The 72,089-nt window shown below is 36.4% G+C and overlaps 1 protein-coding gene across 1 annotated transcript; it reads left to right on the top strand.

Annotated features, from left to right (window-relative positions):
• Nucleotides 1-62,869: 62,869 nt before the first annotated feature.
• LOC149847090 (fatty acyl-CoA reductase 3-like) lies at nt 62,870-68,888 on the top strand. The gene is made up of 10 exons (XM_089993200.1): nt 62,870-62,954; nt 63,085-63,188; nt 63,927-64,129; nt 64,712-64,812; nt 66,083-66,275; nt 66,682-66,843; nt 67,380-67,461; nt 67,890-68,159; nt 68,356-68,483; nt 68,643-68,888. Exons 1-10 carry the CDS (start codon nt 62,870-62,872, stop codon nt 68,794-68,796), a joined length of 1,482 nt encoding a protein of 493 aa, XP_089849326.1. The 3' UTR covers nt 68,797-68,888.
• Nucleotides 68,889-72,089: the final 3,201 nt, after the last annotated feature.

Here is a 72,089-nt window from a genome sequence, read left to right as displayed (position 1 = left end):
GTATTAGAACCCTTATCCAATTCAAAAGGGAGTTGTATTAAGCACGTTGAAGAATTCAAAGACTTTTTTTTTTGTGTAATCTGCAAAAGGACATTCATTAGCTACTTTTGGAGGTATGTGTTTATATTTTCACCTTTTTTTTTTTTTGCAAAACTCTTGAGATATTTGTCATGTTGAACTGTTATGCTAATCTTAAGTGCATTAAATCCTGAATGTATGATTTTGTTAATGGTGATCCAAGGAATTTGGAAGCCATCAGCTTCTCTAGTTGTATTTCCAGATCGCCTTGCTGTTGTTACATATTTCCTCTCTCCCATTCATGATTAGATGATTAATTCTTTTGGTTTTCCCAAATTTGCAAGCACTATTGTTTGCGCCTCTTCCAAAATTTAGGAAAGGATCGTTTCCTTGACTCCCCCCTGAAATGGTAAGAAATCTTTTGTGTACATATTTCATATTAGCATCAGAACCTTAATCTGGTTATCAATTAATTGAAGTCATGCAGTCATAGAGACTGTTGCATCATTTTTTTATGTTATCACTGTCTTTTGGGGTCTGATATTCTTGTTGATGGTTCTGTGTTCCTATTAGCTTCCAGCTGGGTTGAAGGGACAAATACTTGTTGTTTATGCTCGTATGAGCCTGCAAGAATGGGGTTAATGGTTGTTGTCACGGCCAATTCAGGTGAGACTGCTGGTTGTACTTCAAGGGAGTTTCTACATTTCACTGCTAAGGCAATGATCAAGATATTTAGCAGTCAGCCATCACCTTCTAAAAAAAAAATGGATTACATCCACATTTTTTTTCTTATGTATTTACTTGAATTTCATAGAAAACGTGCATAATTGGAGTTCTGGTGCTCTTGATGTGATGCAAAAATGGCTGAGCTATTTATGTGTTCAGATGGTTCCAAAAAAAAAAAAAAAAAAGCTGCAAAAGCTTACACAGGAGGAGCATTCAGATGGGAAATTAGCCTTTGCTCTCTGAAGTGCAAAGTCAAGCTCTGGTTTCAACGTGATGACATTTGAGACTTCCTACTGCATGCTAAAACATTGGAGATCACAAATGTAACTTCTGTCAGGGTCACCCTGCCCTGAATATGATTACTTCAGTTCTTGTTTTGAGCATCCAAGAAGTGAAAAATCCTCTGAATCTGTAAGTTAAGAGACACCCACTGGTAGGATGAACCCCATGAAATGACTTCCATATGAAAAGGCAGCATTGCCCAGCCTTGTAGAGGGTTGTCCGGCTGAAGGATGAATCGATGTATCTCTGACAAGAATGTCATTTTGATGATATCCTGGGCACTGATTGCTAAATATCAATTATATACATAGCTCTGTTATTGGATATGGCTGGTAACCTAATTGTGGAAAGCAGGAGGGTCAGTTCTGGTCTTGATGCTTTATGGTAGTATGACTTGTGCTGCAAAGTGTCTGTAAAGTTTGATAAATTCGCCTCTTTCATATATATATATATATTTTCAGTCAGCCTGTACCTATACTAATTCCTTGTGTCCTACATCTTTCACCCTTGTAAATCATGTATTATGCTGCTACAAAAACTTTGTTCATCTCATTGCACACCCGGCTACATATGCACCTTTCATTATACTAACTGCTGTAAAGCAATTCGTTACTTAACTCATACTATTTCATGTTATGCATGGTTGATAAACTTGTGTATACACTCCACAATGCTTTAGATTTATTCATGTGTGCACAACACCCATTTATCATCATCATATATACTCATTTCATAAGATATTATATAGGTCACACATGTATGTATATACATATATCTATATATATATATATACATATACACACATCTATATATATATATGTATGTATACGTGCCTATAAATATAAATGCGTCATTTCCTATCTTTCCCTCATGCCATCTTAAGCTTTCATTGTAATATCTTTTGTGATATGTTTGTCTCTAGCTTAAGCTAACTCTTGTTTTGCAGGATTTCTCCTTTAGATTAGAAAGCCTTGACATTTTTTTTTTTTAATTCAAATAATGTAATAGTTAGATCTTGAATGAAAATTTACATTTTCTGCTCTTAGGTAGAATGAGCATTATAAAATACCATGAATTACTTGTTTTCATGCTTTTTGTCTTTATTTCTCAAGAATCTCACATTGGTGAAATACGTATGGCACGTGCACCATTTCGTAAGAGGTAAATCAATCCTAAGTTGATGATCCACATCAATGGTCATAGTCAGGGTGTGGACAAAACTTAGGATTTTTATCTTTTACGAAATAACACGGGATCCACACTGAATCCATTTTCAAAATTCATCATATTTCCTTAAATATTTTCTCCTTTTATTAGAATTTAACTTAAAATTGACTCAAAATATATATCAATGGCCATAGTCGGGGTATATTGAGAGTTAATTTCATTTTAAATTCTATAAAAGCACCAAAATGTATTTTATTCTTCACTTGAATATAAATATAGATTATTATATAATACATTCAATGACCATAGTCAAGGATGTATTATATCTTCAATCTGATTTTAATTCATTTAAAGAATGAAATAGCTTTTTAAAGTCCAATTTCAAACTTATTCAAATTCATTCATCATATAGGGTAGAATTGCATCATATTTTTCAAAATTCTTTCAAAAACCCAAGTGATTTTGAACATCTTTTTCTATTTCAAATTCCAAACCTATCTCAATTTTAAAGTCCAATTTGACTTTGAAATTTCAAAATCATTTCATATTCAAAACTTTAAATTTCCAAACTCAATTTCAAAGTTCAATTTAACTTTGAAGTTTCTAAATTCATCTTCTGATTCTAAATCCAGTTTCTCTTCAAAGTTTTAAATCAAAGTTGAGATTGACTTTGAATCTCAAAAACCCAAACCTTCTCAAAGTTCAAATCTGGATCTTCAAAAACCCAGATCATCTTTAAAAGTCCTATTTTGGACTTCTCAAAACCCAAATCCAAAATCAAATCCTAGTCTCAACTTGGATCCATATTTCCAAGTATAGAACTCCATTCCACTTTGGATCTCCAATCACGGATCCAAATTCCATTTAAGATTCAAATCCTTATTCTACTCTGGATCTCCCATCACAGACCCAAAATTCCATTTAGGGTCCAAACCCTTATTTCACTTTGGATCTCCAATCACAGATCCAAATTTCATTTAGGATCCAGATCCTCATTCTACCATTGGATCTCAGATTCAGATTCAAATTCCAATTCTTAGGATCCAGAACCCAACCCTACTTTGGGTCTCAGATTCAGATCCAAAATCCAATTCTTAGGATCTAGAATCCAATCCTATATTGGATCTCAGACTTCAGATCCAAATCCATTCTAGGATCCAGAACCCATCCCATTTTAGATCTCCCATCACAAATCCAAAATCCATCCAAATCCTTATTACACTTTTGGATCTCCAATCATAGGTCCAAAATTCTTTTAGGATCCAGATCCTCATTCTACCATTGGATCTCAGATTCAGATCCAAATTTCAATTCTTAGGATCCAGAAACCAATTCTACACTGGATCTCAGACTTCAGATCCAATTCCATCTTAGGATCCAGAGTTCAAATCCACCTTTTCAGATCCAAATACTATCTTGGATTCCAAATCTTGAATCCAATTCCATTCAAAATTTCAAATCCAATATTCCATTCCACTTCTTAAAACCAATTCCATTTCATTCCAGATTTCAAATCAAAGTTCCCATTTTAGATCCTAAATCCAAAATTCAACTTTGAACTCTATTCCGAATCCAGATCTCAGATTCAGATCTCATCTTGAAATTCCAACTTTTAAATCAATTCCATTTTTCAATTTTTCCCAATTCTATCTTTCCTACTGATTCAAATTCCATTTTCATTTCTATTTCTGACTCAAAGTCCATTTATGACTTAGAAAATTTCTTTCTTCTTCTTTTATCTCAAAAACTTCAAAAACCATCTCTTTTCAGATCTAGATTTATCTTCCCAAGCTTTTGATTATTCTAAAAACTTAGAACTTTAATCTTAAGTTCTAAGTTAGGAATCATTTCTTCACTTTATCAATTTCACTTGGAAATTCTTTAAAATATTTTTCAAAAAGAGCATACATCTTTGCATATTGCACAAGCATGATTCATTGTGCATTTAGACTTAGGATAAAAACTTAGGTAAATTCTGTGCAAAGCAAAAGGCATAAAATTCGACCCTTGGTTCGATTACCCCTGGTAAAGGCGCCAGGAACGGTCGAACCTCGTACCGACGAGCGGATCCCGTCTCCCGATTTTCCCGCAAATATTTCAAAAACGGAGGCGAGTTATTTCAAATATTTTCAAAATCAAGGTCAAGTGAGACCCGCAAAAGAATTTCTCTTCTCTGCTCTTCTCTCTTTTCTCCTCTCTCTTTCTTTCCGTTCTTTTATCTTTTCTCCCTTCAAAAAGGAGGAAAATAAAAGGTTGGAAAAGAAAAGAGAAGGAAGAGAGAGAATATTACGAGAGGAAAATTTTTGCGATGATCACACATATCTTTTAAAATGCAGCAAAGAACATATGACTCATTTTTAATTAGAAGACAGGGTTTGATAAAAAGTTTAAATAGTGTGTACTTGAAAGCATAGACGAGGTCACTGTGAACACCTTAAATTTTCCAAAAAACCCAAAAAATTCCTTCTTTGCCCCTGACCTCCGTCTTCTGAACAATTGGGTCAATCTTCAACCAAAATTCCTTCCATTTCTCGGATTAGCTGAAATCCAAACTCAATTTTTTATGCTCGACCCAATTTTTGATTCAAATCGGACCCGCATCCATCCTGAAATCCTAATTTTCAAATTTAAATCAATCTTACAATTTCAAAAACAAAAATTTTATAAAATTGCTTCATATAACTCATTTGGGTCCCGATTGCTAAAACCCGCACATTTTCAGATTATCTTCAAAAAAATTCAGAAAAGAGCAGCTTTATTGACTTATTGAAATCCCTTTTTGCTAAAAACCTCATTTGAAAAACCATTTTATAATAATTTACTTTTGAGGGAACCCCTTTTTGTAAATTGGGGAAATTTATAAATGAAACCCTCATTTTTCTTCCAAACCCTCTCTCTTCCTCTCTCGGCCTTCCTTCACGAAGCTTCTTCTGCTTCATCTCCTTCGGTCGCCTCTTCTGAAGCCTCCATCGCCCTTCGATCATCCTCACCCTGCATCCACCATCGATGACTAACGGCCTCCTCTTCTGGAGACTTTTTTTTCCTCTTTAAAAAGACACGCTGTGAACACCCCAAATTTTTCAAAATCTTATAAATATTCTCCTTTTGCCCCTGACTCCATTTTCTGAGCAATTGAGTCACTTTTAAACCTAAATTCTAGTTCATTTCTCAAGTTTTACTGAAATTAAATTCATTTTATATGTCTGACTTGATTTCGGATCCGGATCCATTGTTTAGATCCAAATCTGAGTCTTGTTGTCCAACTTTTAAATTAAAATTACAGAAAGTACCAAAAATAGTCTTTAAATAGCTCAGACAATCCATCTGACATCCGTTTGGATCCATCGTATTGTATTTCTCGATTCGAGTGTCAAAACTCGAACATTTTCTCAAAACCTGGATCCAAACCCATTTTTCTGAAGAAATTTTCCCAAAATATCCTTGAAAACCCTCTTTTGTAAATATTTCTCAAAAATACAAAAAAATAGTTTTAAATCTTTGATTTTAGGGTTTTATTCTAAAAATGCCAAAAAATGTAGAAAATGTCAAGAAAAAAAACAAAAAAATAAGGAAATAGAAAAAAAAACACAAAAAAAACCTTTTAAAAACGCCTTTTTGAAAATCAAGTTTTATGAAAACACCTTTTTAGCAAAAATGTGTTAACCCCCCCCCCCCCTCTTTGTAAAAAAATCTTGAAAAATAAGGACCCGTATGGAAAAAAAAATTTTAACAAACCTTCATTAAAAGAAGTCGCATAAGAGGGTTTAGGGCGTCGCTTTTCACCCCTCTTATTCTCCTTCTCCACCTTTCTCGAAGCTTCCATTGTTCTCCTCCTTCAGCCGCCCATCACCAACCAAACCCCCATCAACCCTTGATCCCCAACGGCTCGACCCCTCTGGATTCTGCTTCTTCTTCTTTAAGAAGGGATCGCATGGGCCTCTTCAATCCACCGCGTTTCACCCCTCCATTTGCGTTCTTCTCCTTTCTTCCTTTCTGACTTTAGATCGATTGAATAGAAGCCTGCACTGAGCCAAGCTAGCCTGGTTTTTCCTCTGATTGGCTGAAGGAATCAACTCCAACCCACCATCAGCTCGTCGCTTCTCACCATCACATCCCCTTCTCAATTTTTTTTATCCTGTTAGTGAAGAAGGCCATATCTGGAAGTAACAAATAGAGAAATCGCCTCTTCTTGATCTCAATGCTTTAAGAATCCAAGGTGCTCCCTTCTTTTTACATATTTATATCTTTTCTTCTTCTTCTTTTTTTATGAATTTATGAATTGTTTTCAAGCAAAAGCCTCTTTGTAAGCATCGATCTGCGGATAACAAGATCGGTCTACATCCGGCAACAACAACGGAATATTCATTCCGACATTTCTTTTTACGGAGTTTTCTTGGGTTTTCTGATCAAATATTTGTTTATATTCGATCTTCTTATGCTCCTTTCTCTTATCTGATTCTCCATTCACGCTTGTTGATTTCTCATTCATAATGAATCCTTGTTTTATTCTGACTATTTATTAAATTTTAGATTTCTGTTTTTCTCATTCTGACGGTCTGTTAATTTACATTCTCAATTTACATCGAATTCTTTGCTTTATAATCAGTGGTGTCATGTAAATCCGCTTTGAAATTCAGCCAGGGCATTCTCTTCCACTTCATATCTTAAATTTCATTTTAATCATTTCCCTGTTTAGCTTATGCATCATATGTATTAGTATCATATCCGCCGAACCTCATGTGCATCCGATGAAGCTGAAGCCCACGAGAAAGAAGTCCGATCTACCCTGAAATAGCTACCACGAGAAGGTAGTTCTATCAAGGAGCTTTTGTCCGAACTACCATGGAGATCAGGGATATTTTGATCTGCCGTGAAGGCAAATCCGATCTTCCATAAGGGCAAATTTTTTTTGCTGTAAATCCTCTACTCAATTGGCACTAAAAAGTTGTCTGATCTGAATTGCTTTGACGTAATTAGCATTTAAATGATCATGAAACTCAACATTTTCATGTGACTTAACTGTTTCTACTATATTCGATCATCAGCTAAGAATTTTTGTCGGGATGATTCTGCGTGATTGATCATTTCGATCATTATATGTTGTATCTTGATATTCTCAGATTGCATGATTGTGACATTTAGTGTCCTCTGCTCCTTGATCCAGTATATTTCCCTTCATTACAGCCTATTAGATTTCACGATGCAAATGATGTTTTCTGTACATCTTGCACCAATTTTCGTTTTCAGTTTATTGTTAGTATAGGAATCCTTTGTAGCTGCTGACCTCATTTTATGTGTAGCAGTGATGCGTGGCTTCATGCTTGATCTCCCCTTTTAGATTCGACCATATCATGGCAATTATTCAAAATGGAAAAAAAATTGTTGCAATGGAACATACTTTTGTATATAATGCAACATTTCTTGTGGTAATTATATTCATATCAGCTCTTCACTTGGTCAACAAATGTGATAGTTTGAATTTGAGCCGGGAGGAAATTATGAAATCCTTTCTAATAAAAATTTAACAAGGTTTTGTGGAATCTTTTAATTTTTTTATGAATTGTTTATGAGAAAGAGTTTAGCTCAACAATGCTTAATGGTGGATTCTTAATTACTTGACTGTTGGGAAATCCTCTGTTTCCAATCAATGGAGGGCTTAGCAAAACTTGAAGCACTATGCGAAAGGTTGTATAATTCGCAGGATTCAGCTGAAAAGGGCTCATGCCGAGAGCACATTAGAGTGCCTGTCAAAGAATACTGGTTACATCTCACAATGCCAATACATTCTGGAAAACGCAGTTTCTTCTTATGCGCTTGATTTGGCAAGTTCAAGCTTGTTGCAGCAAGTGACAGAGCACAGTCTTTCTTTGCAGCTGCAACTTGACCTCAGTAATGTTTTATTCACGTATATCTTTTAGTTGTGCTTAAAGCTATTATACCTTTTAGGTGATTTATAATACATGTTGCATGTTGTTTATGATCAGTTGTAGATTCTCATCTTAATTTTGTCTTTCTTGCTTGTCAGTACAATGTGGATGCCTTGATTACAACATATGCCATGATGGTTCCTAACGTTGATAAATAGCATGTTGGCACTCAAAGTTGGACTATCCTGTGCAAGACAAGTTTTTCCTTATGTTGATCCTGTAACATTGTCTTGGGGTTCAGCTCTAACGGGAACCCATCATGAATTTTTAGCCTATCTTGTTAACCTTAATGGCAATATTTGTGTATTTTCTTTGGTGTATATAATATGTTAGGGTTTTGTCTGTTCTATTTTTTTTTAATTGCGCTGTTTTGATTTTACTTCAAGGAAACTATGTGACCAGCTACCTGGCTATACAGAGGATCTGAGTTGCAGCTTATTGTTTCAGCATCTCTGATTGAGCATGAATTTATTATGACTTTTGGCTTGTCATATTCACTTCAATGGCAATCATTTATTCATTTCTTTGGGTATATATAATATCATGTTATGTTTTGTCAATTTCATCTCCTCTCATAATTGTTCTGTCTTGATTTATTTCAAGGAAACTACTTGATCAGCTACCTGGTCACCAGAGGACTTGAGTTGCAGCCTTTTGTCACTGCCTCTCTTACTCAACTGTTTTGCCGTGTTACAAAACTTGGATGGCATGATGATGATAGATTTAGGGAGGTGGTTAAAGAATCAATGAGTTTCTTGAGTCAGCCAAGGCTTCAAGAATGAATGAATGAATACTCACTTTCTGAACAGACGTGAAGGATGACCGGTTCAAGGGTCTTCTAAGGATGCACCGGATAACTGATGTCACTATTAGGGCAACCAGCAGTTTCCATTGGTTGAAACACCTATAATGAATATGATTGCGGGTGGAGCTGCTGCTAAACCATTCATTACTCATTACAATGAGTTGGACATGAAATTATTTATGTGCATAGCCCCAAATCTTTGTCTTAAACAGTTAATTGTTGGAAGGGCTTGAGCGTGTGTATGAAATTGGAAAGCAATTCAAAAAAAATGAAGGAATAGATTTAACACACAATCCAGAATTTATTACTTATGAGTTCTACATGGCTTATGCAGACTACCAAGATCTGATGGATTTAACTCAGCAAATGCTATCTGGAATAGTCAAGAAGCTGACAAAATGATTGGAAGCTTCAGCCAAATACAAGGATCTTCAGAAGTAACTTCAAAGTAATGAGAGATGTTCACCCTGCTCTTCAACTTCAGCTACTGAGGTTGAACTCAAACAGGAAAGACAAACTACAGCATCGACACTGGTTGAGTATTAAGAGTCCACCCTTTTCTTAGAAAACAACTCAAAGCTGTGATCTCCTGCAGAGAGTAGAGATACTCTAATCAATGACAAATGTCACACAAAATGGAGCCTGTTTAGAGAATGAAATTAAAATCCTTGAGCCTCATGATATACATGATTATTTTTTAATCCCAGTCTGAAGAGACAGGGCTGGTAACTTCCATCATACCCAAGACAAATTATGAATCCAGCATGGGTGTATACAAGGCCCCATTGATTGCATCAGAGGCAAAAGGCCACATCATGTGGTAGATAGATTCGACTTTGGACATTCAGCTGGCTCCAGGATCATGCCTACCAACAACAGTCATTTAAAGAGGTAAGTATTTTCCTCAATTGATTCATTTTTGGTAGAACCATAGGAGAAGCTCCAGCTCTGTTAGTTTTTTATATTTTCATAAATCCTATCACATGTATATATATGTATATATATATATATATATATATATATATATATATATATATATATATATAGTTGCAAACACATGTAAATGGCTTGCTCCTGCCAACAAGCTCATGCAGTGTCCTGTTACCTACATTTTCCCTGCAAAAACCACTTCACACTCCATCATACAACAACACCCTACCACCACACTTACTTCCTGCAGTGCACATTTCATCTCAACATCCATCTTGAAATTCGATTGGCTGAATGTTTGTAGCCACTACAGGTTGCAAAGCCTGTCATACATGTATCTGCCCATCCATACATATTGTGTGGACTATAGATGCTAACCATGCATCCACCACATTTTTCTGTGATAAGATTGAATATCAATGCTGATGAATATGCTAGGAAACATTGTTTGCATCCTTGAAAATCTTTGTTACAATCTTTGTTATAATCTTTAGGAGGATTTTTTTAACATTCCCAGGAAAAGTTGATGACCATAGTCAGTATTATGGTGTCTTCTACATACAATTGGAGTATGGTACACCTGAGGCAGCCCCTAAATGATGATTGTTGCATAACAACGTGCCCATTTGTCATTCTTGGAACACAAACTATCCTCTGTTGAAATTCTGCATAAGCTTAAGGATATATGTGGGCAGTAAAAGTAGATTATACATGCATAGAACTGTATAGGCAGTTTTGGATGGACATACACGATCTACAGGCACGCGACAAGGGCAAGAAAGTCTTCACCAGCGAAGACTTCTATGATGGCTTGGATGGGGACGACAATCTGGATAATCTCCCCAAGAAATTTATCAAGTTTGATGGTTCGGGTGACCCAAAGGCACATCTCGCCCTATTCTTCGCAGAGTGTTCCAGGTTCAAGAGGAATAATCGTGCCTTATTTCTCTGCTTCCCTCGCAGCTTGGAGGGTATCGCGGCAAAGTAGTATTCAGAGCATATCAACCCGATAGAGCTGAAAGAGTTCGATAAAGTGGTCAATTTATTTATTGAGCGCTTTCTATTCAATGCTGAAGCACTCCCGACTCTCAGTCATCTTTGCGGCCTCAAGCAGAAAGAAAACGAGAAGGCCCGAGATTTTATCCACCGATGGAGGTCAGCTTGCAATAAGATGAGAGACCCGATATCAGAAGGGCATGCATTGTCACTAATCTTGAATAATTTTTCACAACCCTTGAAAGGTCTCATTTTCACGGCACCATCAAAAACCTTCATCGAACTGACAGAACGAGCCGAGTGGCTCGCGCTAAGCATGAAAAATGGAGTTTATGAAGGCTTCATCTTTACACAAGGTAACAATCAGAGTGAGCAGAAGAAGAAGGCTCACTTCACTCTTTCTGGCAATGATAGCAAAAGCAACAAGAAAAATCATGATCACTATTCAGAGGGATCCAAGGGCCAAAAAGGAAAGTTCTCCAACAATGATAGGCCTCTTCAATCTAGTCCTCAGCATAAAGAGAAAGATCAAGAAAAGACAAAGCGCAAGGATTGGAGTACGAATCGAAAGTTCACCCCTCTGGACCAAACACTAGAGAGTGTTCTGGAATACATGCTTGCAAAAGATATGATCTGTTTACCTAAAGCAGTTGATCCCCCAACAATCATGGGCAGATTCAAAGAAAGATTTTGCAAATTTCATCGAGCAGTAGGGCATGACACTGAGAATTGTTTCATCCTGAAAAATATCATTCAAGATTGCATCGACAAGAATATCCTTATTGAAGATCAGGAAGATACCAGTCGACCATCCTGAGCAAGTTTTCTAAAAATTGACAATGTCAAGACTATGTCACTTTCATCATTTTATCATTTTAAAAGGGACAAGGCAGTCCCAGTTCTTCTCTTAATTTGTCACTTTCCTTCAATGCATCAATAAAGTTGTCTATTTTTCCCGCAAGCTCGGTGCCACCTTTTATTCTTCTTCTCTGTAAAATGTTCTTTCATGAAGAATGATCTCTTCAGAGTCTCTCCTAAATTAATCAAAAGTCAGTTGTCTTGTCACCCTCAGAGAATGTTCTTCGAACATTAATCATTTATCCTTTTGTTCAAAATCTTCTTCCCCCATTACACTAGGGCATTATTTTGAAAATTGGCTTCAAAACTCTCTGTATGCAGGCAGGATCAAATAAATCTCTCATTTTGCATGCATGCGCATCCATTTACATCATTTTGCATTCATTTGCATTTGCATGCATTCATTCGCATTCATCTGCTATCGTCTGCATCAATTTGCATTGAACCACGCATTTAGGATAAGGGATAAATCCTGAGACCTCGGCAAGTCGTCTAAGTCATTGTCAATTGATGACCCTTCAAAACCCAGTGCTTGTACTGGTAATCTTTTAAAATCCAGTGCTCGTACTGGTAACATTTTAAGACCCAGTGCTCGTACTGGTAACCTTTTAAAACCCAGTGCTCGTACTGGTAATCCTTTAAAACCCAGTGCTCGTACTGGTAATCTTTTAAAACCCAGTGCTCGTACTGGTAATCTTTTAAAACCCAGTACTCGTACTGGTAATCTTTTAAAAAAAAAAAAACCTAGTGCTCGTACTGGTAACCTTTTAAAACCTAGTGTTCGTACTGGTAATCTTCCAAAATCCAGTGCTTGTACTGGTACTTTTCCAAAATCTGATACTCGTACTAGTTGAACTAGTCCCAAATGTCATCTTTATACTTATCAACTTTTCTTTTCTTTAAATGTCCAGAATTGGTCTAGAAGAGTCGAGTTCCGATTCGAATCTTCTTCCAATTCTAATTCAGAATTGGTCTAGAAAATCCAAGTCCCGACTTGAATTTTCTTACAAATCCAATTTGTATTATTTTCTTTCCTCTAGATTCTAGAATTGGTCTAGAAGAGTCGAGTTCCGATTCGAATCTTCTTCCAAATCCAATTCAGAATTGGTCTAGAAAATCCAAGTCTCGACTTGAATTTTCTTACAAATCCAATTCATATAATTTTCTTTCCTCTAGATTCTAGAATTGGTCTAGAAGAGTCGAGTTCCGATTCGAATCTTCTTTCAAATCCAATTCAGAATTGGTCTACAAAAACCAAGTCCCGACTTGAATTTTCTTACAAATCCAATTCGTATAATTTTCTTTCCTCTAGATTCTAGAATTGGTCTAGAAGAGTTGAGTTCCGATTCGAATCTTCTTCCAAATCCAATTCAGAATTGGTCTAGAAAATCCAAGTCCCGACTTGAATTTTCTTACAAATCCAATTCGTATAATTTTCTTTCCTCCAGATTCTAGAATTGGTCTAGAAGAGTCGAGTTTCGATTCGAATCTTCTTCCAAATCCAATTCAGAATTGGTCTAGAAAATCAGAGTTCCGACTCGAATTTTCTTTCAAATCCAATTCGCTTGGTTTTCCTTTAAAAGTTTGAACTTCTACTCAAACTATCCTGCGAGTTGGTCTAGAAGATCTGAGTTCCGACTCGAATTGTCTTTCAAAATCCAATTCATCTAGTTTTCCTTGAAGAATTGAATTCCGATTCGAATCTTCCCTCAAAAACCCAGTTTAGCACCTGGTCCATTCAAAGCTCACAAGTTGGAATCATTCCTTCTTAAGCTATGATCCTTAAGTTGAATTCCTATGGAATTGATAGTTCGTAGGTCGAACCCCTGCGGAACCAATGTTGTTCTCAATTGAACCAATGTCGTTCCTAGGCTGAAGTCCTATTGAACCCATGTTGTTCCCAGTGAACCAATGTTGTTCTTAATTGAACCAATGTCGTTCTCAATCGAACCAATGTTGTTCTTAACAGAACCCATGTCGTTCCAGTGAACCAATGTCATTCTCAATTGAACCAATGTCGTTCTTAGGATGAATCCCTATAGAACCCATGTCATTCTCAGTAAACCAATTCACAATTTTGACCTTCGGGTCAATCAATTTCCAATTTCCAATTATCAATTTCCAATTATCAATTTCCAAATTTCCAATTTCCAATTTCCAATTTCCAATTTCCAATTTCCAATTTCCAATTTCCAATTTCCAATTTCCAATTTCCAATTTCCAATTTCCAATTTCCAATTTCCAATTTCCAATTTCCAATTTCCAATTATCAATTTCCAAATTTCCAATTTCCAATTTCCAATTTCCAATTTCCAATTTCCAATTTCCAATTTCCAATTTCCAATTTCCAATTTCCAATTTCCAATTTCCAATTTCCAATTTCCAATTTCCAATTTCCAATTTCAAATATCAAATTTCAAAATTCCAATTTCCAAAATTTGACCCTTTTGGTCATCCAATACCAATTTCAATCATTTTCTCTTGCGAGAGACCCTTTTTATAGGGAGAGTTCGAGGGAGCTTGCTCTTTTCGCATGCTATCCAATTCGTTCACTTAGCCCCTTTTTAGGGAGAGTTTGAAGGGACTCGTGTCTTTGTGAACCGTTTGCAAAACAAAATTCCAGATTTCACGCAAGGAACCCTTTTTATAGGGAGAGACTCGACGGAGACTTGCTTTCCTTGTGGCCCCATAATTTCAGACTAGGCCATTTCATCATGAAGGACCCACTTTTCTGGGAGAGTGTGATGAACTTGTTCCTTCATGACCAATTCACTAAACCTCACCAATTTTGGCCCCCTTTCCATAAGAGAAGCCTAATGTTCGGAAGTTTTGACGAAAGCTTAATTTCTCTTCGAAAGTTCGTTTTGCAAACACCTCCTCTTCAGAGAAGAGATGAGTAATTCCCAATTCTAATTTCCGAATCTTCTCCTTTGGGGAAAGGAGAAGAGAATTTTTGTCATGGATGTGTTGCGTTGTGCTTCAAATGCTCGCTTTCACAAAAGGATTTCAAGAAAATTTTGTCACTTTGTCATTAAATATTTGTTGATTTCAAAAATCTTTATTGCACAAAATTATAACCTCAGAATACCCTCAGTATTACTTCCGAAAGGACAAAGCTTTCGCGAAAAAGGATTCAAAGTTCAAAATCTTTCTATTGGCCAACCAAAAGGATGAAGAATAAATCCGCGATATGGCCAGTAAAGAAAACTCAATGTTGTTGCAAAGCCATAAGTGATTGATATTGATCGCAGTCAATGGCACATTTTTAAAGACCTTTCTGGAAAAATAAAGCAGTCGAAATATCCTGGGTGATACAGAAAAATCCACTCAATCTCCATATCTCCTCAATCACCTAAACTGCAATTAAATATCTGCAAAAGAGATCTCTCAATTGTCGCCAAGATGAAGGCGAATTAAGCGAGTTGACCCCCGGGACCAAAGAAGATTTGGATCATCTCCAAGATGACGGAGTTTGTGACGGATTCTTCCAGGGAAAGTTCAGATCACCGTCGAGATGAAGGCGAGTGTGATGAGCCTACCGACAAACCCTAAAAGATATTTAATTTCTGCTATCACCAAGAGATTTCCTACCAAAGAGCCAATAACTATCAAGATAATCCCTGAGAGAAAAGAAGGATCGGAACATCTCTGAGATGAAGGAGTTTGTGACGTACCCTTCCAAAAAAAAAGAGAGAGACAAGTGAGGACATCTCCAAAATGAAGGATGATGTAATTCCCGAAAAATTCAAGAGAGCTCCAATCTGCTAAAAAGAGAGTGCAAAAAGATCATCATGAGAAAAGAATCCCAGGATATCAGACTGCCAAATTTATCAAGAATTTTCTTTAATTTTGTGAAATTCTTTTATCAATATTCTTTCACCAATAGCTCTCGCAATATCAAGAATATTTTCTTTCTCGTCCATATCAAGGAAATTGATAGCTTCCTTGAAAGAAAGCCAATCGCAAGCAATTTGAATTCGAATCTTGATTCTACGGAGTTAAGCTCAGTCGGAGGTAATACTTCAGGTAGAAAAGAGGGAATACTTTCAAAATAATGTGAATCACTTTCAATTATTTTGAATCAACAATAATTTTCAACATTTTGACAATATTTTCTAGCTATCCTGACGTGAGGCGAGAGCTTGAGGTTCATCTTTGGTGTATCCTGACATCAGTTGTTATCCCTTTTAGGACTTGATAACGGGAGTTTTCAAGATTCCTTCCCTTCTTTGGTATAATCTGAGCGCACGGGCTCTCAGATTCGCACACTTCCCTGTGTCCCCACTGTCCCACCATAGACAGTCCAATTTCGGCTTGAGGTTAAGCCACTAATTCCAGCAAAAGGCAATTTCAAAAGTTAATTAGTCTCAGCAATGAGGCACATAAAATCAATCCCTTTTCAAACTTTAGGGACCCCATTTTCCTTCCTTTTGCAAAACCTCTATCGGATTCATTGTGCGGAAATCCGAAGGTTTCATCACGGTCTCTTCTTTCGAGGATTCATTCTATTTTCTGCCCAATCAGGTTAAGGGTATAAACCTGGGCCTCCTTTGATGAGGTATTTCATTGTTTGCCCAATCAGGTTAAGGGTATAAACCTGAGCCTCCTTTGATGAGGTATTTCATTTTCTGCCTAATCAGGTCAAGGGTTCAAACCTGAGCCTCCTTTGATGAGGTATTTCATTTTCTGCCCAATCAGGTTAAGGGTATAAACCTGAGCCTCCTTTGATGAGGTATTCCATTTTCTGCCCAATCAGGTTAAGGGTATAAACCTGGGCCTCCTTTGATGAGGTATTCCATATTTCATTGCCCAATCAGGTTAAGGGTATAAACCTGGGCCTTCTTTGATGAGGTATTCCATTTTCTGCCCAATCAGGTTAAGGGTATAAACCTGAGCCTCCTTTGATGAGTTATTCTATTTTCTGCCCAATCAGGTCAAGGGTACAAACCTGAGCCTCCTTTGATGAGGTATTTCATTTTCTGCCCAATCAGGTTAAGGGTATAAACCTGAGCCTCCTTTGATGAGGTATTCCATATTTCATTGCCCGATCAGGTTAAGGGTATAAACCTGAGCCTCCTTTGATGAGATATTCCATTTTCTGCCCGATCAGGTTAAGGGTATAAACCTGAGCCTCCTTTGATGAGGTATTCCATTTTCTGCCCAATCAGGTTAAGGGTATAAACCTGAGCCTCCTTTGATGAGGTATTCCATTTTTTTACCCGATCAGGTTAAGGGTATAAACCTGGGCCTCTTTTGATGAGGTATTCCATTTTCTGCCCGATCAGGTTAAGGGTATAAACCTGGGCCTCCTTTGATGAGGTATTCCATTTTCAGCCCAATCAGGACAAGGGTACAAACCTGAGCCTCCTTTGATGAGGTATTCCATTTTTAACCCGGTCAGGTTAAGGGTTAAGCCTGAGCTTCGTTCCATACGAGGTATTTCCCGTCCCATCCAGGTTAAGGGCAAAACCTGAATCTCACTTCTTTTGAAATAAAATTCTCCATTTTATAACTACCATCATCATTTGAATTAATTCTTTCATACCCAGTCAAATTTATCTAACTGGGGCATTTTTATGGTTCAAATTTGGTATGTTTTCTTTGCCACTAAGCTCGGCTTTCAACCGGCTTAGCAGCAAAGAGGGGCATCTGTAAACACCCCAAATTTTCACCCTCATCCAGTACTTAGATTTCATGTGTCATTGCATATCATTGCATGCATTCGGTATACCATTTCATTGCATTGCATAGCACTGCATGTCATCCCATCTCATTTTCGAGATCCAGCACTCCTGTTTTTAAAATATTCAATCCAGATTCGGGTTTTTAAAACTTTTCTTTCAAAAACAATTTTAAAACCTGGGTTTTTAATCAACATTTTGTCATTTTCCAACCCCCGCGACCTTATATTTTGAAATACTTTCTTAGAAAACAATCTGGATTCATTTCAAACTCAATTTCAATTGATTTCAATTCTCAGATGAGACCCATTTAGGTGGTGTCGCTTCTGGATTCCTTTACTTATCAAAAATCTCAAAAATTTTAGAGTCCTAGTTAGATCAGGACTCTTTTTCCAGTGTCCAGTCGGATCAGAACTCTACTTTTCACTACCTTTTTACATATTTTTGAAGAAAATCTTTCAAAATCTTCTGTTTTGGCCAAAATTTCAGAGTCCTAGTTGGATCAGGACTCTTCTTTAAGAGTCCAGTCGGATCAGGACTCTTCTTCAGAGTTTCAATTGGATTGGTACTCTAATCTTTTACAACTATTTTATCCATTTTTAATCAAATCTTTCAAAATCCTTCAAAATGAGTCAGAAACTCAGAATTTTAGTTAAAACAGGACTCTGTTCAGAGAGTCCTAGTTGGATCAGGACTCTGATCCTGATTTCAATTTTGAGAGAATCTTTCAGAAATCTTTCAATCTACCAAAACTATTACACTTTTATCAAAGAATTTCAAAATTCTGAGGTTTTATCTCAAAGTCCTGATCAAATTAGGACACTACCCCAGAGTCCTGATCGAAGCAGGACTCTGTCCAAAATTGGTTTTCATACTTCATTTTCACTGATTTTCAAAAGCTTTGCTTAAATTTCATCATTTGCTTATCAGAAAGCCAAAATTCATAGAGTTCTGATTGAATCAGGACTCTTTCTCAGAGTCCTAATCAGATCAGGACTCTGAACCAAAACTTCAATTTCATCTTGTTTTTAACTGTTTTTTAAAAGCCTCCCATTTGTTTTCTCAAAAAATCCAAAAATCTGAGAGTCCTAGTTCAATCAGGACTCTGTCCTCCGAGTCTCAGTTGAATCAGAACTCTGTCTTATTTCAATATTTGTAATTATTTTCACTGCTTTCACAAGTTCTTTCATTTGTTTTTTAGAAAAATACCAAAAAATCTAGAGTTTCAGTCCGATCAGGACTCTGTCCTGGAGTCCTAGTCCAGTCAGGAGTCTGTTTTGAAGTTTGTTTTTATTCCATTTTCATTTATTTCCATTTGTTTTCGAAAGTTAGGTCATTTTTTAGAGTCCAGTTAATTCAAGACTCTATTTCAGAGTTCTGATTGAGTTAGGAGTCTAACCCTGACAGTATTTTCTGACTTATTTCATCATTTTCGATTAAATCTTTTTAAAAACTCCTTCATTTAGCTTTTAAAAACCAAAATCAAAGAGTCCTATAAATCCAGGACTCTAGCCCAGAGTTCCAGTTTGCTTAGAACTCTATTTTCAAAACTTTGAATTTCAACTGTTGATTTTAACCTTTTTTTTAAAGCCATTTTTAGTATTTATTTCAAGTTTTTCAAAACTTTGATGTGGGGCCCACCCCGTTGGTGCCGTATCTAGAGAAGTTCTGACTCAGTCAAGACTCTATTCCATTTCAAAACTTTTGATTTCAAGACTACTTTTGAATCTCTTTTGAAAATCCTCTCATTTTCAAGTTTTAAGATAGTTTTTGAAAATTCAAGAGGGGCCCACTCGGGGTGGCGCCACATTTGAAGAAGTCAAGGTTAGACTAGGGTTAGTCAGTGTCTTGGTTAGTGTTAGGGGTTTAGAAGAGTTAATATCATTTTGAAAACCCATTTTGAAGTTTAGTTTTTAAAACTAGTGTTTTTAAAGGTTTTTAAAGGTTTTTAAAAAACCAAATGTGAAAGATGCCAAGTGGCATCGCATTTAGGGGTTTTTTAGGTTTAGTTAGGGGCTAATTAGGGATTAATTAGAGTCCCACCTAGGCTATAATTCTCCAAAAAATCGTTGCCCTTAGTGGATTTATTAGAAAGAGTCCTGAAAAAATGAAAAACCTCTTAATTAACCCTAATTAAGTGACTTTTTGAAAATCTATAAATAGGGGACCTAAAGGGGGTCAAAGGAGGGCTCTTTTTCTCTTAAATTTTCGTGGCCTCTCTCTCCTCTCCAGCACCTCTACCTTCCTCCATTGCAGTTGCATCCCCAAGGTGAGTTTATTTAATATTATTTTATTATTATTTTATTAGTTGTTTTATGATTTTTCAATAGATTTCACCATGGAAACTCTTGTGTTCATGGATTTAACCATGGATTTCATCCAAGAACCCCAAAATCGACCCAAGAAGATGATCTAACTCAGTTTGAGGGTGATTTCAAGGATTCTAATCCATTAGAATCGATGAGAGGTACGTTTTTCATGTTCTTAACCGACGAAACGTGAGATTTACCCGTTAAATGGGTTAAATCCATGATTTCAAAGGTGAAAGCAAATTCCAGCCATTGATTCCCTATATTTTATTTATTTATTTATTTATTTATCCATGTTTATTACACGTTTTCCAGCATAGAAATAATTTTTATTTACTGTTTGATGGTTTATTTTATTGTTTTCATTAGTTAATGCATATTTTCTCAAGTTTCTTAGATTTCTGTGTGTTTTTAGTTTAGAACAGAAAAGAGCATGCTATTTCGGATTGAAATATGTGTTGTTAATTTCTAATTTTTTTATATGTGATGCATGCATATGTGATTGAACTACTGTAAAAAAATCAGATATTTTGGAATTCGGGAACTCTGTCAGAAAAATCAGACATCAAATCGGGTTTTTAAAACTTTAAAATCGTTGTTAAAATCAAGAGGGTAACTTGCTGTGATGATATTTTTCTCATCTTATATCCGATTTTAGATCTGTAAAATGCCATGGATTCAAATTGATTAGATCTGTCTACTGTGAAATTTGCAGAATTTTTTATTACTGTTTAGTATTTTTCCACTGTCAAAGACTCTGATTTTCAATTTAAAACTCGTTAGGGTTTACCAAAACCCTAATCAGACTTGTGTTATTTATAAATCCCAAACTACAGATCCGACTCATGATTTATAAAAAGTGAGTATTATTATTTTTCTGTCAACTATTCACTGTTAAAAGATAAGATATTTTGGAATAGTATTGATATTTCTCCAGGAATTTTTAATTTGCAGTGTCTGTTTTAACTCATGTTTCGTTTGCAATATTCAGGCCCGAATTGCCGGAAGGGGATCTCCTTGATCCTAAGTGATTTTTCAAATATGAAAAAAGGAAGAGTTTTGTTTTCTTGTCTATTTGGTCTCTGTCAAAAATTAGAAATTTTCATGGAGGTTTGACTCCTGGTTCGGGTCTTGGACTGAGACTGGTTGGTGAACTAGGTCAAAAATAGTATATTTTTAGGGTTTGATGCTATTTTCGGATTAATTTAATGCCAAAAAAATATTTTAATAATTCTAATTTGATATTAGGGTTATAACAAGTGCAGGTACCAATTTTAAGGATTTTTAGAATCCGTTTGATGCTTGAATGGCTTGAATTGCAAAATAGGGCACCCGAAGAATTCCAAAACACTGTAAAATCACAGTTTTTGTGATATTATTGGATTTTCGTGTATAAGCATATATTTTTAGGGTTTAATCATATTCATAATCATATTAGGATACTTTAGGTTAAATTTGATGTTCATTTGACTTCATTTAGTGCATAAAACCTAAGTTTTATCCAAAATCTATTTCAGAAAACCCTGATTTCAAGGCCATAGTCTTGCTATCAGGGGCAATTTGGTCATTTGACCTCAATTTCGAAATCCCTAACCCTAATTTTCATATTTTTGATCATGTCATATCATATTTGAGTCAATTTATCCTCATTTGAATTTCAAAACTTGCATTCTACCAAATATCTTTCTGAAAAACCCTAATTTCAAGGCCATAGTCTTGTTATTAGGGGTATTTTGGTCATTTTGACCCCAATTTCGAAATTTCATATCTTATCTTTGTTATTTATTCAATTTTATTTTATATTTTATCAAGTTTATATCAGGGAATCATGGAAAAAGGCTTATGTCTAGCAAAATCCAGTAATTTCTAGATATTACTGGATAAATCTAGAAAAGCCAACATATTTTCACTAACAAGTTTTCTAGTTTTGCAGGTACATTGAAGATTTTAATTTCATGTATTTAAATTCAATAGTGATGTAAATTAAATTAAACTTTGGAATAAGAATTTAAATTTCAGCTTAGACTAGGATTGCATTGCATATAGTTTAATTCTGCAAATATTAAATGTCTGATGAATGTATCATTCATGCACATTTTCATTAATTCACTATGGTCTACACGAATGGCACATACACTAGCTTTTATGAAGTTTATAAACTTGGTGGAATTCGTATTTATGGCCATAGTCAGAATATGAATGATACCCAGATTTATGATCTTCACATTAGCCACATTCAGCCTACACTCTTAGGCTAACTTCAAAATGCACTGCATTTCTCAAAAATACAAAAAGTATTTCTCAATTCCTCAAATCCATATTCATTCATTTCATGCATTTGCCAATTCCAATTCAAATTCCAAGTCAAAGCAATCAAATTCTTCAAAATTTCCTAAGTCATATTCAAAATCGATTTTCTCAAAATATGGATTTGCCAATGATATCTCAAGTAATTCCCAAGTTCCAAATTCAATTTTCTAAGTTATATTTTCAATTTCAAAGTTTGAATTCAAAGAAATCAAGTTTTCTAAAGTAATTTCACATTTCTTAAAATCGATTTTCACAAAATCCTTATGTTTCTTCAGAAATCGATTTTCACTTTCTCAAATACAGCATCTCAAAATAATTCACAATTTTCAAAGAGTTTATTTTACAAGAATCTTTCAAATATTTTCCAATCTTTGAAGCAAACATCATGTTTTCAAATGTGCATTTTTTAGAAATTCATAGCACATGCCTGATTCTATGTGCATTTAGAAATTAAAGTATGATTTAAACAAGTTGAATAGAGCAGAGCAGTAGATTGATCCTTGGTTCGATTACCCCTGTTAAAGGTGGCAGGAACGGTCGAACCTCGTACCGACAGGCGAGTCCCATTCTTCGGAATTATCCCTCATTTTAAAACGGAGGCGAGTTATTTTCAAAAAAAAATTCAAAGGTCAATTTGAAACGCAAAAGTAAAAAGTTTGCGATGATAACAGGTTTGGCGACCGAGATGGGACCTGTCTTTGCCTGATCAATCTAATGCTCTACTTAGTTTAAATTGTCAAAATCGATTTCCATGGAATGCCAGCTTTGCTTTATGATATCATGTGAACCTAGGAGCCTAGACTTGAACCCAGCTGACATGGAATGCATATAGACTAGGTATGGTTTGGTAGGACCATATTGAGGAGAATTATTCATGCTCACATAGACTTAGGTCTAATACAACACTCCTCAATTTAGGAATTGTATGAAAACAATGTATGGTTCTTCAAATTTTTTTAAAAATCTATCTCTTTAGGACTTAGAGCCTTCTATTTGCTTGCATGTGCTCATATTTTTCAAAAACCACCCCACCTATATTGTCCCAGTCTTCACGTTGCTGGGCTCTCTTCCAGAACCATAGTTCGGGACAGAGCCTCACAACTGGGCCACCTATTTGGGTGAAAACCCCCTGCCATGTACCAAGGACCATAGTCCAACGTATATCGGCAGGTGCTCAAGGATGTTGGAAAACTTGAACCTAGAACCGGAGGAATTGATTTTATGCCACGTACATCGAGCCTTGGCTTGAGTATATAGGCATAACTGGATTGGATACAATTGATCTGAAACTTAGAGTTAGGATTAAGGTCCTACAGCTATTTCAAAATTTGTGCATCTAGAGTCAGCTTTTAGGGAATGTTGTATGTGCATACTTGTTTATGCAGAATGTGATTGAATGTGTTATTTCCTTTTTATTTTCCATATTTTCCCAATTTTCTAAAATACTGGACGATTTTCTCGAAATTCCCCAATCTACGTCCATGTACTGTCCATGTTTTAAACCTTGGACGATTTTTCAAATACTTTATTTTCCATTTATTTCTTCATATTTCATCAAACCCTGGACGATTTTCCAAATTTCCCTTAATTTCCTTCAAAACTCCAGGTGATTTTTCATCCTCACTTTCTTTTGGATCTCAAATTTCTGCTTCATTTTATCCTGCCTGCAATTCTCTTTCAAAATTCCTGTATTTTCTTAAGTCTTATTCCAATTTCCATGTCTTCCAGTCCAATGGCATCCAGTCAGCTTGATTCAGTCTTCCCTGAGGGTCACATCTCCTACGAGGTGCGACAAAGTCTTCCCGAACATCGAGTCCTCAGCACCAGATCCTTCTTTCCCCAGTGGTACTATTCATGGTTCAGGAACTTTTCTCGTATGTTTCCGGACCATCTGGACGAGTGTGGATTGGAACTGGCGTCCGCAGTGGGAAAGCAGACAGTCAACGACAACTTGATCCATGCACTAGCAGAACGGTGGAATCCGAGCACTTCTACCTTCTGGGGAGAGATGACAGTATTGATAGATGAATTTTCAGAAATCATGGGATTGCCCGAGCCAGCCGGTCAGCCTGGAGATCCATTGGAGAAACAGTTTTTTATTAATGTCAAGGGTCTAGACCCTAAAGATGCCTTAGCTCACATGACGGGACGCAAGTCTTGGCCTTTGATTGAAGAAGATGGAAATGAATATGTGGACCTGCTCGAAATCTACAGACAGCATGGGATATTCGTAGAAGTCAGCTCATTGTCCAGGACAGCTCGAGAAAGAATTCAGCATGCGATGGTTTTGTGCACGGTGGGATTGGCTTTCTTTCCCGATGGACGGAATTATATGGATATCAGGATAGTTCAACTTCTGTGAAGGTGGGGGAGTCGACAGACCAGCCGCCTCTCGATAGCCATGGCCACACTCGCCTTTCTATACCGAGGGTTGACCCGTTCCACACTCGGAGAATCAATTCTAGTCGAAGGGTGCACCTACGCATTACAATCTTGGTTCCTCCGGCATGTGCCAGCCCGAGCCAGTTCATTCAGATACAATGGTGAAAAGCTTCTTCCAGTTGCGCGATACCGGTTCTTGATCGACAACCTTCAGGAGGAAGAAGTCGTATGGGACTACTTTGATCGTCAGGAATCACCTTCTAGATACACTTATGCATACGGCAAGCGATTCAGGCTACTTGGTCCATTCTTCTGCGCATACTATCATCCAGAGCGGTGTGTCAGGCAGTTCTCTCAGAGGCAGAAGCGCGTAGAGATTCGTCCACTAGCAGGGGTTCTGCCAGAATTCGACCTCGCATCAGATCAATGGTCCGGAGCATACCATTCTGCCAGACATGGCTGGGATTCCTTTGTCAATCTTACTATTTTTCCTGGTCCTCGTGTGTCTTCTGATTATCCGGAGTGGTGGAAAATTGTCTGTCCCCCTCCCCTCTGTCAAGTGTATTATTAAAATCATATTTTCGATAAAGTTCCTTTAATCTTCATTTCACTTTGGTTTGACGACCTCGGCTAGGTAACAAGGCATATTCTCAGTTGTTTATTTTGCAAAGAATAGCAACACAATTGTCGTAATTCCAGCGACGACTCAATCCCTAGTAATGGGATATTATTTCAATTGTCTACCAAAATTCTCAACAAATAGTTTCCTTCAATCAAATTTCCTTCAAAAGCCTAAACATCAGTTCTACCTTGCAGAGAGCATCAGTGACATTCAAGAGAGTATCCTTGACACTCAATGGTTCAGACAAGGTCCAGAAATAAAACCACATCAGTTGAAGGCATCGCATACTCGATCGCTTTAGAAGAAGAAATGAACTCACCCCGAAGCCAAGGTCAGCAAGCTGAGGATGACGTGGATCCCCAGATGTACGTCATGTTCAAAAAGATGATGAATAAGATGTTGGCAGAACAAGCTGAAGCCAGTGTTGAGCAAACTCAGATCAAGCAGAAGGATAAGGGTCATGCCGCCAAGAATGTGAAAAGTATCAAAAGGCAGAATCGCCATGAGGAAGTATCTGATGAGACAAAATCAGCTGACGACACTGACAAGGAATATGAAACTAAGCATGAATTCAAAAGGTTGACTCAGGGGCAGGGGTCAGCTTACAAATCCAAAAATCAGTCTGTTGATGACCCTACTAAGTCGCAACTAAAAGATATGATGAAAATGGTCAAAGATCTACAGGCACGCGACAAGGGCAAGAAAGTCTTCACCAGCGAAGACTTCTATGATGGCTTGGATGGGGACGACAATCTGGATAATCTCCCCAAGAAATTTATCAAGTTTGATGGTTCGGGTGACCCAAAGGCACATCTAGCCCTATTCTTCGCAGAGTGTTCCAGGTTCAAGAGGAATAATCGTGCCTTATTTCTCTGCTTCCCTCGCAGCTTGGAGGGTATCGCGGCAAAGTAGTATTCAGAGCATATCAACCCGATAGAGCTGAAAGAGTTCGATAAAGTGGTCAATTTATTTATTGAGCGCTTTCTATTCAATGCTGAAGCACTCCCGACTCTCAGTCATCTTTGCGGCCTCAAGCAGAAAGAAAACGAGAAGGCCCGAGATTTTATCCACCGATGGAGGTCAGCTTGCAATAAGATGAGAGACCCGATATCAGAAGGGCATGCATTGTCACTAATCTTGAATAATTTTTCACAACCCTTGAAAGGTCTCATTTCCACGGCACCGTCAAAAACCTTCATCGAACTGACAGAACGAGCCGAGTGGCTCGCGCTAAGCATGGAAAATGGAGTTTATGAAGGCTTCATCTTTACACAAGGTAACAATCAGAGTGAGCAGAAGAAGAAGGCTCACTTCACTCTTTCTGCCAATGATAGCAAAAGCAACAAGAAAAATCATGATCACTATTCAGAGGGATCCAAGGGCCAAAAAGGAAAGTTCTCCAACAATGATAGGCCTCTTCAATCTAGTCCTCAGCATAAAGAGAAAGATCAAGAAAAGACAAAGCGCAAGGATTGGAGTACGAATCGAAAGTTCACCCCTCTTGACCAAACACTAGAGAGTGTTCTGGAATACATGCTTGCAAAAGATATGATCTGTTTACCTAAAGCAGTTGATCCCCCAACAATCATGGGCAGATTCAAAGAAAGATTTTGCAAATTTCATCGAGCAGTAGGGCATGACACTGAGAATTGTTTCATCCTGAAAAATATCATTCAAGATTGCATCGACAAGAATATCCTTATTGAAGATCAGGAAGATACCAGTCGACCATCCTGAGCAAGTTTTCTAAAAATTGACAATGTCAAGACTATGTCACTTTCATCATTTTATCATTTTAAAAGGGACAAGGCAGTCCCAGTTCTTCTCTCAATTTGTCACTTTCCTTCAATGCATCAATAAAGTTGTCTATTTTTTCCGCAAGCTCGGTGCCACCTTTTATTCTTCTTCTCTGTAAAATGTTCTTTCATGAAGAATGATCTCTTCAGAGTCTCTCCTAAATTAATCAAAAGTCAGTTGTCTTGTCACCCTCAGAGAATGTTCTTCGAACATTAATCATTTATCCTTTTGTTCAAAATCTTCTTCCCCCATTACACTAGGGCATTATTTTGAAAATTGGCTTCAAAACTCTCTGTATGCAGGCAGGATCAAATAAATCTCTCATTTTGCATGCATGTGCATCCATTTACATCATTTTGCATTCATTTGCATTTGCATGCATTCATTCGCATTCATCTGCTATCGTCCGCATCAATTTGCATTGAACCACGCATTCAGGATAAGGGATAAATCCTGAGACCTCGGCAAGTCGTCTAAGTCATCGTCAATTGATGACCCTTCAAAATCCAGTGCTCGTACTGGTAATCTTTTAAAACTCAGTGCTCGTACTGGTAACATTTTAAGACCCAGTGCTCGTACTAGTAACCTTTTAAAACCTAGTGCTCGTACTGGTAATCCTTTAAAACCCAGTGCTCGTACTGGTAATCTTTTAAAACCCAGTGCTCGTACTGGTAATCTTTTAAAACCCAGTACTCGTACTGGTAATCTTTTAAAAAAAAAAAAACAAGTGCTCGTACTGGTAACCTTTTAAAACCCAGTGTTCGTACTGGTAATCTTCCAAAATCCAGTACTTGTACTGTTGCTTTTCCAAAATCTGATACTCGTACTAGTTGAACTAGTCCCAAATGTCATCTTTATACTTATCAACTTTTCTTTCCTTTAAATGTCCAGAATTGGTCTAGAAGAGTCCAGTTCCGATTCGAATCTTCTTCCAAATCCAATTCAGAATTGGTCTAGAAAATCCAAGTCCCGACTTGAATTTTCTTACAAATCCAATTCGTATAATTTTCTTTCCTCTAGATTCTAGAATTGGTCTAGAAGAGTCGAGTTTCGATTCGAATCTTCTTCAAAATCCAATTCAGAATTGGTCTAGAAAATCCAAGTCCCGACTTGAATTTTCTTACAAATCCAATTCGTATAATTTTCTTTCCTCTAGATTCTAGAATTGGTCTAGAAGAGTCGAGTTCCGATTCGAATCTTCTTTAAAATCCAATTCAGAATTAGTCTAGAAAATCCAAGTCCCGACTTGAATTTTCTTACAAATCCAATTCGTATAATTTTCTTTCCTCTAGATTCTAGAATTGGTCTAGAAGAGTTGAGTTCCGATTCGAATTTTCTTCCAAATCCAATTCAGAATTGGTCTAGAAAATCCAAGTCCCGACTTGAATTTTCTTACAAATCCAATTCGTATAATTTTCTTTCCTCCAGATTCTAGAATTGGTCTAGAAGAGTCGAGTTCCGATTCGAATCTTCTTCCAAATCCAATTCAGAATTGGTCTAGAAAATCAGAGTTTCGACTCGAATTTTCTTTCAAATCCAATTCGCTTGGTTTTCCTTTAAAAGTTTGAACTTCTACTCAAACTATCCTGCGAGTTGGTCTAGAAGATCTGAGTTCCGACTCGAATTGTCTTTCAAAATCCAATTCATCTAGTTTTCCTTGAAGAATTGAATTCCGATTCGAATCTTCCCTCAAAAACCCAGTTTAGCACCTGGTCCATTCAAAGCTCACAAGTTGGAATCATTCCTTCTTAAGCTATGATCCTTAAGTTGAATTCCTATGGAATTGATAGTTCGTAGGTCGAACCCCTGCGGAACCAATGTTGTTCTCAATTGAACCAATGTCGTTCCTAGGCTGAAGTCCTATTGAACCCATGTTGTTCCCAGTGAACCAATGTTGTTCTTAATTGAACCAATGTCGTTCTCAATCGAACCAATGTTGTTCTTAACAGAACCCATGTCGTTCCAGTGAACCAATGTCATTCTCAATTGAACCAATGTCGTTCTTAGGATGAATCCCTATAGAACCCATGTCATTCTCAGTAAACCAATTCACAATTTTGACCTTCGGGTCAATCAATTTCCAATTTCCAATTATCAATTTCCAATTATCAATTTCCAAATTTCCAATTTCCAATTTCCAATTTCCAATTTCCAATTTCCAATTTCCAATTTCCAATTTCCAATTTCCAATTTCCAATTTCCAATTTCCAATTTCCAATTTCCAAATTTCCAATTTCCAATTTCCAATTTCCAATTTCCAATTTCCAATTTCCAATTTCCAATTTCCAATTTCCAATTTCCAATTTCCAATTTCCAATTTCCAAATTCCAATTTCCAATTTCCAATTTCCAATTTCCAATTTCAAATATCAAATTTCAAAATTCCAATTTCCAAAATTTGACCCTTTTGGTCATCCAATACCAATTTCAATCATTTTCTCTTGCGAGAGACCCTTTTTATAGGGAGAGTTCGAGGGAGCTTGCTCTTTTCGCATGCTATCCAATTCGTTCACTTAGCCCCTTTTTAGGGAGAGTTTGAAGGGACTCGTGTCTTTGTGAACCGTTTGCAAAACAAAATTCCAGATTTCACGCAAGGAACCCTTTTTATAGGGAGAGACTCGACGGAGACTTGCTTTCCTTGTGGCCCCATAATTTCAGACTAGGCCATTTCATCATGAAGGACCCACTTTTCTGGGAGAGTGTGATGAACTTGTTCCTTCATGACCAATTCACTAAACCTCACCAATTTTGGCCCCCTTTCCATAAGAGAAGCCTAATGTTCGGAAGTTTTGACGAAAGCTTAATTTCTCTTCGAAAGTTCGTTTTGCAAACACCTCCTCTTCAGAGAAGAGAGGAGTAATTCCCAATTCTAATTTCCGAATCTTCTCCTTTGGGGAAAGGAGAAGAGAATTTTTGTCATGGATGTGTTGCGTTGTGCTTCAAATGCTCGCTTTCACAAAAGGATTTCAAGAAAATTTTGTCACTTTGTCATTAAATATTTGTTGATTTCAAAAATCTTTATTGCACAAAATTATAACCTCAGAATACCCTCAGTATTACTTCCGAAAGGACAAAGCTTTCGCGAAAAAGGATTCAAAGTTCAAAATCTTTCTATTGGCCAACCAAAAGGATGAAGAATAAATCCGCGATATGGCCAGTAAAGAAAACTCAATGTTGTTGCAAAGCCATAAGTGATTGATATTGATCGCAGTCAATGGCACATTTTTAAAGACCTTTCTGGAAAAATAAAGCAGTCGAAATATCCTGGGTGATACAGAAAAATCCACTCAATCTCCATATCTCCTCAATCACCTAAACTGCAATTAAATATCTGCAAAAGAGATCTCTCAATTGTCGCCAAGATGAAGGCGAATTAAGCGAGTTGACCCCCGGGACCAAAGAAGATTTGGATCATCTCCAAGACGACGGAGTTTGTGACGGATTCTTCCAGGGAAAGTTCAAATCACCGTCGAGATGAAGGCGAGTGTGATGAGCCTACCGACAAACCCTAAAAGATATTTAATTTCTGTTATCACCAAGAGATTTCCTACCAAAGAGCCAATAACTATCAAGATAATCCCTGAGAGAAAAGAAGGATCGGAACATCTCTGAGATGAAGGAGTTTGTGACGTACCCTTCTAAAAAAAAAGAGAGAGACAAGTCAGGACATCTCCAAAATGAAGGATGATGTAATTCCCGAAAAATTCAAGAGAGCTCCAATCTGCTAAAAAGAGAGTGCAAAAAGATCATCATGAGAAAAGAATCCCAGGATATCAGACTGCCAAATTTATCAAGAATTTTCTTTAATTTTGTGAAATTCTTTTATCAATATTCTTTCACCAATAGCTCTCGCAATATCAAGAATATTTTCTTTCCCGTCCATATCAAGGAAATTGATAGCTTCCTTGAAAGAAAGCCAATCGCAAGCAATTTGAATTCGAATCTTGATTCTACGGAGTTAAGCTCAGTCGGAGGTAATACTTCAGGTAGAAAAGAGGGAATACTTTCAAAATAATGTGCATCACTTTCAATTATTTTGAATCAACAATAATTTTCAACATTTTGACAATATTTTCTAGCTATCCTGACGTGAGGCGAGAGCTTGAGGTTCATCTTTGGCGTATCCTGACATCAGTTGTTATCCCTTTTAGGACTTGATAATGGGAGTTTTCAAGATTCCTTCCCTTCTTTGGTATAATCTGAGCGCACGGGCTCTCAGATTCGCACAGTTCCTTGTGTCCCCACTGTCCCACCATAGACAGTCCAATTTCGGCTTGAGGTTAAGCCACTAATTCCAGCAAAAGGCAATTTCAAAAGTTAATTAGTCTCAGCAATGAGGCGCACAAAATCAATCCCTTTTCAAACTTTAAGGACCCCATTTTCCTTCCTTTTGCAAAACCTCTATCGGATTCATTGTGCGGAAATCCGAAGGTTTCATCACGGTCTCTTCTTTCGAGGATTCGGTCCATTTTCTGCCCAATCAGGTTAAGGGTATAAACCTGGGCCTCCTTTGATGAGGTATTCCATTTTCTGCCCAATCAGGTTAAGGGTATAAACTTGTGCCTCCTCTGATGAGGTATTCCATTTTCTGCCCAATCAGGTCAAGGGTACAAACCTGAGCCTCCTTTGATGAGGTATTTCATTTTCTGCCCAATCAGGTTAAGGGTATAAACCTGAGCCTCCTTTGATGAGGTATTCCATTTTCTGCCCAATCAGGTTAAGGGTATAAACCTGGGCCTCCTTTGATGAGGTATTCCATATTTCATTGCCCAATCAGGTTAAAGGTATAAACCTGGGCCTCCTTTGATGAGGTATTTCATTTTCTGCCCAATCAGGTTAAGGGTATAAACCTGAGCCTCCTTTGATGAGGTATTTCATTTTCTGCCCAATCAGGTCAAGGGTACAAACCTGAGCCTCCTTTGATGAGGTATTTCATTTTCTGCCCAATCAGGTTAAGGGTATCAACCTGAGCCTCCTTTGATGAGGTATTCCATTTTCTGCCCAATCAGGTTAAGGGTATAAACCTGGGCCTCCTTTGATGAGGTATTCCATATTTCATTGCCCGACCAGATTAAGGGTATAAACCTGAGCCTCCTTTGATGAGATATTCCATTTTCTGCCCGATCAGGTTAAGGGTATAAACCTGAGCCTCCTTTGATGAGGTATTTCATTTTCTGCCCAATCAGGTTAAGGGTATAAACCTGAGCCTCCTTTGATGAGGTATTCCATTTTTTTACCCGATCAGGTTAAGGGTATAAACCTGGGCCTCTTTTGATGAGGTATTCCATTTTCAGCCCGATCAGGTTAAGGGTATAAACCTGGGCCTCCTTTGATGAGGTATTTCATTTTCAGCCCAATCAGGACAAGGGTACAAACCTGAGCCTCCTTTGATGAGGTATTCCATTTTCAACCCGGTCAGGTTAAGGGTTAAGCCTGAGCTTCGTTCCATACGAGGTATTTCCCGTCCCATCCAGGTTAAGGGCAAAACCTGAATCTCACTTCTTTTGAAATAAAATTCTCCATTTTATAACTACCATCATTATTTGAATTAATTCTTTCATACGCAGTCAAATTTATCTAACTGGGGCATTTTTATGGTTCAAATTTGGTATGTTTTCTTTGCCACTAAGCTCGGCCTTCAACCGGCTTAGCAGCAAAGAGGGGCATCTGTAAACACCCCAAATTTTCACCCTCATCCAGTACTTAGATTTCATGTGTCATTGCATATCATTGCATGCATTCGGCATACCATTTCATTGCATTGCATAGCACTGCATGTCATCCCATCTCATTTTCGAGATCCAGCACTCCTGTTTTTAAAATATTCAATCCAGATTCGGGTTTTTAAAACTTTTCTTTCAAAAACAATTTTAAAACCTGGGTTTTTAATCAACATTTTGTCATTTTCCAACCCCCGCGACCTTATATTTTGAAATACTTTCTTAGAAAACAATTTGGATTCATTTCAAACTCAATTTCAATTGATTTCAATTCTCAGATGAGACCCATTTAGGTGGTGTCGCTTCTGGATTCCTTTACTTATCAAAAATCTCAAAAATTTTAGAGTCCTAGTTGGATCAGGACTCTTTTTCCAGTGTCCAGTCGGATCAGAACTCTACTTTTCACTACCTTTTTACCTATTTTTGAAGAAAATCTTTCAAAATCTTCTGTTTTGGCCAAAATTTCAGAGTCCTAGTTGGATCAGGACTCTTCTTCAAGAGTCCAGTCGGATCAGGACTCTTCTTCAGAGTTTCAATTGGATTGGGACTCTAATCTTTTACAACTATTTTATCCATTTTTAATCAAATCTTTCAAAATCCTTCAAAATGAGTCAGAAACTCAGAATTTTAGTCAAAACAGGACTCTGTTCAGAGAGTCCTAGTTGGATCAGGACTCTGATCCTGATTTCAATTTTGAGAGAATCTTTCAGAAATCTTTCAATCTACCAAAACTATTACACTTTTATCAAAGAATTTCAAAATTCTGAGGTTTTATCTCAAAGTCCTGATCAAATTAGGACACTACCCCAGAGTCCTGATCGAAGCAGGACTCTGTCCAAAATTGGTTTTCATACTTCATTTTCACTGATTTTCAAAAGCTTTGCTTAAATTTCATCATTTGCTTATCAGAAAGCCAAAATTCTTAGAGTTCTGATTGAATCAGGACTCTTTCTCAGAGTCCTAATCAGATCAGGACTCTGAACCAAAACTTCAATTTCATCTTGTTTTTAACTGTTTTTTTAAAATCCTGTCATTTGTTTTCTCAGAAAATCCAAAAATCTGAGAGTCCTAGTTCAATCAGGACTCTGTCCTTAGAGTCTCAGTTGAATCAGAACTCTGTCTTATTTCAATATTTGTAATTGTTTTCACTGCTTTCACAAGTTCTTTCATTTGTTTTTTAGAAAAATACCAAAAAATCTAGAGTTTCAGTCCGATCAGGACTCTGTCCCGGAGTCCTAGTCCAGTCAGGAGTCTATTTTGAAGTTTGTTTTTATTCTATTTTCATTTATTTCCATTTGTTTTCGAAAGTTAGGTCATTTTTTAGAGTCCAGTTAATTCAAGACTCTATTTCAGAGTTCTGATTGAGTTAGGAGTCTAACCCTGACAGTATTTTCTGACTTATTTCATCATTTTCGATTAAATCTTTTCAAAAACTCCTTCATTTGGCTTTTAAAAACCAAAATCAAAGAGTCCTATAAATCCAGAACTCTAGCCCAGAGTTCCAGTTTGCTTAGAACTCTATTTTCAAAACTTTGAATTTCAACTGTTGATTTTAACCTTTTTTTTAAAGCCAATTTTAGTATTTATTTCAAGTTTTTCAAAACTTCGATGTGGGGCCCACCCCGTTGGTGCCGTATCTAGAGAAGTTCTGACTCAGTCAAGACTCTATGCCATTTCTAAACTTTTGATTTCAAGACTACTTTTGAATCTCTTTTGAAAATCCTCTCATTTTCAAGTTTTAAGATAGTTTTTGAAAATTCAAGAGGGGCCCACTCGGGGTGGCGCCACATTTGAAGAAGTCAAGGTTAGACTAGGGTTAGTCAGTGTCTTGGTTAGTGTTAGGGGTTTAGAAGAGTTAATATCATTTTGAAAACCCATTTTGAAGTTTAGTTTTTAAAAGTAGTGTTTTTAAAGGTTTTTAAAAAACCAATGTAAAAGATGCCAAGTGGCATCACATTTGGGGGTTTTCTAGGTTTAGTTAGGGATTAATTAGAGTCCCACCTAGGCTATAATTCTTCAAAAAATCGTGGCCCTTAGTGGAATTGTTAGAAAGAGTCCTGAAAAAATGAAAAACCACTTAATTAACCCTAATTAAGTGACTTTTTGAAAATCTATAAATAGGGGACCTAAAGGGGGTCAAAGGAGGGCTCTTTTCTCTCAAATTTTTGTGGCCTCTCTCTCCTCTCCAGCACCTCTACCTTCCTCCATTGCAGCTGCAGCCCCAAGGTGAGTTTATTTAATATTATTTTATTATTATTTTATTAGTTTTTTTATGATTTTTCAATAGATTTCACCATGGAAACTCTTGTGTTCATGGATTTAACCATGGATTTCATCCAAGAACCCCAAAATCGACCCAAGAAGATGATCTAACTCAGTTTGAGGGTCATTTCAAGGATTCTAATCTATTAGAATCGATGAGAGGTACGTTTTTCATGTTCTTAACCGACGAAACGTGAGATTTACCCGTTAAATGGGTTAAATCCATGATTTCAAAGGTGAAAGCAAATTCCAGCCATTGATTCCCTATATTTTATTTATTTATTTATTTATTTATCCATGTTTATTACATGTTTTTCAGCATAGAAATAATTTTTATTTACTGTTTTATTGTTTATTTTATTGTTTTCATTAGTTAATGCATATTTTCTCAAGTTTCTTAGATTTCTGTGTGTTTTTAGTTTAGAACAGAAAAGAGCATGCTGTTTCGGATTGAAATATGTGTTGTTAATTTCTAATTTTTTTATATGTGAGGCATGCATATGTCATTGAACTACTGTAAAAAAATCAGAGATTTTGGACTTCGGGAACTCTGTCAGAAAAATCAGACATCAAATCGGGTTTTTAAAACTTTAAAATCGTTGTTAAAATCAAGAGGGTAACTTGCTGTGATGATATTTTTTTCATCTTATATCCGATTTTAGATCTGTAAAATGCCATGGATTCAAATGGATTAGATCTGTCTACTGTGAAATTTTCAAAATTTTTTATTACTGTTTAGTATTTTTCCTCTGTCAGAGACTCTGATTTTCAATTTAAAACTCGTTAGGGTTTACCAAAACCCTAATCAGACTTGTGTTATTTATAAATCCCAAACTACAGATCCGATTCATGATCTTTAAAAAGTGAGTATTATTATTTTTTTGTCAACTATTCACTGTTAAAATATCAGATATTTTGGAGTATTATTGATATTTATCCTGGAATTTGTAATTTGCAGTGTCTGTTTTAACTCATGTTTGGTTTGCAATATTCAGGCCCGGATTGCCGGAAAGGGATCTCCTTGATCCTAAGTGCTTCTTCAAATATGAAAAAAGGATAAGGTCTGTTTCTTGTCTATTTGGTCTCTGTCAAAAATTAGAAATTTTCATGGAGGTTTGACCCCTGGTTCGGGTCTTGGACTGAGACTGGATGGTGAACTAGGTCAAAAATAGTATATTTTTAGGGTTTGATGCTATTTTCGGATTAGTTTAATGCCAAAAAAATAATTTTATAATTCTAATTTGATATTAGGATTATAACAAGTGCAGGTACCAATTTTAAGGATTTTTAGAATCCGTTTGATGCTTGAATGGCTTGAATTGCAAAATAGGGCACCCAAAGAATTCCAAAACACTGCAAAATCACAGTTTTTGTGATATTATTGGATTTTCGTGTATAAGCATATATTTTTAGGGTTTAATCATGTTCATAATCATATTAGGATACTTTTAAATTTGATGTTCATTTGACTTCATTTAGTGCATAAAACCTAAGTTTTATCCAAAATCTATTTCAAAAAACCCTGATTTCAAGGCCATAGTCTTGCTATCAGGGGCAATTTGGTCATTTGACCTCAATTTCGAAATCCCTAACCCTAATTTTCATATTTTTGATCATGTCATATAATATTTGAGTTAATTTATCCTCATTTGAATTTCAAAACTTGCATTCTACAAAATATCTTTCTGAAAACCCAAATTTCAAGGCCATAGTCTTGTTATTAGAGGTATTTTGGTTATTTTGACACCAATTTCGAAATTTCATATCTTATCTTTGTTATTTATTCAATTTTATTTTATATTTTATCAAGTTTATATCAGGGAATCATGGAAAAAGGCTTATGTCTAGCAAAATCCAATAATTTCTAGATATTACTGGATAAATCTAGAAAAGCCAACATATTTTCACTAACAAGTTTTCTAGTTTTGCAGGTACATTGAAGATTTTAATTTCATGTATTTAAATTCAATAGTGATGTAAATTAAATTAAACTTTGGAATAAGAATTTAAATTTTAGCTTAGACTAGGATTGCATTGCATATAGTTTAATTCTGCAAATATTAAATGTCTGATGAATGTATCATTCATGCACATTTTCCTTAATTCACTATGGTCTACACGAATGGCACATACACTAGCTTTTATGAAGTTTATAAACTTGGTGGAATTCGTATTTATGGCCATAGTCAGAATATGAATGATACCCAGATTTATGATCTTCACATTAGCCACATTCAGCCTACACTCTTAGGCTAACTTAAAAATGCACTGCATTTCTCAAAAATACAAAAAGTATTTCTCAATTCCTCAAATCCATATTCATTCATTTCATGCATTTGCCAATTCCAATTCAAATTCCAAGTCAAAGCAATCAAATTCTTCAAAATTTCCTAAGTCATTCAAAATCGATTTTCTCAAAATATGGATTTGCCAATGATATCTCAAGTATTTCCCAAGTTCCAAATTCGATTTTCTAAGTTATATTTTCAATTTCAAAGTTTGAATTCAAAGAAATCAAGTTTTCCAAAGTAATTTCACAATTCTTAAAATCGATTTTCACAAAAACCTTATGTTTCTTCAGAAATCGATTTTCACTTTCTCAAATACAGCATCTCAAAATAATTCACAATTTTCAAAGAGTTTATTTTCCAAGAATCTTTCAAATATTTTCCAATCTTTGAAGCAAACATCATGTTTTCAAATGTGCATTTTTTAGAAATTCATAGTACATGCTTGATTCTATGTGCATTTAGAAATTAAAGTATGATTTAGACAAGTTGAATAGAGCAGAGCAGTAGATTGATCCTTGGTTCGATTACCCCTGTCAAAGGTGGCAAGAACGGTCGAACCTCGTACCGACAGGCGAGTCCCATTCTTCGGAATTATCCCGCATTTTAAAACGGAGGCGAGTTATTTTCAAAATCTTTTTCAAAGGTCAGTTTGAAACGCAAAAGTAAAAATTTTGCGATGATAACACTTTCATTAGAGTTTAACTTAAAATTAACTTAAAATATATATCAATGGCCATAGTTAGGATATATTGAGAGCTAATTTCATTTTAAACTCTATAAAAGCACCAAAAATGTATTTTATTCTTCTTTTGAATTTAAATATAGATTAGTATATAATACATTCAATGACCATAGTCAAGGATGTATTATATCTTCAATCTTATTTTAATTCATTTAAAGAATGGAATAGCTTTTTCAAAATCCAATTTCAAAATTCTTTAAATTCATTCATCATTTAGGATAGAACTGCATCATATTTTCAAAATTCTTCTAAATCCAAGTGATTTCCTTCAGATATCTTCTTCACTTCTCAAATCAATTTTCAACTCTTGTAAATTCAAATATCATTTTCAGATTCTAACTTTAAATTCAAAGTCCAATTTGACTTTGAAATTCCTTTGTATACTCAAAATTCAATTTTCAAATCAAATTCTGAATTCATTGTCAAGATTCAAATTCAAATTCAATTCAATATCTCAAAATTCCATTTTCAAAGTTTAATTTAACTTTGAAACCTCTGATTTATCTTCTGATTCTAAATTCAAACTTCGATTTCAAAGTCCAATTTGACTTTAAAATTTCAAAATTCAAAGTTATATTCAAAATTCCATTTCCGAATCTAAGTCCAATTTCAAAGTTCAATTTAAACTTTGAGATTTCTGATCCATTTTCTGATTCAAAATTCGAATTTGAAGTCCAATTTGACTTTGAAATTCATTTGTATATCCTAAAAATTCAAATTCTAAATCAAACTTCAAATTTCAATTTAACTTTGAAGTCACCTTCTGTTTCAAAATCAAGTTTAATGTTATCATCTTCAAAATTCAAAACCAAAGTTTGAGATTGATTTTGAATCTCAAAACTTGATCCTTCTTAAAATTCAAATTCAGTCTGGGTTTTTAAAAAAAACCTGGATCCATCTTCTTTGGACCTTCAAAGTCCAAATCCAAAGTTAGAACCCGATTCCACTTGGGATCTCAGACTTCAGATCCAAATTCATTTTAGGATCCAGAATCCAACTTCCACTTGGGATCTCAGACTTCAGATCCAAATTTCATTCTAGGATCCAGAACTCAGTTCCACTTTGGACCTCAGACTTCAGATCCAAAATCCATCTTAGGGTCCAGAGTCCAACTTTATCTTGGATCTCAGGCTTCAGATCCAAATTCCATTTAGGATTCAGACTTCAAATCCAAATCTACCTTGATTCCCAGATTTCAAATCCAAATTTCATTTTCAGATGTCATCTGAACTTCCTAAAATCATTTTTATTCTTAAAAATCATTTGGATTTCTCAAATCCATCCTGATTTCAAACTTTAAATCTAGAATTCAATATCTCTTCAAATTTCATCTCCTTCTCTTAAATCCATGTTTAAATTCAAAAGTCCATTTCTGACTTTGAAACTTCATTTCCTTTTATCTCAGCTTCAAATCACCCTTTCTCAAAATCAAGATTTATTCTTACAACTCTGATTATTTCAAAGACTTAGAACTTCACATATCTTTTCTGATCTATCTCAAAGTTCTAAGTTAAATTCAATCATTTCTTCACTCTATCTCTGAACACTTGAAGATTTCCAAAAACCATTTTCAAAAGAGCATACATCTTTTGCATTGCACAAGCATGATTCTTTGTGCATTTAGACTTAGGATAAATCCTTAGATAATATTTAGGCAAAGCAAAAGGCATAAATTCGATCCTTGGTTCAATTACCTCTGGTAAAGGTGCTAGGAACGGTCGAACCTCGTACTGACGAGCGAATCCCGTCTCTCCATTTTCCCGCAATATATTTCAAAACGGAGGTAAGTAATTTTCTAAATATTTCAAATCAAGGTCAAGTGAGACCCCACAAAAGAGTTCCTCTCTCTCTCTTCTTTTCTTTTTTTTCTCTTCTCTCTTCTTTTCTTTTTTTTCTCTTCTCTCTTCTTTTCTTTTTTTTATTTTCTCCCTTCAAAAAGGAGGAAATAGAGGTTGAAAAGGAAAAGAGAAGGAAGAGAGAGAAACCACAAGAGAGGAAAAATTTTGCGATGATCACAGTTTTGGCGACCGTGATGGGACCCGTCTTCGTCCGGTTGAATCTATGCCTTTGCTTTGCTTTCATATCATCTAAGTCTTTATTCTTCAAATGTCAGCTTCATTTCTATGCTAACCTTAGGAGCTTAGACTCTGTCCTAAGCTGACATCATTTGCATATAGGATCTAAGTATGGTTTGGTAGGACCATATTGAGGAGATTATTCCATGTTCACATTAGACTCATGTCTGAAATACAACTCTCCTCAATTCTAGGGATTGAATGCAAACAATGTATGCAAGTGTATGCTACTTTTCATTTAAATTCTATCTATTTAGGACTTGCATTAGAGCTTTCTAGTTTTATCTGCATGTTGATCATGTTTTTGAAAACATCTCTACCTATATTGTCTCGGTCTTCACGTTGTTGGGTTATCTCACTGAACCATAGTTCGGGAGAGAGAGCCTCACAACTGGACCACTTATTTGGGTTCGCACACCCCCTACCACGTACCTAAGGGCTATAGTCTGAGGTATATCGGTAGGTGCTCAAGGATGTTGGGAAGCCATTACCTTATAACCGGAGGAATATATTTATGCCACATACTTCGAGCTTCGGCTTGAGTATATCGGCATACCTTGATTGGAATCTGATGATCTAAATCTTAGAGTTAGGATTAAGGTCCTATCAGCCATTTCAAATATTGCATATAGAGTCAGCCTTAGGGACTGCTGTTTGTACATCTTTGTTTGTATATCTGTGATTGTATGATATTTTATATCTTCCTTATATTCTCCAAAACTCTGGGTACATATTATTCAAAATTTCCTCTTTGTTTTAAAATCCGGGTGTATTTTTTTTTTCTTCTTCTGATTTCTTCAAATTCTTTGATCCTGCTTGCAAGTTCTTCAAATTTTTCCTTTATATCCTCTTTCATATTCTTTTTTATTCCTTGCCCTCTTTTATGATAAAATAAATTTTTTGTCGGGATATGTCCCTTTCAAAATTAAATATTTGTTCATATTCTTATCCTTTTTCACAGAAAAACAATGCGGTTGTCACAAATTTTTGGTGACAACCCGATCCCTCATAATGGGATATTTTCATTATCAGACTTTGATTTCTCCCTTTATCATAATTTCCTCCAAAAAAACTTTTCCTAAATATCCCATTTTCACCTATAGAAAGGACATTGACATTTCATCATGGTTCGAACAAGGACTGGAAAGGAAACAGTCCCACAACAAAGTGACAGTGAAGGAGAGGAAATGAACTCCATCAAGTCATCCAAGTAGCAGGGCCAAGAAGCAGAAAGCAATGTTGATTCAGCTACATACAACTTGTTTCAGAAAGTGATGGCCAAAATGATGTCTGAACAGGCTGAGGAAAACCCTGAGAAAATATCTTCTAAAAGTAAGGCCAAGGGAAAAGTCAAATAGAAGCAAGTTCAGCATGACAGCACCTCAGAATCAGCAAAGGAGGACTCAGAGGAAGAGCAGCCGGCATATTTTCACAATCCCTTGTATCGGCCCAAGAAAATCAATGAGGGGCACGAGTCAGCAATCAAAGCCAAGTTTCAGATCCCAGCAGAAGATCTGATGCATGAGCAAATGAGAGAAATGACTCGTGCAATCAAAGACTTACAAACCCAGGACAAAGGCAAAAAGATCTACACTGGTGCAGATTTTTATGACGGCCTAGAAGGAGATGACAACTGGGAAGATCTTCCTCGTAAATTCATAAAGTTTGATGGGACCGGCAACCCCAAGGCTCATCTGGCTACATTTTTCGCCGAGTGCAACTGATTCAAGAAGAACAATAGGGCTTTATTCCTATGCTTTCCACGCAGTTTGAAGGGAGTTGCGGCAAGATGGTATGCCAACCACATCAACCCGATTGAACTGCGAGACTTTGACAAAGTCATCAACTTGTTCATCGAAAGGTTCCTTTTCAATACTGAGGCTCCGCCTACCCTCAACCATCTTTTCAACCTAAAACAAAATGATAATGAGAGGGCAAAAGATTTCATCCATAGATGGAGATCTACCTGTAACAGGATGAAGGATCCAATATCAGAGGGGCATGCACTCTCAATAATTTTGAACAATTGCTCTCAACCCCTGAAGGGTCTGATCTCCACTTCTCCGTCCAAATCCTTCATCAAATTAATAGAGCGAGTCGAATGGCTCGAAATGGGATTAGAGAACGGAACCTATCATGGCATCACCTTGGCAGGAGGCAGTCAGGACATAAAAAAGAAAACCAACTTCGCCTTTTCTACCAGTTCCTCCAACAACAATGGCAAAAACAAAAGATGTGGCAGAAAGAACCACACTGGCGGGTCAGGCAGAGATGATTGTTTCAGTCAAAAGAATGGGACCAACAGGCATAATAACATCACTCCCTCGAGCATCCAGATAGAATCAAAGCCCCAAGGGAAGCCGAAGCACGACGGTTGGGGATATGACCGTGAGTTTAGCCCCTTAGAGCAATCGCTTGAGGAAGTTCTTGAGTATATGACAACAAAGGAGATGGTTAAAATTTCCAAGGTAGAAAATCCTCCTGTGACTATGGGAAGGTTCAAGGATCAGTTCTGCAAATTCCATTGGGCGATGGGTCATGACACCGAGCACTGCTTTGTTTTCAAAAACATCGTCCAAGACTGCATTGATAAAAAGCTGCTGGTGGAAGATCAAGAAGAAGAGTAGCTACCCGTCCTGACCTAGCTTCCTGAACCATGCCAATATTTTTCTGCTTTCTCTCTTTTTCAGTCACCTAATAGGGACAACTCAGTCCCAGTCTTTTGTGACCTTTGGTCAACAAACCTGTAAATATTTCAATCGTTGTTATCAATATTTCCTATCAATGAAATGTCAATTTTCTTCGTATCTGTTGATATCAAATACTTCTATCCTTCGCCACGATGGGGCATCTTATTTCAAAAAAAAATTTATTTTTCCTATTTTTTTTAAAATAAGGGACAATCCCAAAACATTATTCATGAGAGAAATGATATTACCTATGAGGGATTTTCAAAATCATAAAAATCTTGAGAATTTCTGCAAAATCTTCGTCATGTTCACCAAAAAATTCAATACTTTGGTCCAAATCTTCTTCAAAATAAACTATCACGTTGATTTTCTTTTTTCCAAAATGGGTTTTTAAACCATTATCTTCAAAATTAACCCTCATGATGATCTCTCATGATGATTCCCTTTTTTTAAGGATCAGCTCTCGCACTAATCATTCTTCTCGTAGTTGATTTTCTTCTCAAAGTAATTTTGAAATTGTCTTTTAAAAACATTCTCCTTTCAATTTAAAGATCCCACATGCAAGCAGGATCAAATAAATTTTCTTTTCTTGTCTCAATTTTTATGAATTTTCATTAATCTTTTGTCAATCTTGTCAAATTTTCACCTTTTACTAAATTTCATCAATTTTATTGAGTTTTCATCAATTTTATTTTTTGGAAAAATTCTATTATTTCATTTACCCTTTCAGGTTAAGGGATAAACCTGATGCCTCTTTCTCATGAGATACCCTCGTTGTCCAAGGTATTCCCATTCAGGATAAGGGATAATCCTGAGACCTCTCGTAGGAGCAATAATGCTACCTATGAGAATTCTTTTGTAAATACGAGTTTTATCAATCTTTATTGATTTTCTAGATTTATATCAATTTCCCTTCACTAAATTTTCTTAAACTCTATTCTTTTTCACATTCAGGATAAAGGATAATCTTGAGACCTCTCGTAGGGGTAATAATGTTACCTATGAGAATTCTTTTTGCAAATACAAGTTTCATCAAATTAATTTTTTAAATTTATATCAATTTTCTTAAATTCTATTCTTTTTCCCTTTCAGGTTAAGGGATAAACCTGAACCTCGACATTCGAGGTATTCTTTCTCAGGATAAGGGATAATCCTGAAATCACTCATAGGAGCGACAATGTTGCTTGTGAGAATTCTTTTTATAAAATAAATCAATTTCCTCAAAATTTTCTCCATTCTTATCAATATTTCACCAAATTCTATTTCTTTCTATCTGCCTAAATTTTATTCTTTCTTTTTCCTGTTCAGGATAAAGGTTTGATCCTGAAAATTGGACCGCACACAGCTAATTGTGTTGGTCCATCTAAATCATAAATCATAAATCTTGTCATATCCCTTCCAAAATCAAGTCTCAGGTTATCTCTTCACAATATATTATTTTCCCTTTCAGGTTAAGGGATAAACCTGAATCATTGTATATTATATCCTAAATTCTCATCAAATATCTATCAATTTCATCAAATGTCTTTCATTATCAAGCCTTCGGATTGCAAATTCATCAATGTCTAGCATTTTCAAACCTTCAAGTTGCAATTTCATCAATGTCTACCAAATTCAGGCCTTCGGGTTACAATTTTATCAAATATCCATCATTTTCAAACCTTTGGGTCACAACTCTATCAATGTCAATCATTCTTACTACTCTCCACAAATCCTGCTTTCGAGCTGGTCGGGCAAACAAATCCTGCTTTCGAGCTGGTCGGTCAATCAAAATTTTGCTTTTGAGCTGGTACTTCTATCAAAATCCTGCTTTCGAGCTGGTCGGTCAATCAAATCCTGCTTTTGAGCTGGTCGGGCAAACAAATCCTGTTTTCGAGCTGGTCGGTCAATCAAAATCTTGCTTTCGAGCTGGTACTTCTATCAAAATCCTGCTTTTGAGCTGGTCGATCAATCAAAATCTTGCTTTCGAGCTGGTACTTCAAAAAAATTCTGCTTTCGAGCTGGTCGATCAATCAAAATCCTACTTTCGAGTAAGTACTTCCAAAAAATCCTACTTTCGAGCTGGTCGATCAAACAAATCCTGCTTTCAAGCTGGTCGGTCAATAAAAATTCTGCTTTTGAGCTGGTACTTTCAAAAATCCTGCTTTCGAGCTGGTCGGGCAAATAAATCCTGCTTTTGAGCTGGTCGGTCAATCAAAATCCTGCTTTTGAGCTGGTCGGTCAATTAAATCCTGCTTTCGAGCTGGTCGGGCAAACAAATCCTGCTTTCGAGCTGGTCGGTCAAACAAATCCTGCTTTTGAGCTGGTCGGACAATCAAAATCTTGCTTTCAAGCTGGTACTTCCAAAAATCCTGCTTTTGAGCTGGTCGGGCAAACAAATCCTGCTTTCGAGCTGGTCTGTCAATCAAAATCCTGCTTTCGAGCTGGTCGGTCAAACAAATCCTGCTTTCGAGCTGGTTGGGCAAACAAATCCTGCTTTCGAGCTGGTCGGGCAATCAAATCCTGCTTTCGAGCTGGTACTTCAAAAAATTTTGCTTTCAAGCTGGTACTTCCATTCAAAATCCTGCTTTCGAGCTGGTACTTCCAAAAAATTCCTTCCCAAGTTCAACTCAAGGTTTCGTCAAAATCTATATTTAGTGATTATTTCACTAAGGATTTTTGAGAACTTTGCCAATTTTGCTAAAATAGTTGTTGATTCCAATATTCTTACTACACAAAAGAATCACCTCAGATTACCTCTGGTATTCTTTCCAAAAGGGTGAAACTTTTTGCGAAAAAGGGATAAAATTCAAATCTTTTCCCTGTTGATCGACCGAAAGGATGTAAAGAATATCCTCGGTATGATTAGCGAAAGAAATATTCAATGATGTTGAAAAGCCAGAAGTGAATTGATACGGAACTACAGGCCACTGACACCGCCCTCTCAGCTTTTCACCTGCAGTTCTGTTTCTCTTATGACTTGCCTGTAACACAAAATATCAAATCATAGTTAATCGCTATACATAGTAATCGCTATCACAGTAATCACTACACAAAGTAATTGTTATCACATTAATCGCTATTCATAGTAATCGCTATACAGAGAAATCGTTATTCATAATAATCGTTATTTATAATAATACCTACAACAGTACACTGCGACATATAATAGCGATTAACGTACCTTTGTCACACTTTTTTCCTCTTCATCAGCTTCCTTCCTATGCTTTTGTACTTCTTCCTTCTTTCTGTCCTTCGCGACCATCGTATGTTTTTTCCTTTCTTTTTCCTTCTCTTCCTCATTCTGCTTCTTGCTTTCTTTTTTCTTCTCTTCCTCGTCCTGCTTCTTGCTATATTTTTTTTATCTTCCTCATCCTGCTTCTTCATTTTTTTTTCCTTCTCTTCCTCGTCTTACTTCTCCTTCATTTGCCTTTACCTTTCCCTCTTTTCCTTGTCCTCCTTCTCTTTCCTTTGTCTTTCCATTTCTTTCTGGTCCATCTTCTCCTTCTTCTTCCTTTGCATTTCCTTCTCTTCCTCATCCTGATGCTTCTTTCGTTACCTTTCCTCTTCCATCTTCATCATTTGGCTTTCATTCTCTTCCTCCTCCTTCTTCTTCTTCAATTGCCTTTCCCTCTCCTCTGCCTCCTTTTTCATTTGCCCTATCTTCCTTTGCTTTTCTAAATATTCTTGCTTCATCATTTGCCTTTTCTTCCCTTCCTCTTTCTTCAATTGCCTTTCCTCCTCCTCCTCTTGCTTCTTCCTTTGTCTTTTCTTTTTTTCCTCGTCCTCCTTATCCTTCTTTTGCTTTTTCCTCTCCTCCTCCTCCTTCTTTTGCCTTCGCTTCTCCTCCTTCTCCTCTTACCTTCGCTTCTCTTCCTCCACCTCCTCCTTCCTTTGCCTTGGTTTCCTTTGTTTTTCTTCATTATCCTCCTCCTTCCTTTCATTTTGCTTCTCTTCATCATCCTTCTTCTTTTTCATCGTTGGATTACAATCTTCAATATCTGACAAATTAGGCTTCACTCTATACTTTACCAGAATTTGCTCTCTTTCTTTATCATTCTCAATCTTCATTATTCTGTAGTAAGCTTCTACTTCCTCATATAAAGCATACTCTTGAAAGATTTCATCAAGAGTTTTTCCCGCTGACGATGAAGCATTTCTTCTCTTAGGAATGTAAGCCATTGGTAACATGCACAACACAAAAACTTACAGAGACGGCGAAGGGTGCTCTGGCGAAAGAAAATGCAGTGTTAGAATTTTTGTGGAACGTTTAGGGGAAAATATTACGAAGAACTTCTTTTATAGCCGAGGAGTTTAATGCTTATGGGACTCACCAAAGATTTTTTGTCGGTTCACATTTTTTGTGGTTCACGTCTTATAATAAAAGATTTTAAAATGGCGTCGTTATCGACCATAAAGATTTGCCTTTGATGCAAAAATATTGTCATAGTATAACGCAATCAGATAATCAAATATCATACAAATTGATATGAAAATTAATGTTGATAGCTTATAAATTGATATACAAAATCAGGATAGAAATCGATATTTAGAATCAAGTCAATATCTTAAATCAATATTAAGAATCAAAACAACATCTTAAATCGATATGAAAATTTCTATTGATATCTTAAAAATCGATATTTAGAAACAAAACAATGTCTTAAAATGATATTAAGAATCAAAATAATATCTTAAATCGATATTAAAAATCAGCATAGAAATTGATATTAAGATTCAAACAATATCTTAAATCCATTTGGAAATTGATGTTGATATCTTTAAAATCGATATTTAGAATCGGAACAATATCTTAAATCGATATTAGGAATCAAAACAACATCTTAAATCGATATTTAAATTCCTATTGATATCTTAACAATCGATATTTATAATCAAAATAGTATCTTAAATCGATATTAAGAATGAAACAATATCATAAATCCATATTAAGAATCAACATAGAAATCAATATTAATATTTAGAACAATATCATAAATTGATTTGAAAATTCATATTGATATCTTAAAAATTGATATTTAGAATCAAAACAATATCTTAAATCGATATTAATAATCAAAACAATATCTTAAATCAATATATAGAATCATGATAGAAATCGATATTATGTTGAATTGTCGTATCAATGATTAATATATTATGCTTTATCTATTGTGATTTATATATTGAATATCCTATTGCGATTTGCCTTTACGAGCTTTGTCTAAGTGATTTGCTTGATACTGATTGTCCTTTAGCAAATTAATTTTATAAGCTTTGTATAAGTGAACATGTCCTGCCACGATTTATACAATGACTGATTCATAAAAGGCGAAAAGAAAAATACAATAAACAAATTGACATGATGTTTAGGCATAATAAACTATAAATCGAGTAAACTTCAACGATACATTACAACCACATTCATTTACAAAATATATGAGTGTTGCACATTCTTTGCTTCTTATGCAAATATCCTCAGCTGGACATTCTTTGCTTTCAGAGTGTTGCACATTCTTTGTTTTCAGAGATCCTCTAATGTTATCACTCCTGGCACAGAGTTCATATTACAGGTAGCAAGAGCTCTAGAGAGATATATATGCAATCGGCACATAGAATCACAATGCAGCAAAAAATGAGTGCACTCTTGAGAATATGCTTCACAAACCAATGCTCAGACACTCACCACTAGAAGGAAACGATACTATATGCATATTTGTCATGAATTATATCGAAGGTAGGCAGATATTTTTTCAACTACGAATTATGGTTTGCAAACAATGGAGGGTCTGGCAGTAGGAATAGATCAAATAGATGAACATCAACATCACCCCTTGTCTATCATGCAGAATATTTGTGCTTGCTTCGGTATGGTGGCAACCATTGAAGATGATTATGATCGTTATATTCTGCGTAAGCTTCGATATACTTCACGACAAATATGTCATAGTCTTATGTGTCATGAATATAGCGATGTATACACAGAAGATAACTACCATAATCATCATCGAAGATTATACAAATCTTTTCTCGCGGTGTGAAACAACTACGTTATCAGCATCAAAACCCATCCATCATGCACAGGTAGAAGGAGCACAGAAGAGCAAAGAAGAAAAAAAAATACAAGGGAGAAGAAGAAGAAGAAGGCAGAGGAGAAAAAATAAGAAGAAGAAGAAGAAGTTGCGTTGCCGCAGAAAAGAGGTTAAATAGATTAGGGTTTTAGACATGGACAACGGGTCGGGTAGGGTTTTACATAGAATAGGGTTTTGCACAGATCTATATTTGGGTTTTACATATAATAGGTTTTACGCACGTGTACACAAATCGACACGACATTTAAACTTAGTAAAGTACAAATTGATTTACAACTTGATAACTATTAAAAAGTTGTAAATCGCTATCACTGTTATATAGAAGAAGTGTTCTATCACGATCTGTACAACAAAAGACATTAAGTTAAAGTTGCAAATCGTTATCACTATTTTTTAGAAGAAGTGTTCTATCAAGATTTATACAACAACGGACCTAAATCGTTAACGATTTGTCCTATCGTGATTTGCGTTTACCAGCTTTGTCTATGTGAATAATATCATATCACGATGTGCTTTTATGAGCGTTTTCTACGTGAACGATATGTCGTATCATGATTTACCTAATGTCTGATTCATAAAATGCGAAAAGGAAATAGATGTAAACAAATCGACACAATGTTTAGACTTACTAAAGAATAAATCTACACGGTGTTTAGACTTACTAAAGAATAAATCGACACGATGTTTAGGGTTTAGGGTTTAGGGTTTAGGGTTTAGGATTTAGGGTTTTGGGGTTTGAAGTTATGGTCTAGGTTTTAGGGTTTAGGGCTTAAGGTTAAGGGTTTAGTAATTTATTAAGGGTTTAGGGTTCAGCTTTATGGTTTAGTAAGATATTAAGGGTTTAGGGTTTAGGATTTAGGGTTTAGGGTTTAGGGTCAGGGTTTAGGGGTTATTGTTTAGGGTTAGGGTTTAGGGTTTAAGGCTTAGGGTTTAGTAATATATTAAGGGTTTAGTGTTTGCCGTTAGAGTTTAGTAAGATATTTAGGGTTTATAGTTTAGGGTTTAGGGTTTAGGGTTTAGGGTTTAGGGACAGGGTTTAAGGTTTAGGGTTTAGGGGTTATGGTTTAGGGTTAGTGTTTAGTGTTTAGAGTTTAGGGTTAGGGTTTTGGGTTTAGTAATATATTAAGGGTTTAGTGTTTGTCGTTAGGGTTTAGTAAGATATTTAGGGTTTAGGGTTTAAGGTTTACGGTTAGGGTTTAGGATTTAGGGTTTAGGGTTAGATATTTGTAGTATGTAATTGAAACCTGTGTGTGAGAAATAACAATTGTAGCGACATGAGGTGGCCATTTGCGTGTTCAAATCGTTGCTCATTTAGCAATTTCTATGGAAATCACTTTAAAGCATCGTATATGTAACTTAATAGTTGTCACGTGAATCTCTATCATCAATAAGTAGAAATCGCTATTGCATCAAACGTATAAATCGTTCCTGATTTAAACGTACAAATCGTTGCTTCAAACTTACAAATTGATGTATAAATCGCACCCTTCATAAGTATATATTGTTGTAACGTTTGGGATTCAACGGTAAACCTTGTTGTACGATTTAGCAGACTTGAGTACAAATCTTGGTAACTTTATATATCATAAATTGCTACTTCGTTAAATGTATAAATTGTTGCTGCTTTAAATGTATAAATCATAACTCGTGAATCATAAATCGTGTCGATTTGGCTTTGTTACCAAAATATGTGTCATTTATTTATAAAAGAAACATTGTTTCACATCCCACTCGTTGTCAACAATCGATATGCCTTGTGAGACCTGTATTCTGGTTGATGATTTATGAGATTTACGCAATGACGTCTATGTCAGCCACAACGATTTGCCTTTGTATAAAAAATATTGGAATAGTATAACGCAAATCGCGGTTGTAGTAATATACTATCAATTTTAGAGATATTATTTTGCTTGTTAATATCGATTTGTTAGCTATTATGCTGAATTCTCGTATCGATTTGTAATATATTATGTGATATGTATATCGAGTTTTCATTCTCTTCCTCCTTCTTTCTTTGCTTTTTCTTCTCTTCGTAATCCTTCTTCTTCTTCTTCATCTTTAGTTCTTCCTTATTCTTCTTTGTTTACTTTTCATCTTTAATATCTGACGGATCAGGCTCCGCGATTTGTATTTATGATTTATGAAGTTACCACGATTGTTGTTGTCCAGAGTTTGTGAGGTATAACAGTACTTACGTTTATCGTATCGATTTGTAATATGAATAAGCAATTATACTGAATTGTCGTATCGATTTGTAGTATATAATGCAATATGTACATCGATTTGTGTGTTCAAATCGTTGCTCAGTTAGCGATTTCCATTAAAATTGTTGCACATTATTTGAAGTATGAATTGTTGTAAATAGATATTGTGTTTGCTAGTGTCAATTGTTACGATATTTATCGTATAAATCACGTCAAAACATGCTAATACTATAAATTGTTACTTTTATTGGCATGGTAAATAATAACTCGAAGATCATTACAAATAACTGAATCACTTTTTCTTTGGCAAGGTCAATCCATTCTTTGTAAAGATCTTCAATTATTTCTCTTCGATGAGTATGTACAAGCACCAATTGAAACAATATTGAACATAACAAACATCTGAGAAACTGTATTGATTTGAATGGTGTAGTGGGTTGTCATTATGAATGAACTCGTTTGCTTGCAAAGGATATGTGGGATCTGACCCTTGACATGAAGTTGTTGTCAGAACTTCTGCAAAAGAACATGGAGCTACCAGCTATAGAGTATACTTTTGAATCTGCTCTTGTTGATTTAATATCTGATAGATCCTCAGTTGCACGACAAAGGGTGGTCCGACAACAGACGACGGTAAAAGGTGCTCCGACAACAGACGACGATAAAGGGTGCTCCTGCGGCAGCAGACGACGACAAAGGGTGCTCCTTCAGAGGTGTAAGGGTGATCCGGAACAGAGAGGGTGACATATTTCAAGGTTGAGACTCTTCAAGCAGAAATGTTCATTGCTTAGGGCGAAAACAAAAGGTTATCCTCCATTTTTTGGTCGGAGGACATTTTGGTATATTACTCGAAACGTCGTTTCATGACGCTAATGGCTGAAAAGGATACTTAAGTCTTTGCAAACGCATCGAACTTCGATGCTAAGTGATGCAAACACACATGGGGAAATGAGCCCCACGTGTTTACATACATGGTGCTAATTCAGACCCGAGAACACGTACCTGCATGTTCCGGGGGAGAACATATAACTTGCTTCGCCCATAGAGGGGTTTTGGGTGGGCCTGAGTCTCGAGGCTAACGGGCTCGATCCCTCCACTACCACCATAAACCGTCATTGGAAATTATATTGCATGGTCACCAAAATATTTTGGGATTGACTAATCAATGAGAACTGGTCCAAAATTTAAGACATCCACAGGTCGCCTATCTCACTCCTTGAGTGAGATTCTTGAGAGAGTGGTTTATCAAATCACAACCATCGTCTCTCTCTCTCTCTCTCTCTCTCTCTATCTATATATATATATATATATATATATATATATATATATATAATCAACATCAATGCTATTTGTGGAATTGCCATTAGAGAATCCTTAATCAACGTAAGTGTGCTCCTTGTGGAATTGCCACTGAAGCAACAAATGAGAACATGATGTGATGTCTTCTTATTCAAACTTAGGGCATTTAAAATTTTCTGACACAGGGTACAGCATTTCAACCATAGAGTGTATAAATTGGATCTGTCTTTAGATCCTAATTTTGCGCCATACAGCAAATCCAGCCAGCTTTCACGTGGCACAACTGGTACCAATATGATGGAGGTGCACAAGCAAGCAATGCACAGCGTATAGATTGGGATGCGACTGCTTTGTTGCTGTGCCATGGCTCGACATCAATGAGGGTGCACTTGGAAATCCAGGGAAGAATCCATTGGGTCCACATTTTGTAGAGTCAGGGCTCATTTCATTGGAATTTCACCACGGCAGTACTCTCCTGAATTCCCACAAACAAGGACAAAAGTAGGCCTCCACTGATGCAACGTACGTGTCCTTGGTGAAGTTGAAGGGCTCATTGCATTTGGTTTTAGCATACATCCAAATCTGGGCTATATTCAAGTCAAAACACAAATATGGTCGGGTCAACTTTGATATCCAGTTTGGAATCAGATAAACAAATTAACCAGATCCCTTTTAGCTTTCCCAACTGAAAATTGTCAATCAAGTACCTTAGGGGCCCTGCATCCTATCTAGATTCAAAACTCCATTATCGCTTGGATATCTTTAGTCAGATCCGGATCTGTAACTCCATCCATTCTTCAAAAAATGGTTCCTACAAACTAAAGCCTGCAAAAGGATCCAATATTGGATAGTACTCCAACCTAGACCCAGTTAAAGGCACTGCAATTGGAAGGATTGTGCTCCAACCTTTTAAAGGGCAGTTAAGGGCGTGGTCCTCTAGGTATGCCCCAGTTGCAGCTTCCTCAAAAATATATATATATATATAGTGCACGTCTCCTTGTGGTGGGACGTTGCAGGTTCAAAACCCCAGTGGTACGTTGAATAATAACTGGTGAAGCTTGCCTTTCAAAAAAAAAAATTGTTTTAATGACAGAGGCGAATTGACGGGCAAGTAACCTTGAAGTCTCCTGTCAAGACTTCTGGAACATGCCAAGGGTGTCAAATTTGTTTAGATAAGCTAATCTCAACCTCTTTAGATGAGCGGCAAGCCAGCAAGCCTGACTATTGGCCTGGGAGATGCATGTTTCGAATCTTGAAAGAGAATTTCTAAACTTAGTGGGACCGGAGTCGAACCACTTTGTGCGTGCACCCACCAAACTTGTGTGTCACGCTTGTCTCTTACAGCTAGCACTTACCAATAATGATCAAGATGACATCCTAGACTCTCACTCATCCAGATCTCAAAGGACTCAGCCCAGTCATCTCGCACCAAGTTCAAACACACTTAAGACACCTGACCTAGCACAAGGCCTACTGCAGTAAGCCCACAGAATTAATCCCAACTATGGGTGTAGTTTAAATGCTTTTTCTTCAGACTCGAAGGCCGCCAACTTGACCCAACTCAGCCAAGCCCTTGAATATCTGAACAGGTATCAACAGGACCCTCTTGAGCACCTAAAGACTTGAACCGGGTCCAGATGTGTTTTCGGGGAAATTATAATAATAAAAGAGAAGAAATGGAATCCGAGGGAGTTGGGGGTAAGTAGGATTCACAGTTGTTTCAACGATTTCTTGGGCTTCGTGTGTTGATGAGTTGAACTCCAACCAAACAGCCAACCATCCTCAGCCATGTTGGTCACCGCCCTAAATTAATTTCTATCCACCATTAAAACGTTACAATAAAGTCTAACCATTATCCCCAACATTTCATATATAGTCTACTAACAGACATTGACCAAAACACCCTTACCTATCCAGGGTGGCATTTTGTCAGCAAAATAGGATTAGACTTTGGTAGAGAGGGTGTTGTGTGCTCTCCTCGGAACACAAATTCGTGTGTTCCGGTGTCTACGGAGGAATATCTTGGGACTCATGATAATTCATATGCCAATGTTGCCCACGATATGTTTATAATAAAATAATATATAAAAAAGGTAGATATGTTTTTTACAAAAATGTTTTCCCATAAGATAGATATGCGTTGGACGAAAATGTCCTCTCGCTCTCCGTATATAGATTTGCACGTTCCCCCTTTGTTTTTAGTTTACACATGACCACCTTCTCGTTCCTGCCTTGTGTTAGATAGAAAATTTTTCCTGGTTCGTTTCTACCTCATGGAGATAACTATAAATCGAACAATTGGTTCAATCATTGGTGGGCGTCAAAGGGAGATTTGTCAGCCATCTCTTTTTACAGTCTTCTCTTCTTCGTTGTTTTCGTTAGGCAGTATGAAAAAAAGTAATGACGCACAAACATTCTAACAAGTGTCATTAAAGTGTGGTGAGTACATTTCCATGTCATCATGCTATTGTTGAAGAATGTATGTCGTCATGAGTGTCATTAAGGCGTTGTTTTGTTATTGCAGGTAGATTTTATCGTTTCAACGGTTGAAAACTTGAAGATATTTGTAAGGCGGTGGGATCTCCTAACAAGAATGCTTGATTACAGATGCGAGCAAGGGCCTCTACCTCATCCGATATTATCCATTCACTCAGTATATGCAATGTAACCAAATCGCGGTTGTAGTAACATGTATATCGATTTGTAAGATATTGTTTTGTTTGTTAATATCGATCTGTAATATATTATGTTGAATTGTCGTATATCGATTTGTAAGATAGTATGTGTTTTCTATCTTACAAGGCGGTGGGATCTCCTAACAAGAATGCTTGATTACAGATGCGAGCAAGGGCCTCTACCTCATCCGGTATCATCCATTCACTCAGTATATGCAATGTAACCAAATCGCGGTTGTAGTAACATGTATATCGATTTGTAAGATATTGTTTTATTTGTTAATATCGATCTGTAATATATTATGTTGAATTGTCATATATCAATTTGTAAGATATTATGTGTTTTCTAGTGTCGATTTGTGAGATATTGTTTTGTTTGTTACTATCGATTTGTAATATATTATGTTGAATTACCGTATATCGATTTGTAAGATATTATGTGTTTTCTAGTGTCGATTTGTGAGATATTATTTTGTTTGTTAATATCGATTTGTAATATATTACGCTGAATTGCCGTATATCGATTTCTAAGATATTATGTATTTTCTAGTGTCGATTTGTGAGATATTGTTTTGTTTGTTAATATCGATTTGTAATATATTACACTGAATTGTCGTATATCAATTTGTAAGATATTATGCTGAATTGTCGTATATTGATTTGTAATATATTATGTTGAATTGTCATATATCGATTTGTAAGATATTATGTGTTTTCTAGTGTCGATTTGTGAGATATGGTTTTGTTTGTTAATATTGATTTGTAAGCTATTATGTTTAATCTTTGATATTGTGATTCATTCAATCGTTTCTTTGACTTGCTTAACTAATCGGTAGTCGTTGTTATATACATCTTGAATAAATCACAGTAAACATATGCGCTGGCTAACGTAAATTGATATTTTGCTCATGATAGTGTTGAGCATATCGACTAGTTGCAGTAAAGATGATGTATCTCAATCATTGGAAAGTCATGAAGCAACGGACATCCGTACTATCTACGCACCTGAAGAATTGAATATGTGCACTAATGATGCACATGATAAGAAGGGTGCAGGCATTGGATTCACTCTTGACTTGAATATTTTAGCAAACAAAATGCAATTTGATAATGAGGTAGACGATCATGACAGTCCACTTGACAAAGGTGCAGGCACCTCAAGTTTACATGATAGTACACTTGACTCTGTTCCCGTAGAGGGAATACAATTTAATAATGAGGAAGCTATATACAAATTTTACAATGATTATGCCTTAAAACTTGGCTTCAGTGTTAAAAGGTATTCTTGGGCAAAAAATGTACAAGGTGTCGTGGTGAGAAAGGCATATGTTTGTTCTAAGCAAGGTTGAAAGAAGTCAATTGAAAATTCAACAAGGAGTAAGTCAGATTCAAGATGCGTCTGTTCAGTAAGAATAGTGTTAAGAAGACTTTCGAATGAAAAATATGTTGTTCGTATTTTAATCAATGATCATAACCATGAATTAGCCGCTTCATTTATGACTCTTATGTTAAGGTCACATCGTAAAGTAACTGAAGTGCATGCTACAATTGCTGAAATAGCTAATAGCACTGGCATTGCACCAAGGAAGACATACAATTTGTGCATGATTTGTATAGTTGAAGTAAAACCCAAAATCCTTAAACCTAAAACCTAAACCCCAATCGCCCGTAAAAGCGATTAGGAAATATCGTTGACATAGACATAGCCCGTAAAAGCAAATCGCGATAGCACGTGGCCTTCATACGTCATTGTGTAAATCGTGATGGTACGTGTCATTCACTTAGACATCTGGATAAAAATCACAGTGCATGAGTACGAATCACGTTTGTGCAAATTGTTTCAGTCGTCTGTCAAAATTTATGCAAAGAGATTCATTACTAGTATATTGTTTTTACATTTCAGAATTCATTGTTTCAGACGTTTATCAATCATTGTGTAAATCACGATAGTAACGCAGCTCGTAAAAGCAAATTAGTGGCATTTTCACTATACACAATGCTAAATGCTTGTTTGATTTTTATTTATGAATGTTGATCAATACAACGATTTGCTCAGTGGCAATGGTTTAGTCGATTTCTCTTTGTTACGAAAATATTGTCTTAGTATAACGCAATTCGATGATCAAACATCATACAAGTGGATTTAGAAATTCTTGTTCATAGCTTATAAATCAATATACAGAATTAGCATATAACTCGATATTTAGAATCAAAACAATAGATATAAATCGATATTAAGAATCAAAATAATTTCTTAAATCGATATCAAGAATCAGCATAGACATCGATATTAAGATTCAGAACAATATCTTAAACGATTTGGAAATTCGTATTGATATCTTAAAAATTGATATTTAGAATCAAAACAATATCTTAAATCGATATGAAAATTCCTATTGATATCTTAAAAATCGATATTTATAATCAAAACAATAGCATATAAATCGATATTAATAATCAAAACAATATCTTAAATTGATATCAAGAATCAGCACACACATCAATATTAAGATTCAGAACAATATCTTAAATCGATTTGGAAATTCATTTTGATATCTTAAAAATTGATATTTAGAATCAAAACAATATTTTAAATCGATATTAAGAATCAAAACAATATCTTAAATCGATATGACATTTCCTATTGATATCATAAAAATCATTGTAATGTTTGGTCGATTTGCCATTGTTACGAAAATATTGTCATAGTATAATGCAAATATCATACAAATCGATATAAAAATTCTTGTTAATAGCTTATAAATCGATATACATAATCAACATATTAATCGATGGTTTAGGTAGAGGGTTTAGTGTTTAGGTTTTAGGGTTAGGGTTTAAGGTTAAGGTTTAGGGCTTAGGGTTTAGGGTTTAAGGTTTAGGGTTTAGTAATATATTAAGGGTTTATGCTTTAGCATTACGATTTAGTAAAATATTAAGGGTTCAGGGTTAGGGTTTAGGGTTTGGGTTTAGGTTTAGGTTTAGGATTAGGGTTTAGGTTAAGGGTTAACAATTGAGGTTTAAGGTTTCAGGTTTTAGGGTTTAGGGATTAGGGTTTAGGGTTTAAGGCTTAGGGTTTAGTAATATATTATGGGTTTAGGGTTTAGTGTTAGGGTTTAGTATGATATTAAGGGTTTAGGGTTTAGGGTTAGGGTTTAGTAAGATAATAAGGGTTTAGTGTTTATGTTATAGGATTAGGTATAGTAATATATTATGCGATATGTATACCGATTTGTAAAATATTAAGTGCTTTCTAGTATCGATTTGTTAGATATTTGTAGTATGTAATTGAAACCTGTGCGTGAGGAATTTACATTGTAGATATATGAGGTGGACATTTGCGTATTCAAATCGTTGCTTATTTAGCGATTTCTATAGAAATTGCTTCAAAGTGTCGTACCTATAATTAAATAGTTGTCATGTGAATCACTATTGTTAACAAGTATAAATCGCTATTGCATCGAATGTATAAATTGTTCTTGCTTTAAACGTACAAATCAATGTAGAAATTGCACCCTTTCGAAGTACATATCATTGTAATATTTAGGCTTCAACAGTAAACATCGTTGTACGATTTAACAAACTTGATTACAAATCTTGGTAACTTTATAAATCATAAATCGCTACTGCATTAAATGTATAAATTGTTGCTACTTTAAATGTGTAAATCATAAATCATAACTCATAAATCGCCACAACGATTTGCCTTTGTTACGAAAATATGTGTCATTCATTTATAAAAGAAACATATACGATAAGTCGTTTCTTTTATTGGCATGATAAATAACAACTTAATGCATAGTATAGTGTGATGCAACTGACGATCATGACAGATAACATGAAGAATGATGTGCATCTAGATTTAATTTTGCATGGTCGGCATGAAAAAATCCTTTTGCCTCATAAGTGCACATAGTTTTCATTCTCCTCCTCCTTCTTGCTTTGCTTTTCTTTCTCTTCGCCATCCTTCTTTTTCTTCTTCATCTTTCTTTATTTGCTTTTCATCTTTAATATCTGATGGATCAGGCTCCACATAATAAATATCCAATAATTTGTTCATGTCTTTTTCATTCTTAATGTTCATTATATTTTAGTACTTTACATAACCCTCATATATATCGGATTGGTGGATGATTTCTCCAAGAGTCATCCCCTTCAACGACGAAGGCTTTTTTGACTTCGGAATTGTAGTCATTGTTAACCTGCATAACATATAAATTTAACTGCATCATTGTATGTTACAACTGCCTCCCCAAGTATATATTATTATAAATTATCATATTCGTTACACAATCGCCAACATTACAAGTCATCGTAATATTTGGCTTCATAAGTAAACATCGTAGTACGATTTAGCAAAATTAAGTACAAAGCGAGGTAACTTCATAATTACACATCGCTACTGCATCAAACGTATAAATTGTTGCTGCTTCAAACGTATAAATCACACTATTCATAAGTACATATCGTTGTAACGTTTTGGCTTTATAAGTAAACATTGTAGTACGATTTAGCAAACTTAAGTACAAATCATGGCAACTTTATAAATCATAAATACACATGACTACTGCTTCAAACATATAAATCATTGCTTCATCAAACATACAAATTGTTCCTTCAAACATACAAATTGTTGTAGAAATCAAACTCTTCATAAGTACATATTGTTATAAATCATAAATCACTACTGCATTAAATGTATAAATCGTTGTTGCTTTAGATGTAGCCTTCATAAGTACATATCGTTGTAATGTTTGATCTTCATAAGAACAAATCGTGCTAACTGATTTTCGACGCCCAAAAGCTGGATAGGTACAAGTCAATTTGTTTCAGTATGAAAATAGGTGTTATTTAGCATGAATAGTATAACCAACTGTAAAATTTAACATTCAGATTTACATAACGAAAATCGATTTGTTTACATAACATTCAGATTTACATAACCAGCTTCCCAAATTTAACCGCATCATTGTATGTTACAACTGCCTCCCCAAGTATATATTATTATAAATTATCATATTCGTTACACAATCGCCAACATTACAAGTCATCATAATATTTGGCTTCATAAGTAAACATCGTAGTACGATTTAGCAAAATTAAGTACAAAGCGAGGTAACTTCATAATTACGCATCGCTACTGCATCAAACGTATAAATTGTTGTTGCTTCAAACATATAAATCACACTATTCATAAGTACATATCGTTGTAACGTTTTGGCTTTATAAGTAAACATTGTAGTACGATTTAGCAAACTTAAGTACAAATCATGGCAACTTTATAAATCATAAATACACATGACTACTGCTTCAAACATATAAATCATTGCTTCATCAAACATACAAATCATTGCTTCATCAAACATACAAATTGTTCCTTCAAACATACAAATCGTTGTAGAAATCAAACTCTTCATAAGTACATATTGTTATAAATCATAAATCACTACTGCATTAAATGTATAAATCGTTGTTGCTTTAGATGTAGCCTTCATAAGTACATATCGTTGTAATGTTTGATCTTCATAAGAACAAATCGTGCTAACTGATTTTCGACGCCCAAAAGGTGGATAGGTACAAGTCAATTTGTTTCAGTATGAAAATAGGTGTTATTTAGCATGAATAGTATAACCAACTGTAAAATTTAACATTCAGATTTACATAACGAAAATCGATTTGTTTACATAACCAAACCTTACACAAAACTCACTGAAAGGACACAAGTTTTGTTAATCCAATAGTGGAGGAGAAACACCTAGAAAGTAGATGCAACCGATGGTGGCAACGGTGCTTCGATTACGCTTCGACAAAAAGGGTGCTCCAGTGGTAGTAGACGACGAAAAGGAGTGCTCTGACGGCAGCAGACGATGAAAAAGGGTGCTCCAGCGGTAGTAGACGATGAAAAGTAGTGCTTCGACGGCAGCAGACGATGAAAAAGGGTGATCCCGCGGCAGCAGACGATGTCAAAGGCTGCATCATCAAAGGGAGCTTTTGTTACAACAGATGGTGCATCGTCAAAGGGTGAGACAAAACGTTTAGGGCGACATATTGCGAGGAGCTCCTGTTAAAGTAGAATCGTTTACTCCTTAGGATGAAAACGATGATGATTTTAACCCTTTCTCTCTTCTGGCGGGAGGATATTTTTATCATTTACTTGAAACGTCGTTTCATGGCGCTAATGGCAGAAAAGAGTACTTAAGTCTTTGAAAATAAACCAGACTCCGATGCTAAGTGATGCTGACACACACGGGAAAACGAGCCCCACATGCTTATATACATGGTGCTCATTTAGAGCCTGAGCACAAGCACCTGCGTGTTCTGTTCCACTCATCCCCCATCTTCATACCACTAAATCTTATGATGCAGGTTGTTTTTTATCATTTTTTTTAAATGATTTTTAAAATTATAAAATTTTGTGTTTGTCAACCGTTGACTTTTGAATCACAAAAAAAAATCTTGCACACGTCTTGTTTGGGTGATTTAAATGTCGATCTTCACTAAACGAACGATATAGATTACACGTGTGGAGTCTAATTTAATTAAAACAACTTACATCAATAAAATAACAATAAAGGGGTATGGAGATAGGGATGACATAGGGGATGAGTGGAACCGATTTCTCCATATCCATTTAGACTTACATGTTAATGTGGATTGTTCTATCTAGCACGAGTTGCCACCCCAACTTGATCACACAAATTACTCACTTTTGTTCCAAGAACACGAATGCGAACCATGTCCAACCTTGGCCTCATATCATGTTTGTTTACTGTACCTGGTCCACAACTCAACAATCACAAATCAAACCCCGCTTGGCCAACTGCCAAGTTTCAAAACCGAACTTTAAGGGCATGTTTGACACGCCGGACAAATCCTACATACGGGACAAAGCGACCCCAGCAGCCGGCGTCCTATGTTTGGTACACAGTGGACAACCCTGGGAACATGGAACAAATGGCATCCCGCGTGACACGTTATAACGAGTCAGTTGCACCCCTGGGGTGCGACTGGCGAGTTCTGGACAAACGCCGCCCATGCTGTCCGGCAGTGTTTGTCCAGCCAATCAAACACATCCTAAGGGTTTTTATATGAATCATGATCCAGAGCCGATATCCACGAGTCAAGAAACATCTCAGTATGATTCTACAAACCCCATTTCTTATATCAAATGAACTTGCATACCCAGCCGCCTCATGGTGGATCCCGGCTTAGGGATGCCCAGATATCGAACCAATCAATTACCGTTTAGTTGGATACAACAAAGGTCAATATCCATGAAGTAAGCAGGGCAGATTCAATTTTATAGTTTTGCATCTGAACCAAAATCCTATTAAAAATCTGAATCCAATGCATGTAAAGAATCTGGAGTTGGTATAGAAGTCGATGTCTCAGTGACCAAATCGAGCCTACTGAGCAGATCAGGGTCTAGCTCTATCGGGTTTAGGATAGGAATGGGTCCAGATATTCGTTTTCTTCCTCGAAAAAAAAAAAGAAAGAATGAAAAAAGATTGGGATGGGTGCAGCCACTGACGTGGTGCTATTAAGAACGCCTAAGGTGGCGACATTTGCACGTCCTTCACTTTTTATTAGGTAGGACACGTTCGTCCGAAACGTTGGACCTGTTCGATTGCGGGTGTTCTGTCACCGGGTCCTACAGCACCACATATATAAGCGTACGAGCACATGGATCCATGCATGATAGGCGTGTACGCAAGCCACCGATCTCTCTCTCTCTCTCACTGAATTTTCTATTTCAGCGAACAACCATTCTCCAAAAAAAAGGAGGGGCGTCAAGATATCTACTTTTCGTACACTTCACTGCTTCGTTGATAATGCTATATGTGCTATCCCATGCAGGCACAGCTGCATATAAAAGGACCCCATAGACCCTTTTAGCACATCAGGCTCTTTGAGGGTGTTTGTTTGTTTGTGGCACTGAAGCATTAACAAACAAAACAAGACACCTCCAACATTTCCTTCAACTCTTTCATCTTTTCTTTCAGAGCTAAAAGTTCAGAGAGACTAGTTTCCATGGCGTCCTTGGAAGGAGGGATCGTTGAGTCTTTCAGGAATAAGAGCATCCTGGTCACTGGCTCCACTGGGTTCCTTGCAAAGAGTATGGGATTGACGCCTCTCTCTCTCTCTCTCTCTCTCTCTCTCTCTCTCTCTCTCTCTCTCTCTACTTTCCTTTTTTTGATGAACTAAACTTCGGGTTTGATATATTTTGATGGTGGCGGCGGGTGCAGTATTCGTCGAAAAGATTTTGAGAGTCCAGCCCTACGTCAAGCGTTTGTTTCTCATTGTGCGCGCCCCGGATATCAAGTTAGCTAGTCTAAGGATCCACGACGAGGTCTCTCTCTCTCTCTCTCTCTCTATACTTGATTGTATGTCTGTCATCCACATGCATACACTCAGGCGAGGGCAAATCAGGTCATATCGGTCACATTCCCGTTGTACGTCTCACTTAATCGAGATGTCCATGGCCCTGTCTCAGCTTCCCAAGTGGAAGGTGAGATGAGGATTTGAATCTGACGGATTGTGACCTGGTCTGCTCTCAGCTCAAGCCGTTCCTGCTACGTGCCATGCATGCACTGTGTGTGTGTGTCCCGGCTCCATGGTTTAATTCCTTGGCTTTCTTTCGCCGCATGACTTCAGTTAGCCTAAAGTGTGCTCTCATTTTTAACAGCACTCTTTTTAGTTGGTACTTGGTACAGAACAAGGCAATGCTTGATAACAAGTCCGGGTTAGACTAGTGGGCTTATGCATGTTTGATATAATAAGCACACCGGCATCACTGCTCAAGGGTGGTTTTGAGAAGCCATCTTTGGCTTCACCGTCTGTTTATATACAGGGGCTGGGTCCATCCATCACCATAAAATAACGAACCCCATTGCCAGTAGGTTATACATTTTTTTTTTTGTCGTGTTAAGCAGGTCACGGTACGATCGAAACAGACAAAAAACAATGCACCGTTGTTACTATGCTGGGTCCACTTTATCACCAGCAATTCAGAATGGTCCACCACCAGCATTTACGTTGCCGGATTCAGCACACCTTCATGATTACGTTTCTGACGCGTTTCGTACAGGTGATGAAGAAGGACCTGTTCAGGGTCTTGAAGAACAAACACGGGAGTGGGTTCGAGTCGTTCTTCTGGGGCAAGGTGTGTCCTGTGGTGGGAGACATTTCCAAAGAAGGCCTGGGGATGATCGATGCTCATCTCGGGGAAGAAATCTCCAAGGAGGTGGAGATCATAGTCAATGTCGCTGCCAGTACCAGCTTTGACGAGAGGTACAGTTCCACACTATACTCGTACCCACGAACAAAGCTCCGACCCGTATCTGTCTCGAAATAGCGGGTCTGGATGTTTTATGCATCACAATCTAGGTCATATCTGTGACAAATTAGTAGTGGTGCTTTTTAGAAAACAAGTCCGGGAAGACTAGCTACATGGCAATCCCGTTTTTTGGCTTCCATTTCTAGGCTTGGAATTCATCAATGCCGCATCCGGTTGAGACCTAGAATTTATTAGATAACAATAAATCTGGTTCTTACTATACGTACGCAGACACAGGTGTGGAACTGCTGCCTAACCCTGGTCCCTGCCGGATGCTGACCTGCACCCATTACCAATAGTGTACCTAGAGGTCCGATCTGGTTTTATAACATCCCGGTCAGGCTCAGGTCCGACCCGATGTCATGCTACGTTTGCAGCGGATCAAGTTCATGAGCAGAAGCCCAGATCCTAACTGGATCTGAAACTTCACAACAAGATTCGACTCCATTCCAGATCCGGATCAGGACACGTTCATTCTTCCCCGATTCCAGGAAAAACGAGATAATTATTAAAAAAAATAATAAATTTGCCTGCAGGTATGACGTGGCGTTGGGGATCAACGCGTTCGGTGCCAAGCACGTGCTGGACTTCGCACACACGTGTGCGAAACTGGAGATGCTCCTGCACGTTTCGACGGGTAAGCACCACAAAACCTTTTTTGACCTTTTTTGAGTGTTGGCGATGCTTTAGGGTGTGGGCCATTCTACTATTCTAGGTCCGTGTTGAATCGTCCATCTTTGAAAATCAACGGCCATGATAAATTATGAAGGTGGTTGTGGATGGTTGGCCCGAACCGAGCGTGCCAATACCACCAATGGTCAACCCATCAGGATCATGAGCTATCGCATGAGTTCATGAACTTAATCACGTTAGCGTTTGGTGAACTTGGTCAAACGCACATCTGGTTAAGTTTAGTCATGTCTGGCATGTTGCGAGCATGGTTCAGACTTAGGAAAAGTTTCTTTTAGTCCAAATTTGGTGTGGTTGATTACCTAAAGCATTTTGAAATCATAAACTATATATATGATCTCTGAGGGGTTGAGTGATCACTCGATCACCTGATTGAAATCCTCTGTTATGCTGTACAATTCTTCCAAAAAAAATAATAATAATCATGAGCTATGATTTCTCGCGTGAAATTCAGATGCTTTATATTTCACACGTTTTTGCTAAATTTAAAAACTTTTTAAAAATGACAAGAAAAAAAGAATAATAAAAAAATTTACCCAAATATGGAAAACCCTTTTTTCCTTCAAATAAAAGTGCACGAATATCGTCGTGGCATTATCGCTTCAAGGAAAATATCGTGCTGCTTTGAAAAGGTCACGAGATTTTGAAAGTCCTAAACAGGTGTCATAATTTTCATAATATTTCAAAAAAAAAATTTGTTGATGTTTGACATTATGCGCCCAAGTGCAGCAACTCTGAGGGAAACCCATCGCCGGCCACACATTGGCTGGTCTCCTAAAACCCTTGAGGTCCTCGTGCTCACGTTGTGTTCCCCCGCCGGGAGTACACCCATTTTCAACCTTGTGACAAGAGATGCCACCCATAGGTTTCGAACTTGTTACGTCTCATCAACTTGGTGACCTGGTCGCCCCCTACCAGATGGTGAAAAGATCAGGTGCAGTACAAATATTTTGTTCATTAAGCACCTGATCACCCTCCATCTTGAGGATATGGCCTGTCAGGTGTGATGGTGTGCTTAATGCACATATTTTATTTTTGTGCAATCATCTTGCACCCATCCTGACTCCTACCAGATGTTGTGGGATGGCTTGGTTATTTGATACAAACCAGGGGAAGCAGCTGATTCTTGTTGTTGTGGTGAAAGTCTGTCGACTGACTGTTATGTTCTAAAAACTAAACAATCACTTGCTTTCTTCATGTTTTTTGGCTTAATTAAGCATACGTTGCTGGCACCAAAACTGGGTTGATACCGGAGACAGCATACAAAATGGGAGAACCACTCTCAGGAAACTCAACTCTAGACATAGAAGCTGAGGAACAGGTGATGAAGAAGAGATTGGAGGATCTTCGGGCTGAGGGAGTTGCGAAAGAGACCGAAAAGTCTGCCATGAAAGAACTAGGACTCCAGAGGTATGACAACAGGACTTTTTTCCTGTTTTTTTGACATATCATCATCTATGAAAAGTGTGTTTGGCAACACATGAAGCGGAACCACGTTCATGAACTCCACCATTTCTAGTAGAAGCATGATGCTAGAGTTAATGAACATGTCTATGTTTTAATGATGTACAAATATGCCTTGAGAATATCTTCAGTTTTCCAGGTACCAGGAAAAAAGGAAAGGTGCATGACATTGAGATGAAGTCAATAATGATCAAACCCATGATCATGCCTTGGCTTTCTATTTTGAGAGCTGAATCTAAGTTGTGGATGATTCTGTGTCTTCCGATTGGTTTTAACAATGACAAAGTTGGGTAATTCAAATAGAATTAGTTACTGTTTTTGTTTATGAATTTGCATACTAATTTGTCTACAGAGCTAAGTTGTTTGGCTGGCCTAACACGTACGTCTTCACAAAAGCCATGGGAGAAATGTTGATTGGAGAAGGCAGAGGGGATATACCCTTGGTTATCATACGCCCTACGGTAATCGAGAGCACACATTCTGACCCTTTCCCTGGTTGGATGGAAGGCACCAGGTATGTCTGCACATTCATTTCAACTGATCTAGCTTAAATAAGTCATGAGTTTATTGAGAGAGACAATCGCTAAGCATCTCAGTATCTTTCATGACGATCTTTGATACATGACCTCGAGCATACAAGTACTCTGCATTTCAGTCTCATCTGTATGAGGAAATATAGGAGGGTTGTAGTTTCACCAACTTTTGGAAACGTATATGGACACTGTCTCAATCTTGTCAACTTATGTACAGTAGTTGGTAGCATTCAACTGTGAGATCATGCTGTTATAGTGCCCTAAGGATTGTTGCTTGTAGCAATACCAAAAAGCAGGGTGATCTCGAGTGTGAGACATCGTTTTTGTTTGTGAGGTGCACTGCGGTCAGTTTGCCTCTGGTTGGATGCTATCAGGTCCAAGCCAGCTGATCCACTCCAGTGGGTGCATGCAACCAATTCATGATACATGCCCAATCCGGCAAGTCCAAAGCAACTGTATGCAGTGTTTTAAAAGGCTTACATCACGTTTATGTAATGTTCTTGTTTTTGTCGTACAGAACTGTGGATAGCTTGCTGGTTAATTATTGCAAGGGGAAACTGACTTCCTTTTTAGCTAATGGGGAGCTTATCCTTGATGTGGTAAGTATATATATATATATGTTCCTCTTTCTTGTTTTGCAATTCTAAGGAGAGAAGCATGTTACAGACGTTGCAACGAATTCATAACCTTCTGAACTTCAGGAATTCTACAGGTTGCCAACTTTTGGGATGCCACCTTAAATCCCAAATTTATGGGATTTTAGGACTCCAACAACTTAGACTAGACTTATTTGTTGATATTAAAAGAGGTGAAAAGAAAAACAGAAATGGTTGGATTTCTATCCATCGAGTACTTTTGGCATATGGATCAGATCCTTAATAAGATTGGATCCTTGCCCACCAAACATAGTTCAATCCAGACTTGATTTTCAAAGGCAATCACCTATTCACTGTCGAGACACAAGATAGGTCATTGTCATCATCTATAATGAGAATGCTAATATTAATTACTAGCATCTTATGTGCAGATCCCAGGTGATATGGTGGTTAATGCAATGATTGTGAGCATGGCTATGCATTCTGGTCAGCGTAATTCGCAGTTCGTCTGCCATATTGGATCATCTCTACAGAATCCTTTGAGCTATTCCAAGATAGTAGATTGTGGTTACCGTTACTTCAAAGCAAACCCATGCTATGGGAAAGATGGGAAGCCCATCATTGTCCGAGAGATCTCCCTCTTCAGCAACATGGAAAGCTTCCAAAGATACATGATCCTCTTTCATAAGTTGCCTCTAGGGGTATGTTTTAAATTTTCTGTTGCTTTTTCTCTTCTAGCAGTCTTCCTTAAAAAAAAATGACATCCGAATTTCAGAAAAAAAAAGGGACTACGTTTTTTTCTCTTTTTACTTACATGAACTACCAAATAGTCCAAATTATCATCGGAAAATTACCTGTTAATACATAATCGTCCCTTAAAAATGTTTTTTTTTTCAGGGACTGTACTTGGCAAACCAAGCGTTCTGCAAAGTGTTTAACAGCACTTACAATACCATGAGAAGGAAATACAACTTTGTGATGTACTTAGCAGAGCTCTATGAGCCTTACGTTTTCTTTAGGGGAAGGTAATTAATCATACAACTCCTTGGTTGTTATTTGGTTTTCTTAGTTAGACCTGTTTAAAATTTAAAGGTTTGCTTCTTGAAATAGTTCAAGGATTGTAATGTATGTCTCTCAGGGTTATATATAAATACTAAGTTTAGAGTTTGGTTTGAAAAACACAGATTCGACGATGCAAACTCAGAGAGGTTGAGATCCAGAATTTCGGTGGACTGTGCAGAAGCCAAATTGTTCAATTTTGACCCTAAAACAATTAACTGGGAAGACTACATCATGAAGATCCACATTCCTGGGATTATTAAGTATGTTTTGAGGTAAAAGACGTCGGCATATAGCTACTACTCTGCTCAATGATATTGAGAAGCTTAATTTGCAGTCCATACCTGAAGGATTCTCACCTGGCCATTGAGAAATCTGCCCGGAGATCTGGAGATTCTTTAAATTTTCCTAGCTTTTCTCTCGAGCATGTGTTTGATCATTCTTTGTAAGTGTTGATAGTATGTTTTCCCTTTCATGAACCCATCTCTATCACGTTCAACAATTGCCATGTATGTCTAGACGCTCGTTTTAATAGGGTGTCAACAATGTGAAGATTTGAACCCTTTAATTTCCCCCTTGTTTCCCTCTTAAAAAAAAATCCCCCATTGTTACCTTCCTCAGGGAATATATGTACAACATTCATCTCTCTCTCTCTCTCTCTCTCTCTCTCTCTCTCTCTCTCTCTCTCTCTCTCTCTCTCTCTCTCTGTGTGTGTGTGTCTCGCACACCTGGCATTCCCCAACACTATAAAAGTCCATATTTCAACATTGCCAAGGCAAGTGCAGCCACGCCTGAGGCATTGCAACTCAGCCTATGCCCATCCTTTCAGTTATTAGGTAGCCTCAATACCCTGGAGATGTAAATGCCTGGCAATATCTCAACTACATGAAATTATTGACACAAGCACCCTACTTATACATGTCAAAAGCCTACTTTATGCACTAGGAACAAGCAATGACATGCTAGCCGTGGCAAATAAGCAGAATATCAAAATTCAGAAGTATATTATGAACCAAGCAGACTTACAAATCAGAAAGCTGTGCTTTTCAGTGAGGGGTCATGCCAGGCGATTGTTTCATATTGGATCGTTGTGAGTGGCAAAGAGGGCTGAAAAAAAAATGAAAAATGATGGCATAAAAAATGACATGTTTTCATAAAAACTCCACAATTTGCCAAAATATGCTTGATGACAAAAACCGTAAATAGTCAACTTGATTAAAACCTTTTTATCCTTTGCATAATATATCGCTCTGCTCGTCGGTTATCGCAAACTCCTACTTAAAAGGATGTCCATACTTTTTTCTTCGCCGACCTCAAGAAATTCGCATAAAAACATTTGTGAACATCTTTTTAAACCCAAACCTCAAAACTTCACAAATACCTAATTAAGTTTATATATATATAGAGAGAGAGAGAGAGAGACTCCTAATATGCGAAGTTCCTCCAAATATATGAAGATTCTTCAAATATATAAAGTTTCTTGCAAATATGTGAAGTAACTCCAAATATGTGCATTTTTTCTCAAATATGTTAATTTCCTCCAAGCGATCCGCAAACACGTATCAATCTGCCCAAATTTTTGGCATGCAAACTTGTGTAACTTATATACTTTGTTGAATATAAAGTCTCTTTTTTCATTTTATTTTTCTTTTTTGTTTGTTTTTAGAAAAAACCGTAACCCTTTTACCTCTAGAACCCTAACAATTTTTCCTCTCTCCGTACAAGCAAGTCCCATTAAATTTTTTTGTTGTATTCCGTCAAGGTTGTGGTATCATCTTTCTCATCAACTTTTCCAGTTAGGTCGAAAGCTGAGTTCCATATAAACAATATATATATGCATATTGTTATACTTCATTCTCAACTTTTTTTCTTTTTTTTTGTATGTATTGTTGAGTTTCATTCGTATTTGTATTTGGTTGTTGTGAATATTTTTTGTATGTTTCTTGTGTTTTATTTAATATTTGCTATCATATTTATCATTTAGGGTTTATTTTATATATATATATATATATATATATATATATTATACTTGATTTATGTTTATTTGTTTGTCCTTTAGTTAATATTCGATACTTTTATTTTGGTTTACTGGCACAATCATTGAATAGGGGTTAAGGTGTTAGTGGGTAGTTGGTTTTAAGAGTGGTTGTTGTGTTATGTTAATTGAATGTATGAAGTGTATATGTGTAGTCTTTTCTCACATGCTATTTTCATTAAATGAATGATATGTTATGTGGTTGGTGTAAATAGTTAATAATAGACTCTGAAATTGTAATACCTATAATTTTTCAAAATATTTTTAATGAATAAAATAATATTAATAAAGATTTTTATGAGAAAAATATATAAATGTAAATTAGTGTAAGTTGAATGTCAAAAGATATTTTATAAAGAACTAAAGTTAATTTTAGTGAAATTCACATTCAAAATTGAATTTATAAAAAAATAAATTTTTTATAAAATAATTAGCGAATTCCATCAAAATAAAGTCGAAAAGGGTTTCAGATGATTTTAGGTTTAATTTGATATATGTGATGTAATTTTATCAAATTAGAATTTGGTTTGTATGGATTTGAAATCCATAATCTAAAATAAATACAAAATATTATATATGGATTTTATGGAATGAAAAACTTAAATTAATTATATTTTATAAAACTATGGAGGTTCATAGAGTGAGGCATCTTCATATATGGGCCCATCCTATATTGCATCTCATGTTGAAATTATATTTTAAAAGTTGTAAGCTAAAAACCCTAGAAATTAGTATTTCAAAGGTTTTCTAAAAACAAACCAAGAGGAAAATAAGAAAAGTTAAATTCAATACTTGCCAAAAAACCAACACAAGGCAACTTAGTAGGCTTTTGACTTTGAGAATTAACCCTTTCGGGTGGGACGTCCTATCCTATAAGGTTCTCATGGTTGAATTGTTAGGCAACTAAAAAAATAAAATAAATAGAAAAAAAAATATAGGAAAAAAATTAGAAGTCACAACTTACCAAATAAGTTAATAGAGTAGTGATTAGGCTAAAGAGGTTGGAATTTGGTAAGTTTGAGAGCACACGGGGGGCATCCCATGCTTGTGGTCCCCATGTGCTTATGTGAAAATATGAGGTAACCCCCCCCCCCCCCCGCCCCTTGGTTCCTTTAGATTTTTTAAGACTTTTCTCTTCTCTTCTCTTCTCTTCTCTTCTCTCTTTTTTTCCTCCTTTCCCTCTTGCTTCCCTCCTTCCTCCATTGAGTTTAAGAGTTTTGAACTTCCATTGAATGAGTGTTGATGAAGCAGTTGCAGCCACACATCAAAAAAGTGGTGCAGATCGAGTTATTGAAGCGGTTGTTTCGACGTTCACACCTACCGATTTCGACCAAACAAGGTAAGGAGTTCTATTAGATACTCATAGATTAGAGCGTGTATGCACGAGTATGTTTTGAAGCTGAATATGTTTGAAACCATACGTCGATCATCACATATAAGAGGTCGGTGTTGGTTCCACTCTATTGAGCATTGAACCAGTTTTCAAAACTGATTATCGATTTCATTAACCAATTCAAGTATGGATCAGTCATGAACA

Source organism: Nuphar pumila, chromosome 2, assembly GCF_984573655.1.
Source record: "Nuphar pumila chromosome 2, dmNupPumi1.hap1.1, whole genome shotgun sequence".
Lineage (NCBI taxonomy): Eukaryota > Viridiplantae > Streptophyta > Magnoliopsida > Nymphaeales > Nymphaeaceae > Nuphar > Nuphar pumila.
This window is presented reverse-complemented; position numbering and strand designations above follow the sequence as displayed.

Bases quoted from the DNA above. Each gene is read 5' to 3' on its own strand.
- LOC149847090 (XM_089993200.1), top strand. From the start codon at position 62,870: ATGGCGTCCTTGGAAGGAGGGATCGTTGAGTCTTTCAGGAATAAGAGC. The intron at 62,955-63,084 runs GTATGGGATTGA...CGGCGGGTGCAG, and splicing joins CACTGGGTTCCTTGCAAAGA to TATTCGTCGAAAAGATTTTG. The intron at 66,276-66,681 runs GTATGACAACAG...ATTTGTCTACAG, and splicing joins AAAGAACTAGGACTCCAGAG to AGCTAAGTTGTTTGGCTGGC.